At 38.2% G+C, this 72,089-nt stretch overlaps 2 protein-coding genes across 3 annotated transcripts; both read left to right on the forward strand.

Annotated features, from left to right (window-relative positions):
• The first annotated feature begins 13,463 nt into the window (after positions 1 to 13,463).
• On the forward strand, positions 13,464 to 38,169 carry LOC140544004 (protein phosphatase 1 regulatory subunit 1A-like). Of its 2 annotated transcripts, XM_072667350.1 has the most exons (6): positions 13,464 to 13,864; positions 26,545 to 26,628; positions 28,091 to 28,166; positions 33,032 to 33,139; positions 34,251 to 34,409; positions 35,040 to 38,169. In XM_072667350.1, the coding sequence occupies exons 1-6, from the start codon at positions 13,775 to 13,777 to the stop codon at positions 35,234 to 35,236; spliced, it is 714 nt and encodes a 237-aa protein (XP_072523451.1). In that variant the 5' UTR covers positions 13,464 to 13,774; the 3' UTR covers positions 35,237 to 38,169. The 2 variants fall into 2 exon arrangements, with proteins under 2 accessions (XP_072523451.1, XP_072523452.1); XM_072667351.1 differs by lacking the exon at positions 34,251 to 34,409.
• A 6,677-nt stretch (positions 38,170 to 44,846) lies between these two features.
• Positions 44,847 to 47,582, forward strand: LOC140544473 (phenylethanolamine N-methyltransferase). Its single transcript, XM_072668004.1, has 3 exons — positions 44,847 to 45,021; positions 46,187 to 46,394; positions 47,144 to 47,582. The coding sequence occupies exons 1-3, from the start codon at positions 44,847 to 44,849 to the stop codon at positions 47,580 to 47,582; spliced, it is 822 nt and encodes a 273-aa protein (XP_072524105.1).
• Positions 47,583 to 72,089: the final 24,507 nt, after the last annotated feature.

Below are 72,089 nucleotides of genomic sequence, written 5' to 3' on the forward strand. Positions count from 1 at the left end.
AGGTCTTGTGGGGTCTTCCCGGTATGCAGTGGATAGCATTTACCAAAAGTGGCTCAAGAAAGGAACCACCTGTGAACCATTGACATTGTCATGGGCACCTATAGCTCATTTATACGATCTACAGATCTGCGGATTTTAAAGGATCTGCTGCTAACGTCTTGGTGCCACATACCACGGGATGCCTTCAGAGGACTTATGGAGTCCATGCCTTGAATTGTCAGATCTGTCTTGGTGGTGGACCTACTCACTAAAATGCAGGTTAATTTAATGGCTAACTGGTGTACAGTTTTTTTAAAGACAATGAGAGTTTTATAAAGATATGTAAAGTATGCTGGCAGGTCTCAGTTTGGACAGGACTGATGATTACCCATTTCCACATTTCATATTTAAAAATGTTAAATACACCTTAAAGAAAGGGATTCTTCAAGAGTGCTTTGGTAAAGGCTATGACAAATAGAATCAGATAACCGTTTGGATGCTTAATTGGTTCTTTTCCAGGTCAAGCCATTGTTCATATGCAAGAAATACTTTTTATATATGGTTTACAGGGTTCTATGTAGCACCAAAAAGAGTTCTCCAATTGGTATGAGCCAAACAACCCAATTTACATACTCTATAGAGTTGTACACTTACAAAGTCTGTGCAGTTGACATTGTGAAGATTTGTGAATATATCTGTCTATTTAGATAGATAGATAGATAGATAGATAGATAGATAGATAGACAGACAGACAGACGGACAGAGATACAAGACAGATAGAAATACAGAGAATTAGCAATACAGACAGACAGAAAGAAATACAGACAAATAGACAGACAGATAGATAGATAGATAGATAGATAGATAGATAGATGGATAGATAGATAGACAGACAGACGGACAGAGATACAAGACAGATAGAAATACAGAGAATTAGCAATACAGACAGACAGAAAGAAATACAGACAAATAGACAGACAGACAGACAGACAGATAGATAGATAGATAGATAGATAGACAGAAATACAGATAGATAGATAGATAGATATATAGATAGATAGACAGATAGATAGACAGACAGAAATACAGATAGATAGATAGATAGATAGATAGATAGATAGATAAACAGATATAGATAGATACATACATACATAGATAGATAGATATATAGATAGATACACAGATATATCGATAGATAGATAGATAAACAGATATAGATAGATAGATACACAGATACATAAATAGATAGACAGATATAGATAGATAGATACACAGATAGATACACAGATAGATAGATGGATATAGATAGATAGATAGATAGATAGATAGACAGACAGACAGAGAAATAGACAGACAGACAGATAGACAGATAGATAGACAGACAGAAATACAGATAGATAGATAGATAGATAGACAGATAGTTAGATACTTAGATAGATAGATAGATACATAGATAGATAGATACACAGATAGATAGATAGATAGATAGATAGATAGATAGATAGATAGATAGATAGATAGATGGATATAGATATAGATAGATAGATACACAGATAGATAAATAGATAGACAGATATAGATAGATAGATACACAGATAGATAGATGGATATAGATAGATAGATAGATAGACAGATATAGATAGATAGATAGATAGACAGACAGACAGACAGACAGAGAAATAGACAGACAGACAGATAGATAGATAGATAGACAGACAGAAATACAGATAGATAGATAGATAGATAGATAGATAGATAGATAGATAGATAGACAGATAGATAGATACACAGATAGATAGATAGATACATAGATAGATAGATACACAGATAGATAGATAGATAGATAGATAGATAGACGAACAGATATGGATAGATACACAGATAGATAGATAGATAGATAGATAGATAGATAGATAGATAAACAGATATAGATAGATAGATAGATACATAGATAGATAGATAGATAGATAGATACACATATAGATAGATAGATAGATAGATAGAGAAACAGATATAGATCGATAGATACACAGATAGATAAATAGATAGACAGATATAGATAGATAGATACACAGATAGATAGATAGATAGATAGACAGACAGAAATACAGATAGATACACAGATAGATAGATAGATAGATAGACAGACAGAAATACAGATGGATAGATAGATAGATAGATAGATAGATAGATAGATAGATAGACAGACAGAAATACAGATAGATAGATAGATAGACAGACAGAAATACAGATAGATAGATAGATAGATAGATAGATAGACAGATAGATAGACAGACAGAAATATAGATAGATAGATAGATAGATAGATAGATAGACAGACAGAAATATAGATAGATAGATAGATAGATAGAAATACAGGCAGACAGATAGCAATACATACAAATAGACAGAAAGATAGATACTTTGGTAGAATGTTTGGCTTTCTACAATCAAAACATTAAATAGTAAAACGTTAAACTATTAAAAAATAGTAGAATTACATACAAGAAAACAACAAAGCTGAAAGCCAGGTTTGAAGTTCTGTCTTCTCCACTAAGTCAAAGTTTCCACAAAACAAAAAAGAAATAAACTGAGGAACACACTTGATAGGTTTACTGTAGTAGTTGATGTTTTCTGAATGTAATTCATTTGGAAATTAGTAGTGAAATATTCCACAATAAAATATACAAAACAAATCCCATCTTCGTTAATTTTACATTTCTGCTACTTCAGCAGAAAATGAACATTCAGTAAAGGTTGAGGTGAATGCTTGATTCGTCTAAAACAGTCCGTGAAACTCCATCACTAGCAGTCTGGTTAGGCTCACTATCCTGATCCTAGTAATTATTAAAGCACAGCTGAACTTTTTCGAAACAATACAGACTATGTACTTCATACATCCAGGAAAGACGTTTTTCAGCCTTTTGGACGAGTTCAGAAACTCTCCCCTGCACATTTTTTCCCAGTATGCCCTTTATCTTGCTACAGTAGCTTCCTTAAGGACGTTTTCCCCTGAATCACCTTGGAAACACAAGGATATCGTAAAAATATGATGGAACTTAAGTAGCTATATAGTAATAGTCCTACTATATTTAGTACTATAGGTGTTTGCACAATGGAAGTACATAGTATTACAGATTTAACTGCATTAAATTGAACTGTAAAGTAATATATGAATACATGTATTTACTCTGAATTATAAATTAACACAATAATGATTTTGTGTAAACGAGAATAAGAACATGGTACAAAATCTATACATGAAATATAAAAATAAGTAAAATGTATATATTGGTATTATTAAAGCATATGGTTTTGCATACAAATACAAGTGTATGTGAAGAAATAAACATGGTGAACATTAAAAATAAGCTTGAAGTAACTAGCAGGCTATTAGTTATAGAACAATAAAAGTTTATTACAAATGAAATACACAGTAATACGGCAATAGATTTTCTACTGAATTTTACAGTAACTGCAATGATGGTATGAAACATTATGAAAATAGAATATATAAATTGAAATAAAAATAAAAGCACTGAAAATGTGAAAATGTCCATGTATCCATTGAAGTCAACATATTGAATAATTATGCCATAAAATAAACATTACAATGTAAATATTAAACCTGTATCTCCATAATGGTGACATCACAGGAGAAGGCAAAATGGTCTTACCTTTAAATGGAAGTCAATATAAAATAAGAGTTTATTTCAAGTAATTTAGAGAATTTCTATTGGTCCATTCATCTAGAAGTATTTACACAGTGTCCAGAGCAGCTACAGGGTATAAATCACAAATTATACTTTTTCATTGGGCAGCAGCGATATGTATTATATGTATATAAAGGATGCAGCACTAGAATAAAATAAATCAATATTTAATTACATAAAAAAGTAATGTATGTTTTTTTTGGTAATGTAATTATGCATATTAATATAGTTCTAACTTCATTAAATTAAGTTATACAGCCATAATAACACACATATTAACACTATTATACAGTTCTATAATAATATAATAATCAGTAATAAATACATGATTAATGCTGCATTACAGTGAAAATAGATATTAATATGATTAGTATATCAAAAACGATGATCAAATAATTCTATAAAAATACAAAAATAAATGATATACAACACAGCAGTAATGCATTAAAACCCAAGGATCTTGTTATACAAGTGTTTTACAGTCACAGTATATGATGGTCAGTAAACGCAGAAGAAAAACACAACATTAAAGAAAACAGTTTGCCATCCGCAGTAAATAATAATGATGGTGATTTTTAGCACGGCTGATTCGGGCTGATGAACATAAACGTGTTACAGATTTTACTCTCCAGCAGGATGTCCAGCAGGCTCGTCCTCAAAGCACCCCATGAGTCATTGTGTCCCGGCCAGATGAACAGCTGCCACGAAATGCTGCTTCTCCTGGCTGTTTCTCACCAGTGCTGATCAGTGAAACGTGATTCTAGCGCACCATCTGGCGGCAGAGCTGCTTCATTACATGAAGGTCTGCGCAGCATTCCTGATCAGCAGCAGAAACCCTCACAAAGCGCGCTGAGTGAGCAGACTGCTGAACCTGCCTGACCAGTAAGGTGAATGAAATTACACTGTTTCTGCGCAGCACTGGTCAATCAGGCCTAATTCACAACCTCAGCAAGTTAGGGGTTTCTAATAAAGTGGCCAGTGAGTGGAAGCACAGGGTTGGGGTTTCTAATAAAGTGGCCAGTGAGTGGAAGCACAGGGTTGGGGTTTCTAATAAAGTGGCCAGTGAGTGGAAGCACAGGGTTGGGGTTTCTAATAAAGTGGCCAGTGAGTGGAAGCACAGGGTAGGGGTTTCTAATAAAGTGGCCAGTGAGTGGAAGCACAGGGTAGGGGTTTCTAATATAGTGGCCAGTGAGTGGAAGCACAGGGTAGGGGTTTCTAATAAAGTGGCCAGTGAGTGGAAGCACAGGGTTGGGGTTTCTAATAAAGTGACCAGTGAGTGGAAGCACAGGGTAGGGGTTTCTAATAAAGTGGCCAGTGAGTGGAAGCACAGGGTTGGGGTTTCTAATAAAGTGGCCAGTGAGAGGAAGCACAAGGTAGAGGGTTTCTAATAAAGTGGCCAGTGAGTGGAAGCACAGGGTTGGGGTTTCTAATAAAGTGGCCAGTGAGTGGAAGCACAAAATAGGGGTTTCTAATAAAGTGGCCAGTGAGTGGAAGCACAAAATAGGGGTTTCTAATAAAGTGGCCAGTGAGTGTGTGTTTTTGCTTTCTGCCTCCCTCTAGTGGCAGTACGTGGCTGAGCAGCCGTTCCCCTTAAAGGTTGTTTCTAATAAACAGTGAAAGAAAAGGTAGATGTTTCTAATAAAGTGGCCAGTGAGTGGAAGTACAAGATAGGGGTTTCTAATAAAGTGGCCAGTGAGTGGAAGGTAGGTGTTTCTAATGAAGTGACCAGAGTGACTTACCATGTAGGTGTTTTTTTTTTTATAAAATGTCCAGTAATAGGAAGCACAAGGTAGGGGTTTCTAATAAACTGGCCAGAGTGACATACAACATAGATGTTTCTAATAATGTGGCCAGTTGGAGGAAGCACAAAGTAGGGGTTTCTAATAAACAGTGAGTGAAGCACTGCTGGCCCACAATACACTTGCTGGCTGCATTTAATCCAATCTGCCTGCTATCTAGGCATCCTTTAGGAACTGTTTAGTAGTTACCCTGGACTGGTTCACTGGAGCATAAATATGAGGTGACACGAGGCTAAAGTCCCCTAGACTAAGGGTCTTAATCACCCATCAACATGAGGAAGATCCAAGAATAGGCAAGGTTTGTTGACCTTCATAAGAAATAGCTCCACAAAAGAGAAACTGCTTGAAAGAGGATGCATTTGATTTTTGCTAGTTGCTGGTTGAGTGGAAAATAAAATCCCCCAGCTGAACAGTTACAGGAGCGTAATGCCAATGAAAATGTAACTTTTGCATTTTTACATCACTAGACAAACATTTGTTATCTAGCTTCCAATCTAGCACTAGCTAGCTGCCTTTAAGTGCACAATTTTAAACTGGTTAACCAATTAACCTAGCTAGCCAAAATATTAGGCTACAAACTATATATCTAATTGCTTAGCTCATACTTACAGAACGAGGTCTGAGAATATTACGCTGTGGCATTATTTTTTTCTTTTTTTATTATTTTAATTTAATTTTTAAATGTTAACCAGCTGGCAAGCTATCTGTCAAAATGGGCCTTCATTAGCTAGCTAGCGCTAGCTTGCAGGCTAAGCATTTGCATGGTCATTCTGACATGAATTTGACCATGAGTGAATAATCTTTGGCTATGCTCACCATAAAGTACCCCAGCTTTATCACATCCTCATTAGCAGACAAAACGGCTCTCGTATTGCGTGTCTCGTATTGAAATATTATCAATTAATAAATTATTAATTTAATCAATTATTAATTTAAAGAATATGAATTTGCATCATTTAATTGAAAATGAACCTTTAGTTTAAGCAGCAAAACCCCATATTATGTATCTGAACAACAATGGTAAGACTAAAAGCTAACTTCACAATGAAAGACATGTCATAGCAACTAAGAAGTCCAAATATTTTTTACAGTGTTGTTTTTGACATCTCAGCATAAACCAGGGAGGAACCTAAGACATGCCTTTCCCCCCTCTTTATCATGGAACAAAGATCAAGTGTCTCATTTCACAAACAATAAGTCAGCAAAATTTCTTTCCCACTCTCGTATCCAGGTGTTTTCTCATGTTAAACGTGCTGTGTCTTCTGTTAAATGTTCCGCCTGGCTGTTACAGTGCACTGTGGGAGATTCTGGAACTCTGAGGAGTCAAAATATTTTCATCACCTGCCTAACATGCCACCCGTACAAGACCTCTAAAGGTGGTGTCTGTGGTTTCTGGCACCAAGACGTTCCAGAAGACCCTTCAAGTCCTTCCAGCGCCCTCCACAAGTATACAGCACACATGTATCTGATCTACATGATAAAAAGAAAACAGGACTAAATTAGACTAGGCAGCCTTCCTCCATTGCTCATAAGTGGAGTTCCAGCATGTATGTGTCCTTTGCAGGTGCTTTTGGTGTGGACAGGGGTTATGGGTCCTCTGACTGTCCTATTCCTTTGCAGCCCCATATACATCAGGGTGCACTGCACTGTGTGTTGAGACACATTCTGCCTGTAACCGTTATAAAAAAATGTAATAGTCACTTAGTATTACAGTAATCCTTCGGTCGGTTCAGACCAACCTGCACTTACACATCGTTGAGCCTTGGGTGCCCAACACCCTGTCACTGATTTGTGGTTTGTCCCTCCTTGGGCCGCGGTCTTAAATAGCTAAATACTACAGTAGCCCCTTTGTCGGTTTAGACCAGACGAAAAAACCTCATTTGCCCTTGCGCATCAATGAGCCCTGGGTGCCCAGCACCCTGTCCTTGGTTTGTGGTTTGTCCCTCCTTGGGCCGCGGTCTGAAATAGCTAAATACTACAATAGCCCCTTTGTCGGTTTAGATCGGATGAGTTGGCCTTATTTGCCCTTGCGCATCGATGAGCCTTGGACACCCAACACTCTGTCACCGGTTTGTGGTTTATCCCTCCTCAGCCCATTGTGGGTTGGCACTCACTACTGCTGACCCAAGACCACTCCAGAAGCCTCGCCATTTGGGAGATGCTCTGACTGAATAGTCAACGCGAACACAGGCTAAACAATTATGGGTGTTATGGGTCCTCTGACTGCTCTAAACGAGACAAAGTGTTGATGCGAGACCAGACAACAAGACAGGGTAACATGGGGGCTACCGTTAAAGACTAAACCAGAAGCCCCTTGGTAAGGATGGGCTAAAAAACAAAACACAAGTAAAATGAACAAGAAGGTGGGACTACACAAGGCTTTGCACACATCTTTAGAGGCATGTGGGCCATCTGTAATAGAGGCAACCTGCAAGGAGCCCAAAGCAGCAATGCTTTCATGGCTTCTTTAGGCGCTGTGTTTCTGATCGCAAGGGGAGATGTGACATTCTCATGGGTCAAAGCATGTCCAGCCGCAAAGGGAGGCTGGGTAAAGTGGCTACAATGGAGGGCTGACTTGAATGGAAAACTAACCATATCGATGGCATCTATTATGTTAGCCTGGCCTTCTATTGTACGGTGGGAAACACTGAAGCACTATAGAACCGAACAAAACACAGGTGGAAAAGAAAGTGAGTGGGAAAAAGAAGGAAACCGGTCAGGAATGCTTTGAAAAACTTGGTTTTTGCAGCTATCAAAGTTTACCTCTTCATATTTGTCAGTTAAAATGTTGAAAAGTCGTAAAAGAAAATGTTACAAATTGGTTGGTGAAGCCAATGTGGTAGACTAGGGTTCAATTCCCCTGTCTTGGATAGGAGGATTGCTACACCAGTAAGAGTCCTTGGGCAAGGGTCTTATCAGGATTCCAACTTATGGTCTGCTGATGATCTGGTAGTTAGTTGTACCATCCTAGAGCTGTGAAACTATACTTAGTTAGTTTGGTCAGATGAGACAATTTTTGACCACAGTGACCCAAGGTATGTTTGGAGTTTGGAGTAAAGGTAAGGACATTCAACCCAAAAAACACTGTAACAACTGTTAAGCATGATGGTGGTAGCAACATGCTCTAGGTCTAGGCCTGCACAAAGTAAATAGCTATAATGAATATGGAGAGCTACCTCAAAATGTCATTAGCTAGATGTTTGATGTGCATTTGAGGTCAATGTCCTGTTCAAACACTCAGCTGCATCCAAGTTTCAGAGGTGGTTGTGGCATGGATAAAGCACACAAACATGAAGCTTTTTGAATGACTTTTCCAAAGTATTGACCTCAACCCTATATGGGGACTGTGCATAAACTGGACTCCTCTTGCCAGAATTCTCCCAGAAGAAAAGGTCTGGTTAATTACAATGTTGCTGTTTGTATATTTCTAATTTCGCACTTGTATTTTTTTATTGAAGATGGAATAAATCCTGGCCTATAACACGATCAGTTCAAAGAAATCATTAATATTGCCATGAAATCACCAATATTGTCATGTGTATAATAAGAGTGTATAATAACTTTATTCACATAAGATTATCTTTATTTTCAGCTATTAATTGACAAATATCACAAAACTATATGGCTATAATTACCCAATTCTGTCACTCTGCACTGTTGTCTGTTGAATAGCTGTTCTAATCAACTTCGTCAGGTGCTGTTAATTAATGCTGAATGACCTTTTGGCTGAGTTGTTACTATGCCAATCATAGTTATCCGTAAACCAGTGGCTGAACTGACCATAAACTACCAAAAAACTGACCAGCACTGTGCAAAGTCACCCAAACTTCAAAATCACCCAACAGGCTCAACCCAGCATTTGGGTAGAAAAACCAACCCAGCAGTTTTGAAGGTTTCACATTGAGCGTTCACTACAAAACTTCCCTGCAGTGTGTTCTGAATGTCCTTGTGATTTGCTGACATTTTAGCTTTAAATGTCAGTATAGACCCCCCCCTCCCCTTTTTTTTTTAGATGAAAGACAAATGGCATTAGTGGAGTAGTGCTGGATAGGCCTACAGTACATTATGCCAGGCTGCTGACTGCAGGGTGTTCATGCAACTGCAAAATATACTGGTCACTTCTCCTTACCTCGTCCATTCATTTTGCTTTCTATATCAGGGATGTGTGATCACGGCATTTGCGAAGTCCCTTGGCGAATGCATCTTTGGAGGCCCCCTTGCATTCCAACAATAACGTGTATCAGATTTTAAAATGACCTGGAAAGTGAGATCTAATAACGGCTATGTTTGTGTTTACGCTTAGTTTTGTAACGCTTGATAATATGCAGTATCTTACTTAGGAGCCGGAGTCCTAAGACAAACTTGAGTCAGATAACTTTCAGAAATTAATAAATATGGTTACATTTATTTTGCCACTTGTGCATTTTAAGAGCTATTTGTTTCTCTAATGCGGAGGTATTCTAACTTTTAATTTTTTTTTTACATCTGCTTAGTCTTTCTTTTTCTGATCTTGGTGATTGTGGTCCATTTTGGAAAAGTTTTCCCTAATTTTGATGCTGTCTTTCTTTAAATAAAATAAACTAGCATTGCTAAATTTGATTGTGAAAATATTTAAATGTTAGATAATGAAAATAAAAACAGTATTATGACTGTTACTTTGTGGAGTTATGAAACATTACTGAATTTTGGGAGAAGGACCACGTCCCAAACTTGTCCTCCTGGCCCTCAAGCCCCTTAAATACCCATGCTTTTCAGTCCAACTCTTTGTCAAACAAACGTCACACCCACCTCCACTCCGTCTCCTCCCTTTCTTCCATCACTTACTACACAACCAGGGGAGGTCCGCCAGCTCACACAGACCACAGAAAAGTCTACCCCCCCCCCTCTATCTTGGGCCGTGGTCTGCACTAGCTAATTAAATAGTCAAATTTGTGTAATTCCTTCCCTCTCCCCCAAAGTTTAAATACCTTTGTAATATTTGTTGCTAAAGTGGACTTCCTGATGTGGCATGACTCTTGGGGAAGGGCCGTGGCCACTGCAACCCGATAGTCAGACAAACACATATTAGCTCAATGCAAACTCTGAAGTAACCATCATTAACACCATTCGCCACCAACACCAAACCTGAACTAACAATCATAAGGCCCAAAAAAGAGGCTCTACTGGGGAACGGGTTACCTCGTTCCTGACTTTTTACTTTGCTGTAGGCCCCTGTTGCTCTTGTGTTCCTCTTCTCCTATGAGGGCTAAACTAACCTTCATGCTCCACCCGGGGTTCGATGTCCCGATCGGTTCCAGGTGTGCAGGATTAGGGCGATGTGCATGGTATACATGCTGAGTATTTGAGGCACCTCATCAGTGGTTCCTCGCTTTTCCCCAGACTGTTATAACTTTAGAACAACTCAGAAAGTTTGCAGTGCTTTGCATTTAGTTACGGATTAGTAACCCTTAGCATGTAATTAAAGTCCTTAGCATAATGGGTTCAGGACATTCTGAGGTCTTCAGAAAATACTGCAGTGCTCATCTGTTGTGATGATGAATTTTCAAGATTATCTCTGCCACATCCAGGTAGTATAGCCAATGTTCCTTTAACCTTGAACCTGTGAACTCTGCAAGAACTTTTGCTCTCTTTCTGTATTCTCTTGATTTTTCCAAGGCAATCCCAGAGTCTGACCGAATAGTTCTGCTGTCCTCTTGTTGTGTCCTCTCAGTGCGACATTCTGTTAGCAAGCTGAAGAGATTGTAGCCGGTTAGCTTTTAGTCTTACTTCCCTGGGTTTGGCTTTCTTGATTCTTACCAGTAAAACGAATTAGCCGGCACTAGCTTCAGTTTGGTTCAGCTAAAGTAGTCGTCATGAATGACAAAGCTAGTGCTAGCTTTTAGCCTAGCCGGATCCCTGTTTGCCTCTGCAGCTTTTGCTTCGTGTTTAGCTAAGTTTTCTTGGTTTGTTCAGATTTCATTTTTGGTAGTGGACCTATGTGAGCAACGGAATACATTTTTTGTCCTTTTGAATGCAAATGGGTTATTAACATCTTGGTGTATATTTTTATCATATGTTGAGTTTCGCACCTTCCATGCCTCCTTTTGAGAAATACTTTCAAGAACTAGCTTTATATTAAGTGTTACAGTGTTGATTTAAGACTGCTTAAAGGTGCCCTATAATGACCAACTGCGTATACCATGGCAAAGTTAGATTAATGAGAATTTGGTACATGGAGCTAAAGTACTGTGAGCCTCAAAATGCTGCTGTCTCGGCTTTGAGATGAAAACTAAAACAGACCAATTCCAAAACCCTAACCCTGTTAGGCAACAGTGTTTTCAATTTACATACACCCAACCCACTAGCGAAAGCCCCAGTGAAAGATGGCAAACTGAAAGCACTGACTTAATGTTTTTTCAGTAAGACTCAAGAAAGACAACCTCAGAGTAGCGAGTGGGGGCAAGGCTAAAAGCTAACCAGCTACAGTCTCTTCATCAGCTTAAAATACTCAATAAATGCAGTCTTTGGCATCTTTTACATTATATATTTTTGGTTGGCTTCTCATTTTAAGAAAGAGAAAGTCTCCCCAGAAATCCAACTGCTATGATCTGCAGATGATCAGGCAGTTCGACAGTTGTGCCACCCAAGAGCTATGATACTGTAAAAAAAACGTGTCCAAGAAAGAACAGAATATAGAAACAGAAGAGTGTGTTTAATCATGTAATTTCACATATTTATAGCAAATATCACTCCTGCAGAAAAGCAATTGAAATGACTCCCCAATCAAACATGACCAATTTAAATGGATAGCTCAACACAACTAATAGAACAAGTTCCTTCAAACTCACAAAAATATTCAATAAAATATTCAAACACAATATTTTGTTAACTCAGTGAGCTGCAGTCTCAGAATTTTTCGACCTCGTCATGACAAGTGACTTTAGTGCTGATCCATAGACCTAAAAAGTTCCAGTTTGGTTTCATTACTCCACAGAACAGAATCCCAAAAATTATATGGCGTATTTATCTGCATCTTAACAGATTGGGGCTGACTGTTCTTGTGCTTTTGGGTCAGTAGAAGTAGAGTATGGGCATGCAGGACTTCTCAGGAATCTGGTGGCAGCCGGCGATAGCTTCCTCTTTCTGCCATGTCCAGGTGGAGTAGCCGGTGTTGCTCTTTTCTGTATCCAAGGCAATGATCCCTTCTCTGTAATTAACCCAGAGTCCGAATGGATAGTGCTGCTATCCTCTCCTTGTGTCCTCTCAGTGCAATATGCTGTTAGCCAGCTGAAGAGACTGTAGCCAGTTAACTTTTAGCCTTGCTTCCACTCGCTTCACTGGGTTTGGCTTTCTTGATTCTCATCAGTAAAAAGTATGACCAGGATCCCTGTTTGCCTCTGCAGCTTTCACTTAATTGTGTGCAGAGTTTAAGCTCCCTCTCTATGGACACTAGCACAGCAAAAGCTGCGGTCACAAAGCCTGGTTCCTGTCCCAACCCACATTCCCATAACTAGCAGAAACTGGAGGTGAGGAGCCTCTACCACATTTTCCTGAAGCCTAGCTTTAACTAGGGCTTTCATTCATCTGGATTTATGTACATTTTGCGGGTGAAAATATAACAGATCAAGGCAGTTACATAAGAGTTAGGGTTTTTTTGGAATTGACCCGTTTTGCAGCTCTCTTTTTTAAAGAAGGAACCACAGTGTTTGAGGTTTACAGTCTGTCTCTTCCATTAACTGAACTCCTTATTCAGCTATTTCAAGAGAATCACAGTTTTTTATTTGTTTTTTCTTGATTTGGTTTTATTGCTCTTTTCTGACACAAATTTTTTTTAGCACACCAACACACTCCTTACAGAATGCCATCACAGGACAAGATTACACTTCATTTTGAGTGCCAGTCACCATCAGCTTAATGTGCCACATGAACAGCTCTCTCCCTCCATCTCCCCACCCCCACCCTCCTGTGATCCGTCCTCTCACAGTGTGTTCTCTTCACTCGGGGAGAAGCAGCTCCCCTGGATTACTCCGAGACCCTGCGGCTGCGAGGACGAAAAAGGAGAAGACGTGACTTAGTGCCAGTCAGAGAGAGAGAGACAGAGAGAGACAGACAGAGAGGGAGAGAAAGAGAGAGAGAGAGAAAGAAGATCCTAACCCATCGTCCCACCCAGAACTGGAGCAGAAGAGCTGTTGCATGTAAACCAAACCCACAGGGCTGAAAGGAGAGATAGAGGACAACACTTGCCCAGCCGTCATCTGCTTTTGGGGTCTTTTTACATTCCCACCAATCGACGGACCAGCCAGGATGGAGGGGGAGATGAAGGAGAGGAGGAAAATCCAGTTCTCTGTGCCCTCTGCTGTGCCCACCCAGCTGGACCCTAAACAAGTGGAAATGGTAAGGGGGACGGAATGGGAAGTTTTCTTCAGAATAGTGCTGAAGAGACCACTTCTGATGAAAGTGGTCTAAAGAAAGGTGAGCTGAGGCAGAACGGCACACTGTGTGTTCATATTCTTACTGGTTAAAAGGGGATAAAGAAAATTGAAACTCTCATTTCTTAGCTGTGAATTGTGGGACATTTTAAAAGCAAGTGCCACTTATTTTCAATAGGTAAGCACACTGAGAAAGTGAAATCATTGTGAAGTCTGTTAAAAGATTTTTTAAAGACTTTCCTTACATTTCAGACATTGTATAGCGTTGCACTGGTCGATATTTCTTAAAATTTCTTAAAATTGTGTATCTAATCTAAAAAAATGCACCTTTTCCTGAAAAACTGTAAAATTATCTTCACCATTTCCCAAAAAACTAAATTCTGGCAAAATCTCAGCTTAATTTTCTAAATTACTTAATTTCTTTAAAGGGCGAAAATTCTCAGCATACATTTGTGAAAAAAGCTAAATTCTGTCATTACTTTAAAAAACAAAAATCCCAGTGTAATATTCTGAAAGACTACTATTTGTCCTTCCACTTTTGTTGTGATAATTCTGTAATTTCTTGAAAGAAAACTACATTCTTTGCATTATTTTTTCAACATTATTTGACACTGAGAAAATCTGATTTTCTGAGCTAAAATGTTTTAAATTTAGTCTCCCCCAACAGTTGGGAAGTGTACAGCACTCTTACACCACTGCCATAAATACAGATCACACACTCTCAAACAGCTGTACACATGCATTTGTTGACAGGCTGAAAGATGAAGGTAAAGAAGCATGTGGGCTAAGGCGGTAGAGTAATACTACAGGAGTTTATGCAGCATTATGCAGTTCTGGCTCCGCCAAAGTTCTGTAGTGCAGTAGCAGTGTTCCAACCCACAGGGGGAATGACCGAGCTGCCATTATCCTTATTACAGTGGAGTCAGTGGAGCATCAGCATGATTCGAATGCTGCTATTTTAGGATGCAGTGGTACCTAATGTTGTTTTAAGGTCTTGCTTATTATTATTTTGTGGTTGGCACTTTCATTTTTTACATTTCTAAACTATGGTTTACTGTTGAAGCTTCTCTTCCAAACCAAGATACAGCTTTGAAGTTAGTGTGAGCGATGCTTGAAAAAGGTATGAGGTGTAAGCGTGAAGAACCTTTTATAAGGTTGAAGGTACCTGCATGAAATGTAAACGTTCTACACCAGATTAGTTCTTCCTACAGTCTTGTGGAGGTCCCTCATGTCTAAATTCTCCAATAACCACTCATTAAAGTGTTTTTTGGACAGATTTTCAAACCTCAAGTCTTCTAGGATGGTCCAGACATGTGCTACAACAAAATTGTAGACTGTGGGAACCCTCTAAGGACTGATTTGAGTACCAATGTTCTATGGCTTCATGCATAGAACACTTTAGAGCATGTTTATTTTAAAGACTCTAGTTATACGTAGCCTGGACGGTTGCAATGCCCTCTACTGGTGTACTGGAGGCACGGAGTAAAGCGCACACAGTCATTTCAGTCCAGAGTAACACAAAGCAGACGCAGTCAGTATAGTCTCGGGTCGGATTGGTGCTGGCTGCCTATCGTGTCTGACCCACAGTGGGTTCTGTCACTTGCGGTCAGGGTGTCTGGATCGTACATCAATCTGCCTGACAACAGATTATGTAATGCCGTGTCGAGCCACTCTTAGTGTGCGAGCGTGCAAGTGTGTGTGTGTGTGTGTGTGTGTGTGTGTGTGTGTGTGTGTGTGTGTGTGTGTGTCGGAGAGACGTAGAGAGTGAGAAAGTAGTTCAGCTGCAGTGAGCAGGTGCCATGTCACGTTACGGCCCAATTAGGCCGAACATGAGGAGAGGGGAGGAGAAAGGAGGGATGAGGAGGGAAGAGAGGAGATGGAGAGATGATGACCCAGGTTTCACACAGACACACACATGCACACACACACACTCTTTTCTGGCCACTCTCCAGCCAAAGGACACTAAGTGAAATGAAAATAAGGTCAGATTTCCCTTTTGGGGTGTGTGTGTGTGTGTGTGTGTGTGTGTGTGTGTGTCTGTCTGTCTGTCTGTCTGTGTGTGTGTGTGTGTGTTTATTTCATTCCTCCAGGATGATGACAACATGAATACATGGCCATTTTGTCATCTTGAGGACATTTGCTACTAGTGAAAAAAAAAAAAAAAAAAAAAACACGACTAACTGCTAACACCCTTTAAAGGGCAACTCCACCTGTTTTTCTAAAATCTGCATAATGTGAAATGGTTGCCATGACTACAACACAAATCAAATAGCAGTTTTATTTACTAACCAAAAGAGAACCTCGAACCACCACGTGTCTTCCATCACGAGTTTCATATGGAATGTCGTTGATGGTAAAACTAATAATACAGATAAAATAATAAGAAAAGAAAAACAATGAATCCACAGTCCTTGGTGACTATAGTGAACCTTGCAACGCCCTGCATGAACGTCATTAAAAATAATGCCAAATGCTTCTTTCAAACAAGTTAATGTCTCAGACACCCGGCAGCTGCAGGACATCCTGTAATCACACTCTTAAAAATAATGGTGCTACAAAAGGTTCTTTGAGTAATTCCATAGAAGAACCACTCCATAAAGAACCATTTTGTTAATAGAGATTTGGCCTAAAAATGTATAAAGTACCTTCACATCAAGAGAAAGTGTTTGGGGTCTTTTAAAGGTTCTTCACACTGATACATCTCTATGACAAACATGACTTTTTATACTACCAAAAGTGGTTCTTCTATGGCATCCCTCTAAGAACCATTTGTAGCACCTTTATTTTTAAGAGTGTTGGTTCCATAAAGATATAAAGATGTGGGAAAATCTTTAAATCACACTGAGCAAAGGTTCCTTAGTAAGGTTCTAAAAATGTTCCTGGTTGGGTTGCTCATACTGGCCCCACATGGACGTGTTAGCTGGGGTGGCTCCTCTATGGCATTGCGCAAAGACCCATTCAATGTGAGTCAGTGGCTTAGTGAAGCCCATGTTTGTTGAGTGGGAGCACAAGTTTGAAGAGGTAGAGAATTTGCTTAGTGGAGCCAATGATGGAGAACCGGGTCCAGTGTATTTGAGTGTTTTTCCTGCTCCCACCACCCCTGACCCAACTAATGAACTCATTAACAAGCCCTTACAGAGTTAAGGGAGGCACAAAACTGTGCAGACCAGGTGGACCTGGCCAGTTGGACCTGGCCTAGTGGTTGTGTTGACCCAGTCTGGGCTGTGACTAAACAGGTATGATGACCGCGAGGAGTGTGAACATCGCCGACAGTCCAAGAATATTCCAAATAGCTCTCCTAATTCCCTCACAGCTGTTGTGAACCAACAACACCAGCAGTAGAGCTTCTCCTCCCTTTTTCCCTCCATGTGCTCACATTTCTGTCCGTCCCTCTCCTCAAGATGCTAATTTCTTTATCCACGGAGCGCCATCATTCAATTTCCACATGAATAGGCCCCCCTGTTAGGGTTGCAGGGTTGAAGTAGGGTCTCCTGGAGGAATAAAGCAGGCTGATTGGTGGGAGGAGCGGGGGCTTTGTCTGTGTTTTTGTTCCGAGTGGATGTTCACTGAATGCTAATGGTTTTGTAAAGCTGCTAAGTGACCCTCGCCACATTATGGGAACAAGGCGTGAGCGCGTGGGTGTATGCGTTGTGTGCGTGCATGTGTATTTAGGTTGCTGCTTAACATTACCATACAAATAGACCCCTGCTGAATATATGAGGAGCATTGAGTGGAGGGGGTATTTATAGAGTACTTGTGTACTTGAACCACACTTTCAAGTATATACACGAAACTGTATGTTTTCAGCAAGCTCCCTTTTTGTCAGTGGTTCTTCCAAAATGACCTTCTTCCAGGTTGACATTAGCCTCATAGCTCCAGCGCTAGACTATAGGAGCAAAACTACACTGTAGTACTGATAGACTTGGAGTGGCATTTGTGATCCAGAACTAACCATCTGTAACCCAACTAATGCTCTTGTGGCTGAATGTAATCCAATCCTCACAGTAATGTTCTAACATCGACACTCAAATCTGTTACTGCAGAGCGGTTGAGGACCACATCTGCTGTGTTTTGGTAATACTTCTAAATTACGTATAATAAGTACACTCTGGTTAAGAAGGTGTCTGGACATATAAGGTCAGTTTCTCGGACAGGGATTAAGCTTTCTTTGGAAACTAATGGTACGGAGTGGCAGAGGATATTAATCCGAGTCCAGAACTATCCGTACCCTGGTTGAGAATCTGAGAATCAAGAACAGTTCTAATGAAAGCAGGAGGGGCCTCTGTCTGCAGGCCTTTCTGTGGGGCTATCCACTTCTTAACCACCAAAAGTCCATTGATTATCATTCATCATTTAGCCAAAGCAAGCTTTTAACAGCTGAGGACATGCTTATGTTAAGTGACAGCCAGTGTCTGTGTGATAAAGTCTCATATGTACTAAATGTTGAGTTTGAATGTTTCAGGAATGTTTCAGAGCCAGCAACAAGGCTAATGGCTATTGGCATCTTTAACTGTCCTGAAACTCTTGCTTACACAACATGCAGACACAACTCCCATTATGCAGTCCCTCTTTCTTCTGTGACTGTTCTTTTTGGGGGACATTAAGGAATTAGCTGGAAAATGTTTCCTTTAAAACACAATAACACCCCTTAGCTGTACTGATACGACTGAAAAACATACAGATAACTGCAGTGCATACTTTACAGAAAAGCAGTGGAATGTCCAAGTTGTGGCCTTTCTGCAGTGTAACTTAACCAAAACATGCTAATGCTGCTTAAATTATATGTTGTTCTATGTGATATCAGTGCTACTCATAAAGATTGTGTTTGCATGATTGATCTGATTCATACTGGTGTAGGTCGCAAACAATCACCAGCATGCTTTACTGTAGCAACCTCTATAATCTGATATCTCACTTACATTTAATATCTGACTTCTCCCAGATATATAAAAGCTTTAAAAAAAGCTGTTTACATTGCCGTGGCTACACCAGTGAATGTTTATTAAAAATGTGAATTAAAAATGCTCTCACAGTGCTTTATTATTTAGTTATTTATAGTCTTTATTTTCAACACTGAAATGTACATTATATAACTGGAAAAGAAACATAAATAATTGCTAAAGTTGCAAAAATTGTATACATCTACATATCCAACTGGTAAAGTAGCATAAATGGTATTTGTTTTGTAACTGCTAAAATAAATAGGACACTTTTCGGAACTGGTTAAATTATGAAACATAGCATAAACGTATACGTATACGTATATTGCATATAAATGGTAAATTTACATTTTACATTGCCATGGCTACACCAGTGATCATTTTTAAAAATGCTCTGAAGGTGCTTTATTATCCGGTCCTTATAGTCTATTTTTAATACTGTATTTAGCTAAAGTAGCAGAAACGGTATACATTACATGACTGGTAAAGTGGCATAAATAATTGCTAAAGTAGCATACAGTGGGGCAAAAGTATTTAGTCAGCCACTGATTGTGCAAGTTCTCCTTCTTGGATGAGAGAGGTTTGTAATTTTCATCATAGGTACACTTCAACTATGACAAAATGAGAAAAAGAAATCCAGGAAATCACATTGTAGGATTTTTAAAGAATTTGTTTGTAAATTATGGTAGAAAATAAGTATTTAGTCAATAACAAAAGTTCAACTCAATACTTTGTAACATAACCTTTGTTGGCAATGACAGAAGTCAAACGTTTCCTGTAAGTCTGCACCAGGTTTGCACACACTGTAGCTGGTATTTTGTCCCATTCCTCCATGCTGATCTCCTCTAGAGCAGTGATGTTTTGGGGCTGTCACTGGGCAACACAGACTTTCAACTTCCTTCACAAATTTTCTATGGGGTTGAGGTCTGGAGACTGGCTAGGCCACTCCAGGACCATGAAATGCTTTTTACAGAGCCACTCCTTTGTTGCCCGAGTTGTGTGTTTGGGACCATTGTCATGCTGTAAGACCCAGCCACGTTCCATCTTCAATGCTCTCACTGATGGAAGGAGGTTTTGGCTTAAAATCTCACGATAAATGGCCCCGTTCATTCTTCCCTTAACACGGATCAGTCGTCCTGTCCCCTTTGCAGAAAAACAGCCCCAAAGCATGATGTTTCCACCCCCATGTTTCATAGTAGGTATGGTGTTCTTGGGATGCAACTCAGCATTCTTCTTCTTCCAAACATGACGAGTTGAGTTTTTACCAAAAAGTTCTTTTAGTTTCATCTGACCACATGATATTCTCCCAATCCTCTTCTGGGTTATCCATATGCTCTCTGGCAAACTTCAGACAGGCCTGGACATGTACTGGCTTAAGCAGGGGGACACGCCTGGCACTGCAGGATTTGAGTCCCTCTCGGCGTAGTGTGTTAGTGATGGTAGCCTTTGTTACTTTGGTCCCAGCTCTCTGCAGGTCTGGGATTTTTGCTCACTGTTCTCATGATCATTTTGACCCCACAGGATGAGATCTTGTGTGGGGCCCCAGATCGAGGGAGGTTATCAATGGTCTTGCATATCTTCCATTTTCTTACCATTGCTCCCACAGTTGATTTATTCACATCAACCTGCTTACCTATTGTAGATTCACTCTTCCCAGCCAGGTGCAGGTGTACAATACAGCTCTTTGGTTTTGGCCATGGTTAAGTTTGGAGTATGACTGTTTGAAGCTGTGGGCAGGTGTCTGTTACACAGATAACGAGATCAAAAAGGTGCCATTAATACAGGTAACGAGTGGAGGACAGAAGAGCTTCTTAAAGACGAAGTTACAGGTCTGTGAGAGCCAGAAATCTTGCTTGGTTGTGGGTGACCAAATATTTATTTTCCACCATAATTTACAAATAAATTCTTTTAAAAGCCTACAATGTGATTTCCTTATTTCTCATTTTGTCTCTCATAGTTGAAGTGTGAAGTGATGAAAATGACAGACCTCTCTCATCTTTCTAAGTAGGAAAACTTGCACAATTAGTGGCTGACTAAATACTTTTTTACCCCACTGTAAATGGCATGCTCGTAACTAGTAAAGTAGCAAAAGAATTGCTAAAGTAGCATAAACGGTATACTTTCTAAAACTAGTAAAGTAGCATAAACGGTATACTTTCTAAAACTAGTAAAGTAGCATAAACGGTATACTTTCTAAAACTAGTAAAGTAGCATAAACGGTATACTTTCTAAAACTAGTAAAGTAACGTAAATGGTATACTTTCCATAACTGGTAAAGTGGCATAAATAACGTAAAGTAAAGTAGTATAAATTATTTTGATAACTGGTATTACATCTAGTGCTAACTGTTGTGTCGAACATTGAGGTGTTATTGATTGAGGAGAACGCTCGTGACACAGTCGGGATGTGAAACTGCCATAGCATGTTCTCCTCTGACCTCTGCTGAGCTGTGCTCTTGTGGAGACTGGTGCTTCAGGCCTTTATATGAGCTGTGTTTTCTGCACAGTGAGTAATACTGGTGACTACAAGAGCTACTCTACGGTTGTCGGCCGCCCACTTCTTTCGCCTACTGGGTTGGGAGTAATTGGCTGGGAGCAATGTTTGTGCCTGTTAGTTTCAGACTCACACACACACACACACACCATCACCCTATGGAAAACATATTTTGTGTTAGTAGATAAACATATGTGATCATGTTCGTTTGGTTTTCTGGTCTTTTTCCACCTCAGCTGCACTTTTCAAAATGTGCTTTACACCACTTTATCTCTCTCTCTCTCTCTCTCTCTCTCTCTCTCTCTCTCACTCACACACACACACGTTTTCTTGCTTGCCTCATCAAACTGTTTATCGCAAATGCAAAGGTGATGAGTCAGTAGAGCAAGCTAATGTCACATTTCTTAGCTTCAGCACAGTTATTGCTAACGTCATTGTTTGAATACCTTTCTAATTCTAATAAAACAGCCAGCGTGTGGAAACACGCATTAGGGGTTTCTGATAAAGTGGCCAGTGAGTGGAAGCACAAGGTAGGGGTTTCTAATAAAGTGGCCAGTGAGTGGAAGCACAAAGTAGGGGTTTCTAATAAATTGGCCAGTGTGTGGAAGCACATGGTAGGGGTTTCTAATAAAGTGGCCAGTGAGTGGAAGCACAAGGTAGGGGTTTCTAATAAAGTGGCCAGTGAGTGGAAGCACAAGGCAGGGGTTTCTAATAAAGTGGCCAGTGTGTTGAAGCACATGGTAGGGGTTTCTAATAAAGTGGCCAGTGAGTGAAAGCACAAGGTAGGGGTTTCTAATAAAGCTGCTAAATTAAGCTCAGCTATATTGTAATTGCATGCCCCCAGTTATGACCTCTCTAACTGGGCCAGAGGTTTTATTTGGAATCGACTTTCCACTCAACTAAGCAAGAGCCCGCCCACCACTCAGTCCGATTGGACCATGCTTTCCATCTTTGTTTTTCCCGTGATTAAAGTGTCATCCATCTGTGAATTAATGTCCATAATGGAGTGATGCTAGCATGCTTTTAGACCATTGCTGGCCCAGGAGTGCCACCACCTTGCTGAATGCAATGTGGACCTGTGCTGAGAAAAGACACTGTTGCCATTCATTTGCTGTGTTGTCTTCATAGCTCTGTTACGTTCAAGCAATCTGTGAAGTGGGAATGTGAGTAATAATAGATGTGAGTGAACTCATGCATAAAGGGGCAATGTGGGAATAAGTGTTGGCGTATGGTGAGCTTTTATATATAGAGCGATATATTTCTCACATTGTTTATGCAATAGAAGAGGAAGGAATGGTTGCCTTGACAATGAAACAGTCCAGTTTCACAAATAAAGAGCAGTTTCACTGACTGAATGGTTGATGTAAATAAAAAAATCAGGACAAATTAAGGACAAATTTTGATAGATTCTAAATGAATCTATCTGATATATCTGATAATGTACGGAAATCTGATATATGCTCATATATCATACACGATTGTGCGTATACATACTATATATATAACAGGTAGTCACTGTGCTGTTTGGTGACATGGTGTGTACCAAACTCAACATGGACCAAAGGAAGCGAAGGAAAAAGTTTCTCAGGGGATTAGATAGAAAATTATAGACGAGCATGTTAAAGATAAAGGTTATAAGACCATCTCCAAGCAGCTTGACATTCCTGTGTCTACAGTTGCACATATTTTTCAGAATTTTAAGATCCATGGGACTGTAGCCAACCTCCCTGGACATGGCCGCAGGAGGAAAATTGCCTGTCGTTGTTTGAGCCAAAATGGACTTCATGGGAGGCGAACCGGGAGGGCACCATTGTTGAAAACAAATCATAAAAAAGGCAGACTGGAATTTGCCAAACTACATGTTGACAAGCCCCAAAGCTTCTGAGAGAATGTCCTATGAACAGATGAGACACAAATTGAACTTTTTGCCAAGGCACATCAGCTCTATGTTCACAGACAAAAAAATCAAGAAAAGAACACTGTCCCTACTGTGAAACATGGAGGCTCTGTTATGTTCTGGGACTGCTTTGCTGCATCTGGCATAGAATGTCTTGAATCTGTGCAGGGTACAATGAAATCACAAGACTATCAAGGGATTCTACAGAGAAATGTGCTGCGCATGACTGAGCTTGGTCTCAGGTGCAGGTCATGGGTCTTGCAACAGGATAAAGCATAGCTAAAAACACCCAAGAAGGGCTAAGAGGAAAACATTGGACTATTCTGAAGTAGCCTTCTACGAGCCCTGACCTAAATCCTATTGAGCATCTTTGGAAGGAGCTGAGACATGCCATCTGGAAAAGGCACCCTTCAAACCTGTGAGAACTGGAGCAGTTTGCTCATGAGGAGTGGGCCAAAAAACCTGCTGAAAGGTGCAGAAGTCTTATTGACAGTTACAGGAATCGATTGATTGCAGTGATTACATCAAAAGGTTGTGCAACAAAATATTAAGTTAAGGGTATCATCATTTCTGTCCAGGCATTTTTTAAATAATTCTGTTGAAGCATGATTCAAAATCAATGTCTGACTTTCATTTGTTAATTTTCATAGAATTTTTATTTATTATTACTTTTGTCAGTTTCGAGGTTTTTCTTTCATTAACCGAGGGGTACCAACAATTTTGTCCGTGTGTGTGTATATATATATACCTCCATTGTTAGTGAGGACAGCATGTTGGATGATCACCACCCCAACTCCTTCCCCTTTTATTCCAAAAGTATTGGTTGGAGCACCAATTTTCATTCCAGAGAACACCGTTCCACTTTATAGCCCTCTAGTCCTCATCTGGCATTACGCATGGTGCCAATAGGTTCATGTTTATCCACCCCAGAGAGTCCTATTCTACTGGCAACACTTCACTTCAGGGACTAGACAAGCTGTGTGTGTGTCATGTGTTCATCGGTGTCGGTTGCAATGGTTGCAACTTAAACTAGCTGAACGCATTCATTAGAAAGGGTGTCCACAAACATTTGCACATGTAGTGTACGAATATGGTATTAATTGGGTGTGGTATACACTTTTGTACTGTGAGTTCTATGGGTCCACTAGGCCTAATCTGTTTTCTTGGATTTTGGAAGGCCAGCGATCTCCTGTCTACATTTGGGCTAATAGTCAGCATTTGTTGAAGAGATTTGTTGGATCTTGGCTATGAGAGGGAATCAGCGGTCTGGTTTACAAGGATGTTCATTGTGTACACAAAATATCTACACAATACAAAGACTTCAGATGGAGTTTCCACAATCCCTCCGCTGGATTATGTAGTGTTACAATGCACAAAAATCTGCCACATGAAATTTGCCCAGGGCGGAAAATGCAGTGTGGATTAGGCCCTGAGAGACACAACAGCGCATGATTAGGGGACAGGAGCAAAATAGCAGCCAGGCTAATCCCCCTATCTGTGCTCTATTTCGCTCTGACAGCGGAAGTCATTACGGATTTACATAACCTAGGGTGCCACAAGTTCTGCACTGCTCAAACACGTCACTCTGTTTTCCGTATTTCCTGACTGCTTTCTTGCTTTAGTGACTATACGATGGATGGACCGGTTGATTGGTTCCCACCCACATCATGCTGAGGATTATGGTCCGGTGCTTATAGATCTGTGATGATGATGATGATGACCTCCAAAGCCTTATTTGGCACCCATGGCTTAACTCACCCCTGCTTTCTGTTCAGATTTGTTATTCGTTATCAGTTATTCGTACGCTGGGAGGTCATTTGATGGCAGGAGAATATTGCATTTTTCAATGCAGTGTTCTGAACATTACATAACCCAAATCAGGCCAGAGGAGGTGGGATTTTTCATTTCCTGAACTTCAGAAATACACTTCCACCCCTTACCATTTCAAGCAAAAAGCTATTTCTGAACTTTAATCTAGTCTCCTGCACTGAAGGGGCATGAATCGGTCACTGAGATGGGAATTCATTCAGAGTGGGTTTTGGTGTGAAATGGTTACTTGTAGATAAACCTACACACAAATTTACACACTTTTATTCACTCTTTGGACCTACCAGTGAACCTTAATGTGTCTTCTTGGTCTAATATGTAATGTTGAAGATGATAAAATAGTGCCTTTTTGGGGCACTCCGTGTGTGTATCCTTCAAACAAAAGTGACATTTAGATCCAAAACTATGGTAAAACAATGTCCAAGGCATCAGGCAGTGTATCCATAACCATTACCAAAACTCACCACTGATGAAGGGTCAGACAATGACTGATTGTATTATATAGCTTTGGAGGCATTATTTGCAAACGAGATTTACATTTGACTTTAACATAACTGGGGTAAAATCTATGCAATTGCCCTCAAATAACGAGATTTCTGTTGTGGCATTTATCCGACAAATAAAGGGTGTCATCTATTTAAAATGGTCACAGGTTTAATGTGCAAGAACATACATGATTAAAATACAGAAACTGCAGAAACTACTGCAGTACATCCACCAATAAACAAAACACATCTTTCATACAGTGACACCGAAAAGTTCAATTCCACACAATGGCCACTTTATTAGAAACCCCAACCTTGCGCTTTCATACACTGGCCACTTTATTAGAAACCCCTACCTTGTGATTCCACACACTGGCCACTTTATTAGAAATCCCTGCCTTGTGCTTCCACACACTGGCCACTTTATTAGAAATCCCTGCCCTGTGCTTCCACACACTGGCCACTTTATTAGATTCCCCTACCTTGTGCTTTCACTCACTGGCCACTTTATTAGAAACCCCTGCCTTGTGCTTCCACACACTGGCCACTTTTTAAGAAAACACCAACCTTGAGCTTCCACTCACTGACCACTTTATTAGAAACACCAGCCTAACCTTATGTGTCCACCCACCATCTATGCTGTGAGCTCCACCTATCTCCTATGCCGTGGTCAGAAACTGACCAATTATGAGAGATTTAGAGGATGGATATATCTAACTGTCCACCGGCAAGATGGGGCTACAAGCAGGCCTTGTAATACAGTGGTCAGTGGGAGTTTCTGTACATAAGAAGTGCATTAGAAATCTGGTCCAAGAGCCATGCAGAGATTAAGTTAAGCTAAAAACCTGCAGATATTTTTACATTGCTGGTAATAAAGGAAATGCGCAGTGTGTTTTTTCTCAAATGAAAAAGATGCTTATCATAAGGCAATAGCTTATTACATTACAGCTTCCATGTAATACATTTACGTCTGCAATGAAGATTATTTCTGTTTCAAAATTAGATTCGGCGACGGAGACCAACGCCTGCCACCCTCTTCCGAATGACCGACCATCCTTCCCCAGAGGAAGAGAATCCAGGCCATCAGGTTAGGCCTTTTGTCCATCCTCACTGTTCTAAGGGTGAATTACAAGTTCAGGATTGTCAGGCACTTCCTGGGCCTGGGCCATCACAAAATAATGGCCATAAACAGTTCAGATCGTCCCGATCATAAAAAACACTGCAATCCAAATACCATTCACTCCCCAGACAGCACTGACTGGAAACTGATCTGCTAAAAACAGCCCATTTTCAATTGATTACTTTTGTGATAATATATAAATTTCTGCTTACTCAGCCTTTAACAGTTTACAACCCCTGCTCACATGTTGCATTGTATTATTGATTGATTGAGTGTAAATAACATTACATCCTCTCCAGAGAACACACGCCTGCCAAGTAATTTAGAGCATTTCTGTTGGTCCTTAGGATTCAAACCATGAAGATAACAGGACTGGACTAGACAACAGCGATATGTATGATATATAGACACTACATAGACATATATTTGTGCTGGAAAGTTTCTGAATTAGTGAGCCAAACGCTACAAACTACTCATGAGTATTTTTGTCAGATTTTATCTGTAATTAAAAATCTAGTTTTGAAACCGGAAACGGCCGTCCACCTGAAAGACTGCATCAAGCACTAGGGGGATTCACCCAAGACAATCCATATCTGGGCATACAGACATACAAACTCATTCACACCAGGGCAGTTTTGAGTAACCAGTTCACCCTTGTCTCCATGTTGTTCAGTGTTTTGGGGAGAAAACCAGAGGAAACCCACATGGACACAAAGAACATAGAATATAGTAGCTCCACCCAGATATGGACATTTACCTAAAGCTATGTTTAGACTGCCAGCCCAGGTCTGATCGTTGGCACATTTGGATTGTATCCAGATTGATATCTGATAGTCGGGACAGCTAAAACCCACATGAAATCTGATTTTTGCAATCAAACGCTCAACTCGGATTTCAAAGTGTCTTTTGCATCATTTGCAATTTAACAGACAATAACCACATCAAATCCAGAGCGATCTCCATCTCTCCTGCATTAAATCATGTTTAGAGATGTTTTAAATGAGAAGACCGGCCACAAGTTGGAATATCTGTTTACAGATAAAATCCTGCCGTTCAACAAAAATAGCAGAGGCAGTAGTTTGCCCATTAATTAAGTAAGTAATTGCCCTTAATGCTGGATAACTACATCAGCGATTGCTTTGGTCAGTCTTGCATTAGCTATTAGCTGCTCTAGAGATGTCCTCAAGCCAAATAACCATATTAGTTCGCACCTCGGCCAGCTAGCAAATGTGCTAAGCACCAAGTCACCATGCTGCCCAATGGGACTTTATCATTGTTTGTGTGTGTAATTGTGGACAATGACTACATGTTATTAGTGATCAAAGAATCCAGGTCTTTTTAAGCCAGAAACCCTACTTAAAGCTTTCTAGTAAAACTATTATTATTTACAGTAAAGAGACTGAAGGGTTGAATGTGATTATTTTTGCAGTTGGCCGTCTGTGAAAATGGACTTTTGATGGGGAAACGAGTCAACACAGCCGTCTACCAGCCTCCGTCACTCACAGGTAAAAAAAAATAATAAATAAATAATAAAAAATAAAGTTTACGGTAAAAGACAGCAGATCTTACCATTACACTTCACTACATTTATTGCTCACCAGCCAGTTTTCTGGGTTAAAGAGAGAACTGTCCAGCCTTAATTAAGACTGGGTAGACCCAGACCCACCATTACCCTGACCTGACAGAAATGGATAAGATGATGAATGGAAGGATAGAATTAGTTCATTCATATATATATATATATATATATATATATATATATATATATATATATATAAATATACTCTTTGTCCTACAAAGTATGTCTACCTATTTCATCTGTGTGTCACATGATGAGTCTAAGTTTCTGATGTGAAAAGGTCAGTGGGGATGTGTGCTTGTGTGTGTGTGTATGTGTGTGTGTGGGAGTGGATTAGGAGGGCACAGCCAGCTGTGTAGTTCGAAGTGTGAGTTCATGCAACTCCGGCTGATCTGGGATTACTACAGAGCACACACAGCTGACAGCTGGTGCTAACAACCCAGACAAACACACATACACACACACACACACACACTTGGTAGGGGAGAGAGTATACTGATACTGGGGTAAAAGTGTCCATGTTTGTGCCATCATATGGTCATATGCCTTATTGTGCATGCCCTGATAAGTCCACAACCAGTAAACTGCAAACAGTACATTCCCAGCATCTGCTCTTATCCTGAGCCACTTACATCTGAATCCTGATAAACAGGTAGGAGAATGTAGTGTTAGGAGTCTTACCCAGAGACTCTTATTGGTGTTGAGTGATCTATTAGCCTATCTGGGGAATTGAACCGTAGTGTACTATGGGAAGGGCAGTGTTTCTCATTTTGGTGGGATTTTATTGGCTGATTTATGGCACTGCCACAGCTCACATCCGAATAGCCTAGCCTAGCTGCAACAATAACAAATACAAACAACCATTATTTGCCTATAATTCCTAAGTCTTACTGGGTAGTGTTGCTTTCCTTGCTGGGTGCTCTCGGAACCCAATAAGCAGGGCATTTGGTTGGCTAGCTAAACTTATTGTAGCTGGTCGGCCTAGTGTTAGCTTTTAGCCTTTTAAGGATCCAGAGGCACCCGTGTACTAGTTAACCTCCTCAGTGCTTGCTTTAGTCAGCCTAGTATTAGCTTTTAGCCACCCCAGAGGCAGCCTTAATGCTAGATAACCACATCAATGGCCAGCCTAGTGATAACAGATAACCATATCAGTCCTTGCTTCAGCTGGGTAGCATTAGATTTTTGGCTTTTTATATTAGACATTACGTTTTCCTCAAAATCCTTTCGCTAGTGGGCTGGGTTTATGGCAGTTTTGTGGATGTGAATATAAGGGGGATTGTATTGGCTTGTTTTCCAGCCCTGTTTTGATTCTGCTGGATTGTCTTTTAAATAAGGAACAATGGTTTAGGGTTTAAAATTCACAGTTCATCACTTCCTTGTATGGAACCTTTATCATTCAATAATACCAATGTAAATACACTTTTCCATTCTAGGGGCCCCTAAAGACTGATATGTAAATGGGCTGTATTGTCTGAGAACCCTCCGGGCCTTCTGGAAGTTTTAGACACATCAGATACATAGTGTAACTACGATAAGTGTCTGCTTATTTTCTTCTTACACAGAGAGTCACGGTTAAACTGCTAAAAACAAGCTCACATAAGTTAATGTCTGTTACCAACTTTAGGTATCCATATGCAATGTCTTTAATAGTGTCTGTAACAGTTGAAAGATGTCGAATGCACTAATAGAATCACATTGCGGCGCTAACAGAAATGTTAACATTTACGGCCTGAACTGAAAGCCGAGCTTTAAGTCACGGTTTGTCCCTGCCAAACCATCCCCACCCCCCAAAAGGCACAGACAGTGATGTCTCTGTGCTTTCTTGATCACCTGAGCTATTCTCCAAGGTGACTTTGAAAAGGGTCTGGCTTGGGGCTAATAAAATTAAGTAAAAGAGGGTGGGTGGGGGGGGGGGGGGGGGGAGGTGTATGTATAGTGTGTTAATGTCTTGGAGGCTGAGAGTAGCTCCATTGAGGGCTGATGATTGCAGATGATGACAGAGTGGGTATGAGATTATTATAAGGCACAGAGAGAACTTATTTCCCTATGGCCGTTAGTCTGCTAGTCTACCATGCACTGTTCTGTTCTTGTACTACTACACTCCTTGTATTCTTGGTGGCGCAGGTGGTTAGAGTGCTGGGTTATTGATTACAGGTCTGTGGGTTCGATATGTGGGTCCGCTAAGCTGCTGCAGGTGGGCCCTTGAGCAAGGCCCTTAACCCTCTCTGCTCTAAGGGTGCTGGGTTTCTGACGTTGTCATAGTAACAAACCAGCCAAAAGGTTAATCATCAGCCTGTCAATGCAGTTTAGCCTTGGCTATGCAAAGAAAAAAACACTCTCTCTTCCAGTTTAGGTGACCATAATGCTTTAAAGTTTTTGGGAAAATGAGTTCTGAACTGTAGCAGTTCTATGATAACTTTGATGCTCTGGTATTATTAAAAAAAACAGAAGATGTTCTCTGGCAAAAGCACCACATTTTTGAGCTGCGCTCTAAAACCTACTGGGTTGTTTCTTCTACCTGACTGCTTTGTAGGGCCTGATGGGTCATTTTGCTTAGGTAATTCCAGGGTAGGTAGTTCGAAGAGTTTTTGTGTAGAGTTCCACAGCAACACAGCATCACAGCAACAACCCAGCCAATGGGTCAGCATTAATTAATAGTGCACAATGTAGCTGATTAGCACTTAGTTAGTCAGTTAAACAGCTTTTCCTCAAGTCACGACTGACAGAAATTAGTAAGTAAGTAACTTCCATAAACTATAGATGTTCTATTGCTTACTTTTAAGTGAATCTTTTTTTTTAATCAGTGCATTTTTTGTTTCCAATGTTTTACTGGAGGGTCACTGGTATTTAACCCATTTTAGGAAATTTGCAGTGAGGTTATAATGAGTTTATAGCTGAAAATCAAGTCTGATTTTCATAGCTAGAACCGAAGTCTCTGTTAGACTAGACTGTACAGCACTACTCATAGTTTTATGTTTGGTTTATGACTTGGTTAAGGTGTTTGTGTTTCTGTTAAAATATATGTTTTCTAATATTGTATTCATATTCTCTTAACAGTTTGTTTAACAAATATGCAAAAAATTTAATTATTAATAAATTATCAATTAATTAATATTTGTTTTTTGAGCTGGCAAATTGTTAAATATTAGTAAAAGAAACAGTGTCTGACCAGTTCTGGGTCAGAATAACCATATTTTTGGATTGACCCAGCAATTCTCATAGTAACCAGCAATGCTGGGTCAGTTGAAACCAGCATATGTGGTGTTATATAGGGATCCAGTGCTGCATTGGGGAAATGGCCCAAATTGGATTGTTTTTAACCCAGCATTTTAATGAGTGTCTCTACAGTAAGTCCTTGAGACTGGTTGGAGTCTTTGAGACTTACCCCTACACTTGCTTCTGAATCATAACTCGACTGCATCTCTGGATGACAGTCTGTACCCGGTGCTTTAAATTAAAATTGTATTCAATTCGCGTTCAGGTTGCCCTTTTCTCTGCGTCTCAAAATGTCCTGATCCCATCCCTGGGTTGAAGCACACTAGAACCAATCTACAGAACAACATTGTGACTACCCAGGGACCATTTCTTGCAAGAACTGAGACGGTCACAATAAGAATTTCTTAAAGTTCTCCTGAAAATGCAATTATCTGAGTGAGATTCCATAATGGAGAATTGTACTAGTTAAAACAGAGACACTTGAGAAGAGGTGGTCTCGGTTTGGTCCCAAACAAATTGAGTGGTTTGTTTATGGTGAGAACGTGATCTGATCTTGATCTGAACCGATCTGCTGCAACTCACATGACTTTATTCCGACATTGGAAAATTATCATTTGAAAGGTCATTTGGTGCGAGGCCATCATTAGACACTGTCAGTTAGTGCTTACAGCAATCTCTCTTTTTGGAACAACCTAAAGCAAGTTCATCTAAAAATCTCTACTGTTTCTGTTTGTTATGCCAGAATGCTTTCCTAGCCTTCAGTATTTGAATTACACTAGCAGTACTGGATACAGAACATATTTCTGGCAGGGTGTCCTGGGGAAATGTCCTGGGGCTTTGGTCACTCTTTTTAGCACGGCTATCTAGGTCATGTTTACAGTTTGTTTCTATTTTGGCTGGAAACTGTTGACAAAGTTTTTATTTCATTTATATGGATAAACTATGTATTCTTACTGGGACCCAGTTGGGCTTCTCAAATAGGTTCCATCGTTACAGCCCACCTTAATCTCATATGGGTCCCATCTAGGCCCCATATGCAGTGTACAACCCATATGGGGCCCATATTTAACCATTCTTGGTCCCATCTCTGACCCGGGTGGACATCAGTTGGGCCCAAGTGGCACCCACGGACAAAACTTTCTGGTTCCCAGTTGGGCTACCCCTGCAGGTAGACATATTAGCTGGGACGGGTTTCTTATTTATTATTCTTATTTCTCTTTCTGGGTCCCAGTAATATCTTATGTAATATTGATTTAGTTTGTAGTTCTCTTCAACACTTGGCTCTTAAAATGAATTCAGCACCTGTTTGGACTCATGAAAGGTTGATGATTAGCAATGGTGAAAGTCAGGTGTTTGAGAGAATGTGTGAAACTCAGAACCCGCTGTTCATTGGCACTTCAGAAACAGGACTGGATTATGAGGTGAAGGGTTAGGTCACTTACCTTTGTTTTTTCTCTTTTGGTTTGACTGTGCTATTTGGTCTCTGTACACTTTTTCCATCTCCACATGTACACAAGATCAGACAGCTTCAGGATGTTTCATACTGACCTGCTCCTGCTTTCTGGTGTTTTGTAGCGGTTCAAAAGATGGTGGAAGCTCACATGCAGTCTTCAGAAACAGACCAAGACAGTCCTTCCTCAGAAACTTCAGACAATGAAGAGGCTTCCCCAGACTCTGACAGAGGTGAGTCACAATAATTCATAAATTAATCCATACATCCTCCATTTTGAACCCAGAATCACAGGTGATTTATTTAAATTTGTCCAGCCTTTTCTAAATCCACATCTACCTGCCCAACTATCTTCAATCTGTACAGTCTTTAATCCAATTATCAATTAATAAAAACATCTATTAATTAATTAATGTATTTATCTATTGGTTTATAAATGTGTATCTGTCACCTATTCATCATCCATAAATCCATCCATCATTCATGAAACTATTGTCCATCCATCAATAAGTCCATCCATTCTGCCCTTCAGTCTCATGAGGATCTACTCGTCATCCAATTGTAATCCATTAATGAATCTATGGGTCATGGATGAATTAATCCATCCATTATTCCATAAATTTAGGTTTTAGTTCATCCTGTCATCTATAAATTCCTGCATCATCCAAGTCAAGTCAAGTCAAGATGCTTTTATTGTCATTTTAGCTTTGTACAAGTGAAACGAAATGATTTTTTTTCCAAAAATTCCAACAAAATAAGAACAAAAAAGCAATACAGTACAGGACAGACTGCAGAAAGGGCAATGTGCAAGACGTGCAATAAATGTAAAGTATCTCAATACTGAAAAGAGGTAATGAGTGTAAGGTGCATAGATATTTAACGGGTAGGTATAGGTAATAAAGTGCAAAGAAGGTGCATAGAAATTTAATATGCTGTGACATTATATGCAAACAGCATGCAATGCACATGAAACATGAAGCACAGCACTAAGGTAGTAAAGTGTGGAGTATACTGGTTAAAATGCTATTACAGAACTGTGCAGTGACAGCACGGATGCTCCTGTACCTTCTGCCAGACGGCAGCAGTGAAAAAAATGAGTGGGGTCCTTCACAATGCTGGTGGCCTTACGGGTGCAGCGTGTTGTGTGAATGTCTGTGACAGAGGGGAGAGAGACCCCTATGATCTTCTCAGCTGTCCCACATCACACCCAAATCAGCCAGTGATCTATCTGTCTGTAATTCATCCATTCATTCATCAGTTCATCCATCTATCAATGTACATCATCCTCGGCCTTTATGTAATCGCTGATTTTAAAAAAAAAAAAAAATTTCATTGGTCCACCAGATGACTCAAGATCTGATCAATTAGAGCATCACCCAGGGAATGAGGTCCCAGATGAGGAAAGGGGCCCCGCCCTGCTGCATGATGTTCCCGGGGAAAACAACGAGGGTGAATCGAAAGAAGAAATTCGCAAGAAAGCAGAAAGCACAGATAATGGAGACCGTAAGAAAAAAAAGAGTTGAATCCACCTGGGACACGTTGAGCCTAGAGGTTTTACTAAACCACTGTTTAGAGCGAGGTCTCTCATTTACACAGCTGTACCTCAGATGTAGCTGATTAACCAAGACCTGTTTGGTGTCGGAAGTTTTCAGTGTGGCTACCAAACTAATGTAGTTAACAAGTAAGAGGAGCTCATAGCACATAAGAAATATTACAGATATAACAGGACACAAATATAGACCTTTATAGCTGTGCAGGTCCCAGACATGACTTACAGATTCACTGTAAACTCATCTGCTCATGTGTGTCCAGGACTGCATCAAAATATATTACTGGCCATTCCTCTTCTGTCTGCTCTACCTCCTTAATTCTGCTAATCCGTATCTCATGTCCTCAGTATATCGTCGCTGTCCAATGAAAAACATGTCTTCAAAAACATCTTCAAAGTGGTGGCTTTACAAGAGAAGGCAAAAATGAGCTTAACTTTGAATGGAAGTCAAAGTAAAATAAGAGTTTATTCTGAGTCATTTTTATTGTTCTAGTGATGCAACTGAGCAGAGCAGATCAACTGACTATTTTTGAACGTTTCAACTTTTGAACTCATGCATCCCTTTTCTGCCTGTCTGCTCACAGATCCGCCAGACGACACCAGATCTGACCAATCAGAACATCACTCAACATGTGAGGTCACAGACAAGGGCACAGTCCCCACCTTGCTGTATGACGTTCCATGGGAAGGCGACACAGGGTCAGCTGACACAGACGGAGGAGTGAACAAGAGTGCAGAAAGCTCAAATAATGGGGAGAGCATGGAAAAGGGGGAAGACTGATAATAGCTGAGAAAGCAGAAACTTCATCAGACGGTGATTCACACCATGTAAAAAATTAAACTTGAGTGAATTATATGAATTTATAAGAGATGTATTTTTTAATGAGGTTATATGTACCTGAGAGACAGATTAAGCTGGGTCACATTAAAGGTCAGCACATGAACAAGTGAAGAAAGAGAAGCTATTAGCACAGCAGCAGTCGAGACAACAGAACGAAGCTTGAGGACCTTGTAAGACATGCGCATCTTACCGAAATCTATCTGCAGCTAAGAATTTGTGATTCTGTAAATGCCAAGCCCTTTGCATGCACACACACACACTGGAGTTCGTATTCACTCAATTCAAGCTTCTAACACTATTGCATCACTTGTTGTGTCTCAAGTGCCTTGATCATAAGTGAGAAATCCTTGCATTGTGTACATGCATAAATATAAAAAGTGTTGAAGTAAATGAAGGACTAATCAGAGGGTTTCAAAACTAATCACCTAACCAGAATTATCAATTGATGGTTCTATACATAGAGGAATGTGTCCCTGAAGTCCATGAAAGTACCATGCATTCAACATATGGTTGTAGTTGAACTCTAAGAAGTTGGGCTGGAGTCAGAGGTGGTTTCTGCTTTAAACTTAAAGGCCGGATGCCTCTTGATCAACACAGGAAGGACTGAGGTACAAAACTAATAGATAGGACTGAGGTAGAGGGAGGGGATGAGGTGCATCACAGGAAGCAGACATCAGACTGGAAGAAGTAGAAGCATGTTCGTCCTTCCAAACTTTTAAGTTCAATTTCTGAAAATGAAATGCAAATGCAAGTGTGAGTGTAAAGAACCCTAAAAGTTTAAAGAACCACCCAACAACCCAAAAGAACCACAGAGTGTAGAATTTTCTCTAGAAATTCTGAGAACCATTAGGAAAGACAGTAAGGAGAGAGCTAGCCTTCCGGCTAAGTAGTTAGAGCTTAAACATACAGTATGTTTTTGGATACTTGGACGTCTTAAGGTCCTTCAGATCTTGCTTCAAGTCTGGAATTACTGTGACCTATGGGTTTCCATCAAATTATCTTTCAGGCCCTGTTCACACCTGGCTATAACTTGCATCCTGGGTGACCCGATCATGGCCAGCTCAAAGTACAGATGTAAATGGGGTACATTGAGTTTCAAGGACACGTTGTAATCTGATCACTCAAACCACATTTGGAGCTAATCAGACACGCATATGATCACTTTATTCTTGCAGTGTAAATGTCAAAGCGTCTCAGTGTGTCCCTGACAGCAAAGCACCGCCAGCATCAACTGCACGATGACTCCAGCTTGAAAATACCCAGCTTGAGACCACCAACAACCACCATCTGCACAAGTTAGCTGAGTATGCAACAATAACAAACTAACTAATGGATAAATGCTATGCTTTACTATACTTTTATAGGTGCCTCATCTAAATTAATTAATTATTAATGTGCACCATGCCCCTATTCCAGCGGAAATTATGTGAGAAATCCGATCACAAGCGGTCACATGAAACCCATTTAAAATGCCAGATGTGAACGGCTATGCGTTTTTATCAGATGATCGGATCATCCGAGATGCATATTAACACTAGGTGTGAACAGGCCCTCATACAGTGCCAAGTTTGTTACCAGAGGGGCCAAGGATCATGCTTCTCAATCAAGTCGCATGATGATCACTCACTGACAATCGGACTCGCCCTCAGCTGACTTGTGACTGAACTCAGATTCGAGACATAAAACTGGCAGTTCTTCAATTACATTTGGACCAGCAACTTTAATGCAGAAAATTAATAAACAGATTCCGACCTTACATGTGTGCCTGTCAGTTCTTCTATGTTCATGCAGAATTGCAGCAGTGTCAAGTTCGATATGGCTTCTAATAAGTAGGTCATTTTTTAGTATAGAACAACTTTCACTACAAAAGAGGTGTAGTGTTACATGCAGTAAATTGGAGATTAATAGATAGATGCAAAATATATATGTGTTATCTAGCACAGTAGCTAATTTAGCTTATATGTGTTCTCCGGAGCGGCAAGCCACACCCAGGCAAACAGTCCTTGCCGACATTCAGGGTAAGAGTCCTTATCCTGCTCCCCACTGGAGCACAGGATTCTCTGGTTGACCTCCCCACCTTTCCGAACCTATCCAGCTAGTTCCACAGATCACAACAAGGACTATAGGATGTACTGGTGAATGCAGCATGTAGCATCTCCAGAGGCTCTAAAGCAGAGAAACAGCATTGTGCCATTCAGTCACTCAGATCCCAGCCAGGGGGGCGGCCCACAAGGAGTTATTGTCCACATTCTACGCCAGTTGTGGCATCAACCTGGGGAGAGCCAATGCCAGATTGACTGGAAAGCTAAGAAGTAGCAGCAACAAAAGCAAAGACTGAACTGAATTATAACTCACACAAGTTAGACTGACTCAAAGTCTCTTAGTGTTAGTTTGTGGTCCCTGCAGCCAGGGTTGCTCCATATGGCCTCCACAGGTTCCTCTAATTCACTTGAAAGCTGTTTTGCTTCTTTCCCTTAAATACTGCATTACAGCACTTAGCTTGTCTATTATGTCCTTCAGACTAGAGGCTGACAGTGGAACGATCAAAATCTCACAGCATGATGCTGCCACCACCATATTTTACCATGATGATTTCTTGGGTTTTCCTGAGCAATAAAGTGTTCAAATTGCATTTACTGCTTTTTTATTTAGATCAAATGTCCCAACATCAATGTGAACAGAGGTCATAGTAGTGGATTACTTTTTTTTGGTCTGATGTACAGTACCAGTCAAAAGTTTGGACACACCTGGTTGAAGGTATGCTGTATATCATCAGAAAAAAACACATTGATCATGTAAAAATTGGTGGAACATATGGTGACCATATTTCTTTTTTTAAGTGAGTAAGTATGATGTTGTGGCTGGGGGTGGGTGTTAAGTAGGCCATGGCAATATGTATGTGTGAGGCAGTTAATGTTAATGTAATTTAATACATACACATTTACTCATTTAGCAAGACCTGTTAATAGCCTTATTAGCCTATATGACTAAATTAACTCCTTTCAGTTCAACCTACAAGTCAGGCCTACTTGAACACCCTCCCCCCACACCACAACATCATAACATCATAACCATGGTGGATACCCCAGTGTTTCACCACCTTGTGGTTGCCCTAGCATTTGGATCAGGTGCTTTTTAGATGATGATCAGCACACATTCAACTAGTTATGTCTTAACGTTTGACTGTTACCATGTACCACAAGTTCAGTTGCCTTGACTTATACTGTTAGCCAGTTCAGTAACTTGGATGGGAAACCCCTATCAAAAATGCAAAGATAAGGGAAGATCATTTTCAGTAATTGTTTGTGCCTCTAAATAGTTTTCAACATCTTTGATTTGGGGGTTTGCTCTAGAGCTTGCTTTCAGCTTTAGGTCAATAGGAAAAAGATGGGAAGTTTTCCTGCTGTCATCTAAAGAACATGCGTTTATAAGTCAGTTAAACTTAGACTTCTAGGCTAACAAAAAGTGAAGACTTTATATGCACAGTTTATGTGCCATTTATGTGATCATCTGAAGTATGATCTGAAATATGCTTTTTGTGCCAGCAATACATCAAAGTGCATTTCCTGAGGATTGCGGCACTGTAGCACTTAGCATTCTTCTATCGCTCACTAAAACTAACTAATCAACCAACCATCATCGAGCAGCTTTTTGAGTTGACTTGGAATGGTTTGTGGTACCATGGTCCTCCAGTAATGCACGCCGACATCTACAGTATAGGCTACCCTTAAAACTGAATTTGGAACTGAATTTTTAAATGTAATGCTAGTTCCAGTTGTGTTGTAGCTTGTTTAATGTTACTAACAGAGTATAAGAATCATGCTTGTGGGGTTTATCAGACCCTACGTGCAGTGCAATCTGACTTCATATGTATACTCTACTGTGATATGGACAATAAAGACTATGTACAATTATTCTGAATCAATGCTTTGCTTCAAAACTGATGCCTGTACACTGTGTGAGTCAGTTTGTGCTTTTTTGTTGGCCTTTCTGGATCAGAAACAGCCCAGGATTTCCCCCCGGGATTTTAAAGGAGGTCTGCACACTCGTTAGGCCTGCTCCAAATAGAACTGCCCTCATTCGTCTCGCTCCAAACTGCTGTCAGCTGTGCTTGGCCTCCCGAGGATTATAGGGAAGGCTTGTGTAGATCTGAGACACCATGCTGGAACATCCACAGTTGCTTCTTTTTTCTCTTATCTCAAGATTTCTGAGCAGAAATTCATGGACACCCTATGTACACTCATTATCAATGGTTTAGAGACTGTAGCCCATCTCTTGATGTCATTTGTGTTAGCCACCTTATTCTAGCCTAGCTATGTCAGGGATGAACTGGAATCCAATTTTGCCCTCATTTGTTGTCCAGACAGGCCTACTACAGTGGCCAGTGAGCGTAAATACAAGGTAGGCGTTTCTAACAAAGTGGCCAGTGAGCGTAAATACAAGGTAGGTGTTTCTAATAAAGCAGCCAGTGGATGGAAGCTCAAGCTAGGGGTTTCCAATAAAGTGGCCAGTGAGCGTAAATTCAAGGTAGGTGTTTCTAATAAAGCGGTCAGTGAGTGGAAACTCAAGGTAGGAGTTTCTAATAAAGTGGCCAGTGAGTGGAAGCACAAGGTTGGGGTTTCTAATAAAATGGCCAGCAAAGTTTTGTTTGTTTTGTTTTGTGAGTGTGCTTTGTTGTTGATAAACTAATTGGAAAACACTGAGAAGGTGTATCTCATCACTAGATGGCAGTATTGTTTTAGCTTGTAGTATTAGTTGATGACTTCATGTACAGATAGCAGGGGAAGGCCAGTGTTAACCACAGGTCATGAAGTGCATGATATATGCAATATATTACTACCTACACCAATTAATAGTACATTTCTAAATGTATTAAATATGCTGAAACTCTAATTAATATTACATTGATTTAAGGCAATTGGCATTTAAAAAAATTTTTTTTAATCAATCATTACAAAAGTCCAAGACTAATATCATTGGATTTTTAGACATCTAGGACCAGTTTCCCAAGATCCAGGTTAAGCCTAAACCTAGACTAAAAGAAATTTCTAATGGTGACTCATAACTAGGCTTAAGCTATAGCTGGGAAACCCAGTTCTGGACTACTCATCTATCTGAAACAATTCCAAATGTCTTTGTTGATCATTGATCACATTGGTATAGACATTTATGGCCTTTGGCAGAAGCTCATTCACACTGACTTCCTATTGTAATCATGTTACAGTCGAATATGAAGAGGCTTGCATGTGGACATCTAGTTTGTAGTATGACAGGCCTGCCTGAGCAGGGAATCAAACTCAGGGCTATTTTTAAACACAGCCTTGAAGATGGCTGGAACAGTCCATCAGCCTGTTCACTGATGTTATCTGCTGACTAGGTCCTGTCAATTGATTGGTCACTTGAAATCTGAATCTTTAGTCTAAACATTTTAAAATACAGGACATATGTTTCAACCATAAATCAACATATCGTTGCTATCGGGGAAAAAACTCCTCTTCCATGTAGAAGCAAGAAAACACTCACACTTTCAATGGAAGTTGATGTAAAAATGTAAAAAATTTAAAATGTAAATGTAAAATGCTCCAAAATAAGTCATTTTGGAGCATTTCTATTGGTCCATTTATTATGAAGTTTGGACACGAGAGCCAGATTCACATTATTTCAAAGAAAGTACACTATAAACAAAAACAAACAAGCAAACAAACAATATATATATACAAAATAAAAGGTTCTTTTAAAGGTTCTTTGAGCGATTTTGATTCCATTGAGCACCATGTTTGTAGTTGTAATGTCTCCCTCTGCTGGCCTAAGCAGGGAGCTCCTGCACAAGTCACGTGCTCTAATGTGCAAGGCCTAAGCCCCGCCCCTCACCTGAGGCTCATCTCTGGCACACAGGTGCTGTTCCTCACTGGACTGATTAGGACTCCTCTTAAGCCCCTCTATTTGGCCCGCTGGTCGTGAAGGCACTGTTTTGCTGCCTGTGCTTAATGTGCATGTGGTGCTTTGTTTGACTTCTTGGATAATGGCTTTGCCTGCATTGTACCTTCCTACCTGTTGTCTGACCTCGGTCTGTCCTGAGGAGGAGTTTTGCTTTAGCCTAAATTAAGTCCCTCTGTACAGCCTGCCTCAAGCCTTATGTTGCAGTAGCAGGGGTTTGTGTGTGAGGAACCCTTTAAAAGTCTGAATAACCATTACTTCTTAGCTCTTTTACTAATTCAGAAGTTCTACACACTTCTTTATATCAAATATGGAACAATTTATGGATCCAAAAATAGTACTTCTATGGTATCACTCCAAGAACCATTGGAAGCACCTTTATTTTTAAGTGTGTAAATCTGTAACACTGATACATACATATGTAAATTATATACTTAACAAAACATGATGGACCTTGACTATACTGAAGAGGGTAATTGGAGACAGCCACTTGTCAAAATAAACATCTGGGCTTTGGAGGTTATTTAGAGGATGGGGTTTACTGAGATGTTCTGCTGAAGGATGTTGGGCAGAACTGAAGCTGAAGAAGTGAGCTAAGGGCAACAAGCTAGTTGTGTTTGAGGTTCCTGTGAACTCATTTTTTCTCTTTCACCTTTTCATAGACTTTAAGACACTTAAAATATTACTTGACCCATGAAGGCCATGGTGACTCAGAATGAGAACTTGTGCTCATCTTTAAGCTGTTGAAGCTGCCAGAGTGGAGCCTTTCATGGTCATCTGGTCCGCTGAGGATGTTCATAAGATACTGATGATGCAGACATAGTGACAGATGCCATCCAATGGTTTTATATTTACTCATCATTATTAAGTTTTGATCTGCTTTAAAGACCAACCAGAGAAGTATAGTGTGTCCACTGTATGGAGTATTGAGACATCTGCTCATTCATTGTTTCTTTTGAAACTAAGGGTATTAAAAAAAAAAAAAGATGTTTGTTTCTTTGGTTGGAGTGACTGCCTTCTACAAGAATTTAGTGCACTGCGTTAGTGGGGTTATGGTGTTTGGATTAATCTCACCCCAACTCAAACAGTATTGGATGAAACACCAACCGTCATTCCAGAGAACACAGTTCCACTGCTCCACAGCTCAATGCTGGGGGGCTTTATATCCCTCTAATCCACACCTGGTATTAGACATGGCGTCAATAGGTTCATGTTTTATCTGCTCCAGAGAGTCCTATTCTAGACTAGACGTGTGTGTGCGCATTTGCACCTCTGGGTCAGCAGTGGGCGCAACTCAAAGTAGCAGAACACATTCTCTCACCCAAGAGAATAAGCCCAAATGGAAGTTTTTATAGACTACCAATGAGTGAGTGGGATTATTAGCATTTTGATCATTTTAGGCTATACCATATCTTTATTCGGGGTGCTGCCCGGTATTTTGGGCCCCATAAAAAAGCATATTACACTGAGTCCCACCACCCCACTGCCAAACCATAGCGTGAATTTGACAATTTAGCTCATAACCATTAGTTGGCAATCTTTAACAATAGCAGGACACTTTACAAATAGCAGCAGTTAGCATGCTAATCACCTAATGTAATATAGATTACGAAAGCTAAAAAGTGGGCACTGACTAATCAAAATTAATAAATACAAAGCCCTAAACTAGTAATAGACCATTACTAGATCAGCACAAACCAACAAAGACCAGCAAAAAAGCATTATGCTGATGCTTCTTTTTATTGTAAAGAATTTACCTTTAAAGATGAAGAAATTCCAACTAAGCCCCTGCCATAAAGCCAACGACAAGGCATTTGACACAGTGCTGCTCGCCTCCTCCTTCAGTTGGGAGTAGGGCTGAGATATGGGAATGGCTATAAACAACTTCTGTCTGTCCTGGCACAGGGCAAAGGCAGGGGCAACGTATTTAGTATGAATAGCCGCTAAAAACCCTTCCTGCATGGATTAAATTTAGACTTTTAGGGAGTGAAATGTTAAACCTGTTTTTTTGTGAAGATATTAAATGACTAGCGTTAGCCTATTTCACTGTGAGCTAAGCCAACAGGTTCATTTTCCTCATAAAAAAACAAACAAACAAACTGGGTGACACACTATCACTCTTTTCTTTATCTCTTCTGTCTTTTGTTACTTTCTGGGAACCGGTTTTCCATTTACTTGTAACACGAAACAAGATGCTTCACTCCCAACTCGCAGCCACTGCTGGCAATTTCTCGCACCTGGCCGACCTGAGCCATTTCATATAAATTGAAAGTTGAAGGCAACTGAATGTTTCCTTTTTATTCGTACAAGGAAAAAAATACAAATAAATGTGAGTGATGCAAATGTATTAGTTTAATAATCATTTAAAAGGTCCCAGTCGGCCACAGGTCCTTAAAATCCAACAAAAACTCTTATATCTAAGAGAAAAGACCGATTTCTACACATATCAAGTAAATAAAAATATATAATGTAAAATAAGAGATTGTACAAATATTCACCCCCTTTAAAGTGACTGACCTATTTCAACAGAGGTCCAGGCAGTTGGTGCTAGTAGTCTCAGGGGATCACCTGAGTGCATAAAGGCAACAAGTAGGGAAAGAAACCTCCAAGGGGGTGAATACCTTTTATTGGCACTGTATTAAATTAGTTATATGTGTTATATCATACCTAGTTATATATTGACTATGAAAGCACCAAGCAATTGTATTGGTACTGCATGAGTGCTAACGGAGCTAGGTCCAACTACCGTAGGGTTAGCTACTAATATTGTTGTCAGTCTTGGCTGAATTGCAACCAAATATCAAACTTCATTTGGGGGCACTATATTTTTTCATGAATGTTTACAATGTGGATACATTTTTGAATTATATTCATTGTACTGTACAGTGTGTGTGTGTGTGTGTGTGTGTGTGTGTGTGTGTATATAGTCTTATACAGTGCTGTATACATTACATATCGCTATATTGTACTGTACATTGTATTATGGTTCACAGCACTAATAATGGGGTTGCCCACAGCGCCAAACAAGCTCCAATCGCCACTGAAACAACTCCCTTTCAAAGTAGCCAAAAAAGGTTGCCCACACTTTCCACGTTTGTCTGAATCATTGGTTAGCATCTGTAGAGTTCAGGTAAAGTGCATTTCTCCTTTTTGTAATGGATGCAATGTTCTCTTTGTAGCGTCTGGATGTGCAGCTCTGGTGAATTAGCTTTGTCTTGAGGCACACTCAGCCCGGCCCCCGTGTAATAACTTGGGTGGAAAATGCAGAGCTAATGGCCAGTGACGACTCCTTTTGTGTGCCTGAACTGAGGGAAGCCTGTGGTCAGATGGGACAGATAGTGGGTCAGGAAGGCCTGGAGTGGCAGCAGTTGGAGTAAAAAGCCCAAGCCCGATGCCATCAGTGCCTGAGGTCAGAGAGGCCTGAGTGCTCTCAGGTGGGTCGCCTGCCTTTCGGAGAGAGGACCCCTATCTCCATTTGTGGAGATAAGATTTAGAGACAAGCGAGGCTGGAGCAGACGCATAAAGGCTAATTTGGCAAAAGGTAATTCCACGCAGGTATAAATACTGTCCCAGTCCTTAGTGTAGAGAGAGAGAGAGCGAGAGGAAGAGAGAGATGGAGGGAAAGGACAGAAGAGAGAAAGCGGTGGCTGCTATGGAGGCCTGCTACCAAGGCTTCGACCCTGCAGCATACTTGCAGTATAACTACACTCCGCCACGAGCCGACTTCGACCGGAACGACAGCATTGTGCCGTGGAAACTCAACTGCCTTCATAAAGCTTTCTCTGAGGGTGAGAGACATTTAGGCTTCTATTTCCACTCTTTGTTTTTCTCAGATTTAACAGCTTGCTTAGGCTAAAACAAACAAACCTGCCCTCATAAGGAGTTGCTGTCTTAAGATGGCCTTAAGATGACTTCCTCTAGCACATAGGTGCACGGTGAAGTTTTGTTAATGTTTACAGATCATTAGTTAGCAATGGTATCCTCGTAGCTTGGGCGCTAAACTAAAGTAGAAACATTTTGGCAGCATATGACTGCACAAATTCCCATAATGCTCCAGCACCTTCAAATGCTAGCCCCTTTGTAGCCCCTTTCAAGCCCCTTTCAGCCAGGTCAGCTATGGGGTAGCCAAAAAAAAAACAAAAAACAAAAAAATGTTCAACTAATTTAACTGCTGCACTAACCAAATCATTTATTAATTATAATTCATTATTATGTGACTAAGTGAAGCTAATCAAAATGTGTGCTGTATTTCAAGTAAACACTCCCACAAGTAAACACTGTTATGACCTGTATTTTTATTTTCCTGACCCTAATCTGTGATTTATAGGATTAATGATGTTAGCTTGCTGTTTTGCTGGAGGATTTTGTGATATTTGTAAGTTTACAGCTGAAATGTCATATGACATTAACGTTACTTGTGTAATCTCATGTATATATATATTTTTACTGTTAGCTTAGCATTAGCCTACCTGCTGAGAGGTACTTACATACTGCTATTGTAGCTAGTCAACTAAGCAAACTGTAATTATTTTACTGGTTGGTGAGCATTTGACTACTACCTGAGACATGCTTCCGTACTGCTAATGTAGCTAGTTAACTAAGCAAACAATTAGACTATCTAGACTTATGTTTTGTTCTTGTTAGACTAAGAAGTAGCAACTTAATTTTACTAAGAACGGCAAAATAAAAAATAACAACACAAAAAAAGCCAAAAAAGAGAGTAACTACATATTTAGGCAACTCGTATGACCCAACTTGTCATATAATTCAGTGATACTGGACCGATTTTACCTCATTGTTCTGTTATATAGCAACCCAGGGCTGCATCGTGGATGTGTCCCCAATAAGGGTGTTTGTAACTAAGCATTTTTAAAGTTGTGTGAACTTCATTTTTGTCCAGAACCACTGCTTTAAAAAAAATCCTCTCTGATTTATGTTGCACCCTCACTCCAGACGGGATCAAAGGAGAGGTTCTGGTGGATGTGGGTTCCGGGCCGACTCTGTACCAGGTGATGAGTGGCTGTGAGCACTTCGATCGGGTTGTTCTGTCCGACTTCCTAGAGGTGAACCGGAAGGAGCTGCACAGCTGGCTGCAGGACGGCAAGAGCAGCCTTGACTGGACGCCTTACCTGAAGTGTGTGTGCGAGTTGGAGGGACGCAGGTGAGGAGCTTAAACTGCTTTCTTTTGAAGGGCCTGATTATTAAAATTTAATTTCCCAGTTCATGCTGTCGCTATATCAGATACTTCATCAGAATTGGAATCGGAATTGCTTGTTTGTCAAGTACCAGGAGTACAAGGAAATTCTCTTGATGCAGACGTCAAACATTAAAGTAAATATTAAAACAAGAAACAACAGGCAAGCCTAGTTTTGCCAGACTGCAATTGGCTGCACAGAATGATCAATAGCATTTTAAAAAATGGAGTTTGGGACCAAAACATCTGCTCTTCATTGTGAAAAGTGTTCTGTGGTATAAAATGACCTCTTATGTTTTCTGAGGGTTCAGACCTCAGGTTCTATTCACCACCTCTGTGGAAAATTTGGATTCTGCAAGTTCCTCTAGAACAGAGTGCTCTAAATGACTTTTTTCTCGTCTATCAGCTGAAAGATCAGTGTTTTATTTATTTATTTATTTTTAAAATCAGCCCTGACTGCTTTGCAATAAGGCGCAATGCAAGGCAGCCAATCAGAACACTGGGATTAACATACATCTGTCTCCTAAAGGCACAGTAACAATAACAGCTTGTTGAATAATAATGAAAGGGATAATGAAATACAGAATTCGGACTGTCTTTGGGATATTTTATTTATTTTTTTAAAAGAAAAACTAAACATAATAACAATTATGCAAAATGCAATTTTAGAAATACACAATTTTACAACTAAAGTGTCTTATTCTACCTGTCTCAAGCCCTTCAGCCTGGACAGAAAAGGCAGAGAGGCTTCGCTTGGTGGTAACCGATGTGCTGCCCATCAACGTTCACCAGCCCTGCCCCCTGCCTGCTGGATCTCTACCCAGCTCAGGAGCCGACTGCCTGGTGTCATCCTTCTGCCTAGAGAGCGTCAGCCCAGACCTGCCTTCGTTCACGCGGGCGTTGGGCCACCTGTCCAGCCTCCTGCGCGCCGGTGGTCACTTGCTGCTGATTGGCGCGCTGGGCGAGAGCTTTTATCTTGGGGCTCCGGGCTTGCGCATCCCTGTGGTGCCACTGGATGAGGCTCAGGTTTGCTCCAGCCTGCGGGCCAGCGGCTACCAGCTGCTGCAGCTCAGTGTCTACCACCTACCGCCAGACATGAGGGTGGGGGTGGACGATGTCACTGGAGTGTTCTTTGCCAAAGCCAGGAAACCGTAGTCATGGTGATTGCATGAGAAGGATGTGAAGGTTAGAGGTCAGGGGTGGGTGCAGTGAAGAAGGATGTTTCCAATTTTTATTGCCTTTTATACAACAGCAAGCTCTGACCATGCAGTCTGATTGCTTGTAAAGAATTCTGCCTGTGTTTGTGGATTTTCAGTTGCTAAGTGTGCTTGCAAGCCTTAAAAATTCAAATACTGTATTTTTGTAATAATCACTTATCCACACACAAACACAGACAACAAAGTGTTGTCTGTTAACTTCTTTCCACAAACATGTTGTCCACTGTAAATGTCAGGTCCCACCAGCTAGAAGATGAAAAAATAGAATTCTCCATTTTTTTTGTATCTTGGAGTAATTACTTACATTTTTATTTACTTTCAGTAATTACTTTTTGCCCACTTTTTTATTTAGAATTTCAAACTCTTGTTCAAACTCTTGACTCTTGTTCCTAAAATTAGTATTCTGAAAAAGTGACGGTTCAAAAAAAAGTTAATATCACAAAATATTGTATTATTTTCTCATAATTTTCTTAAAATTTCATAAAATTCTTACCTAATATTTCCAAATTTCTTTTTTAAATTGGTATGTCAAAATAATGACTGCTAAAATAATTAGTTTCGATGTAGTATCTTGATATGATAACTTATTATCTTGAAATAATTAGTTGAGGTAATTACCCATTTTCTCTCAATAATGACTTAAATTGAAAAAATATTTTAAATATATTTGTTATGAAAAGGTTTAACCTTTGAAAAGGTTTTTAATCTTTAAAGACTAATTTTCTAAAATATAAGTTTTTTAAGATATTGACAATCTGACAATAATTATTTAAAAAAGAAATTATTATTTACACAGTAATTACTGTGTTGAAAAATTAATAATTATTTGAATTGTTTGAATGTATACTTCTTCAGACCTTTCCAACAAGTTCCCAAAGGTTTTTAAATCTGGTGGCTGTGTTGCCATCCTGCATTGCCTTGTTGGCATATCTAGTCATTGTTTGTGGTTCTTCAAGAAAAACCAAAACCCATTTAAACCCATCCACCCATCCACCCAATACACATCTGTACATCTGACTGACACTTTTGAACTAATTGCTGACTAACTACTTTTTTTTTAAACAGTGTTTGTTGCATTTTTAATTTAAGCTTTTCTTTTCTTTTCAATATTCAAAACCAACCTAACCCTCAAACATCACAGCTGTGCTGATCTCTTCTGAACATCACACATCAAAATACACTTCAACTTCAGGATGTTCTATTGTAAGAATCTCTGGATTCTCTTCCGTTTCCAGCTATTTCTGTGTTAATCTGAGAATGAATAAAGAATGCAACTTTTACACAAGCGTCCGATTCTCTTACAACTATTACACATTTACCTTTACATTAGGGGCATTTAGCAGTTTTACATTTAAATTTTAAAGCAGTTTTTAAGCTGAAATCCAACCGATACCTCTAAGCTTAGATACTACTTAATACAACAAAAAATTATGGAGACCACAATACGCGACACTACACTTCACACCAAGTACTCTTGAAAGAGCGGGGTCTTCAGTTGGTGCTTGAAGAAAACAAGCGACTCTGCCGTTCAGACACACATGGAAGTTCGCTCCACCACTTTGGTGCCAGGACAGAAAAAAGTCTAGATGCTTGTCTTTCATGGATCTTAAAGGATGGAGGGTCAAAACAGGCCATACTTAAAACTCAACCTCACTTGGTGCTGATTGGCTTTTGACCACTGCCATCGAATACAGAGGGGCTGTATTAGCTTTGTAGGCCAGCATCAGGGTTTTGAATCTAATGTGGGCAGCAGCTACAGGAAGCCATTACACAGGTGTCTGATTCTCTTACAACTTTAACACAAGTGTTAATTTTTTACTGTTACTGCCTTGTTGGTTATGATCAAAATGTGTAACAAAATAGGGCAGCTTTTGTCACCAAATTCTGATTTTCGTAAATGCCATTGCGACATAACTGACTACAAAAGACTTTCACTCAGACAGGCTTTGAAGCAAGATCTCAAGATCTCATGAGAATTATTTAATTATTTGAATTATTCATTTTTAACTGTTGATAAGCACCGAAACAGTATAAATTTCACTTGGCCTAAAACAATTATATTGGCATAGTTTTGAGAAAAAATCTCAGGTCATTTTGCAGGCAGGAAAGTTTAAGTTATTTTAAGTTTATTTGACCTATTATAGAAAAACACATTTTTCCTGTCTTTTAGCTGGTTTCATATATTTTTACAGAAACAAGATTGTTTTCACTTACTAAATGTCTTTCTTTTTAATATATATTTTATCATTTTGAAAGCTTAATTTGTCACTGATCAAGACGTAAACAATGGCTCTGTCCCAAGCTGAACACAAGCACGCTTACCAACCAGAAAATAAGTAAAGCTAACCCAAGGAGGAGAAAAGAGTGTATTTAAAAGAAATGCTGCCGTATTTCAGCTCTTACAGTGAATCGAAAAACATCAAATCAAATGAACAAATGTCAGTAAATCATTGGGATGTCAGGGTATAGGCAACAGTACAGAACGTGTCAAACATGACTTTTTCTGCCAGTAAACTAAAGCTGTTGGTAAACTATTGCAGGAAATGGCATCAGTATGATAAAGTGTGTTTATCAATTAACGTCTCAATTTGTTTTTCATTTAATAGCTTATAAATTGCTCAGAAGGTTAATAAAAATGGCTATTGGCTAGCATTGTGTTGAAAGATGTAGAGAGGACCTGATAATAGGTCTACTTAGGAGCATTAATGTAGAGCAGTCTTCAAACAGCAAGCATTTGTTTTATGCATAAATCACTTCCATGTGTCGGATATCCAACTCGGAACATCGGGATAGCCTCACCAACCCTGAGTTCAAAACTTATAAAGTTTATTAGACCTTCTATCTATTTGTGTCTCATTGAATCCATCATACACACAGTACTTTAACTTCTCCATGCAACTTCTATTTGTGGCTGTGTAGTGCAAAATACTGGTAAAGGTGCTGGTAACTGCGCTACACTAGCAAGCCTGGGACAATGCTAACAATGCTAACCTAATATTTTGGTAAGATTTACCATAAAACAAAATAGTGTGTATATATATATATATATATAAACAGAATAGTGTACTATTATTTAAATGTGTAACTGTAACACAGTCAACTCTGTGTGATGTTACTCCCAGCTCTGACTTCTGATTTCTGAGGTAAATGGAGCAGGAAAAAATGGTTTATTGTGCATCACCAAGCTTAGTGCAGTTTATTTAGGACATGTGTATATGCCTATGTAATCATAAACTTCTGTAAAGCCAAAGCCAGATTTAAATTTCTACATGGTGAAACTGAAATTGATTCAAATGTACAAATGTGTGAAAAGTGAAGTAAAATTGGGAGCTTTTGCTTGTAGTAAGCTATGTTTTGCAGACTGAGAGGAAAATTTCACATTTCACATTTTCTGTATTTAGGGTTCTCTTTTTGCCAAAAGTATTTCTAGATGTGGTGGAGAATGGTCTGCTTGTAGGAACAGGAGTTGTAGGACTAGTGGTTGAGATCAAGGTGGTAATATCTGAGAATAGTATTAAAAAGCATTACAAGCAGATTATATGTTTTTACACCAAGAATATATGATATCACCAAGATTAATCTAAAGGTGGTTAAATTCCAGTTAACATAGAATTGTTGTGAAAACGAAGCAGAAATTAATACTCATATTAATTTTATACCATGTATGATCTCAACAGTCAAAGCAACATTAACAATAAAAGGCAATTCAGTAATAAAATATTTTGTGAGTTGTGTAGGGTTTTATTGACTGTTAAGCCTAGATCCATGTATATTCATGAAGATGTAACACTTTTTCACCACACTTTTATCTAAAACATATGCTTCAAAAGCTTGAACGTTCAAGCTAGAGTTTAAGCTCTACCAGTAGTGCTTCTTGATGTACTGGTAGAGGTTGTACTTGTAGGAGCAGTGGTTGAAGGTACAGTGCTGCTACCTGAAAATCACATAAGAACAAACATTAATGATTAGAAAAGTGAATAAAAGTATGAGCCTTTTCTTGTAGTAAGATATGTGTTTTGTAAATGCCCAGCCATCACATGAATATTAAAATTAAATATTCCAAACTCAATTACAATTTTTTAATAGATTGAGAGGAAAATTTCACATTTTAATAGTTTTCTGTATTTAGGGTTCACTTCTTACCAGCAGTACTTCTTGATGTGGTGGAGAAAGTTGTGCTTGTAGAAACAGGAGTTGTAGGATGAGTGGTTGAGATCAAGGTGGTAATACCTGAGAATAGTATTAAAAGCATTACAAGCAGATTATGTGCTTTTGATATATCAGCAAGATTATTTCATAGGTGGTTAGCAATTCCAGTCAACATAGAGTTGTTGTGGAAATGGAACCGAAATTAAAGCCTTTAAAACCATTTGAGAAAAGTCTATGCTACATAATATTAAAAAGTCAGATCAGTAAAAAATTTAGTGTAGACTGTTAAGCCTAGATCCACGTATATTCCTACAGATGTAAAACTCCTTTTGATTAAAACATATGCTTCATAAACTTGTAAGTTTAACATGAAGTTTATTCTTTACCAGTAGTGCTTCTTGATGTACTGGTAGAGGTTGTACTTGTAGGAGCAGTGGTTGAAGGTACAGTGCTGCTACCTGAAAATAACATAAGTACAAGCATTAATGATTAGAAAAGTGAAGTAAAGGTTTGAGCCTTTTCTTGTTTTAAGCTATGTGTTTTGTCAATGCCCAGCCATCACAAGAATATTACAAATTAAATATTCAAAACCCAATAACTTTTTTTGTAGATTGAGAGGAAAATTTCACAGTTCAATAATTTTCTGTATTTAGTGTTCACTTCTTACCAGCAGTGCTTCTTGATGTGGTGGAGAAGGGTGTGCTTGGAGGAACAGTAGTTGTAGGACCAGTGGTTGAGATCAAGGTGGTAATACCTGAGAATAGTATTAAAAGCATTAAAAGCAGATTATGTGTTTTTGATATATCACTAAGATTATTTCATAGGCAGTGGGCAATTTGCGTCAACACAGAGTTGTTATGGAAACAGATCAGAAATATAAACATTCAATACTGTGTATGATCTAAAAAGTCAATGCTACATGATTTTAAAAAGTCAATTCAGTAAAAGAGTAGTCTGTAAACTCTTGTAGTGTTTCATTGACTTTTTTCTACTTTTAAGCTTAGACCCATGTATATTCCTACAGATGTAAAACTGCTGTTGTTTAAAAAAACATATGCTTTGCAAGCTTGTAAGTTTAACATGAAGTTTATTCTTTACCAGTAGTGCTTCTTGATGTACTGGTAGAGGTTGTACTTGTAGGAGCAGTGGTTGAAGGTACAGTGCTGCTACCTGAAAATAACATAAGTACAAGCATTAATGATTAGAAAAGTGAAATAAAGGTTTGAGCCTTTTCTTGTAGTAAGCTATGTGTTTTGTCAATGCCCAGCCATCACAAGAATATAAAAATTAAATATTCAAAACCCAATAACTTTTTTTGTAGATTGAGAGAAAAATTTCACAGTTCAATAAGTTTCTGTATTTAGTGTTCACTTCTTACCAGCAGTACTTCTTGATGAGGTGGAGAAGGGTGTGCTTGGAGGAACAGTAGTTGTAGGACTAGTGGTTGAGATCAAGTTGGTAATGCCTGAGAATAGTATAAAAAGCATTACAAGCAGATTATGTGTTTTTGATATATCACTAAGATTATTTCATAGACGGTGGGCATTTCGAGTCAACACAGAGTTGTTATGGAAACCAAGCAGAAATTAAAACATTTAATACTGTGTATGATCTAAAAAATCAATGCTACATGATTTTAAAAAGTCAATTCAGTAAAAGAGTAGTCTGTAAACTCTTGTAGTGTTTTATTGACTTTTTTCTACTTTTAAGCCTAGACCAATGTATATTCCTAAAGATGTAAAACTGCTGTTGTTTAAAACATATGCTTCTGAAGCTTGTAAGTTTAACATGAAGTTTATTCTTTACCAGTAGTGCTTCTTGATGTACTGGTAGAGGTTGTACTTGTAGGAGCAGTGGTTGAAGGTACAGTGCTGCTACCTGAAAATAACATAAGTACAAGCATTAATGATTAGAAAAGTGAAATAAAGGTTTGAGCAGTTCAAAATTTCACAGTTCAATAATTTTCTGTATTTAGGGTTCACTTCTTACCAGCAGTACTTCTTGATGTGGTGGAGAAGGGTGTGCTTGGAGGAACAGTAGTTGTAGGACCAGTGGTTGAGATCAAGGTGGTAATGCCTGAGAATAGTATTAAAAGCATTACAAGCAGATTATGTGTTTTTGATATATCACTAAGATTATGTCATAGGCGGTGGGCAATTCGAGCCAACACAGAGTTGTTATGAAAACCGAGCAGAAATGAAAACATTTAATACTGTGTATGATATAAAAAGTCAAGGCTACATGATTTTAAAAAGTCAATTTGATAAAAAAAGTAGTCTGTAAACTCTTGTAGTGTTTTATTGACTTTTTTCTACTTTTAAGCCTAGACCCATGTATAGTCCTAAAGATGTAAAACTGCTGTTGTTTAAAGCATATGCTTCGGAAGCTTGTAAGTTTAACATGAAGTTTATTCTTTACCAGTAGTGCTTCTTGATGTACTGGTAGAGGTTGTACTTGTAGGAGCAGTGGTTGAAGGTACAGTGCTGCTACCTGAAAATAACATAAGTACAAGCATTAATGATTAGAAAAGTGAAGTAAAGGTTTGAGCCTTTTCTTGTAGTAAGCTATGTGTTTTTTTCAATGCCCAGCCATCTGAAGAATAATAAAATTAAATATTCAAAACCCAATAACTTTTTTTGTAGATTGAGAGGAAAATTTCACAGTTCAATAAGTTTCTGTATTTAGTGTTCACTTCTTACCAGCAGTACTTCTTGATGTGGTGGAGAAGGGTGTGCTTGGAGGAACAGTAGTTGTAGGACCAGTGGTTGAGATCAAGGTGGTAATGCCTGAGAATAGTATTAAAAGCATTACAAGCAGATTATGTGTTTTTGATATATCACTAAGATTATTTCATAGTCGGTGGGCAATTCGAGTCAACACAGAGTTGTTATGGAAACCGAGCAGAAATGAAAACATTTGATACTGTGTATGATCTAAAAAATCAATGCTACATGATTTTAAAAAGTCAATTCAGTAAAAAAAAGTAGTCTGTAAACTCTTGTAGTGTTTTATTGACTTTTTCTACTTTTAAGCCTAGACCCATGTATATTCTTAAAGATGTAAAACTGCTGTTGTTTAAAACATATGCTTTGGAAACTTGTAAGTTTAACATGAAGTTTATTCTTTACCAGTAGTGCTTCTTGATGTACTGGTAGAGGTTGTACTTGAAGGAGCTGTGGTTGAAAGTACAGTGCTGCTACCTGAAAATAAGTGAAAGCATAAATGATTAGAAAAATGAAATAAAAGTTTGAGCAGTTCAAAATTTTACAGTTCAATAACTTTCTGTATTTAGGGTTCACTTCTTACCAGCAGTACTTCTTGATGTGGTGGAGAATGGTGTGCTTGGAGGAACAGTAGTTGTAGGACCAGTGGTTGAGATCAAGGTGGTAATGCCTGAGAATAGTATTAAAAGCATTACAAGCAGATTATGTGTTTTTGATATATCACTAAGATTATTTCATAGGCGGTGGGCAATTCGAGCCAACACAGAGTTGTTATGAAAACCGAGCAGAAATGAAAACATTTAATACTGTGTATTATATAAAAAGTCAAGGCTACATGATTTTAAAAAGTCAATTTGGCAAAAAAGTAGTCTGTTAACTCTTGTAGTGTTTTATTGACTTTTTTCTACTTTTAAGCCTAGACCCATGTATAGTCCTAAAGATGTAAAACTGCTGTTGTTTAAAGCATATGCTTCGGAAGCTTGTAAGTTTAACATGAAGTTTATTCTTTACCAGTAGTGCTTCTTGATGTACTGGTAGATGTTGTACTTGTAGGAGCTGTGGTTGAAAGTACAGTGCTGCTACCTGAAAATAACATAAGTACAAGCATTAATGATTAGAAAAGTGAAGTAAAGGTTTGAGCCTTTTCTTGTAGTAAGCTATGTGTTTTTTCAATGCCCAGCCATCAGAAGAATAATAAAATTAAATATTCAAAACCCAATAACTTTTTTTGTAGATTGAGAGGAAAATTTCACAGTTCAATAAGTTTCTGTATTTAGTGTTCACTTCTTACCAGCAGTACTTCTTGATGTGGTGGAGAAAGGTGTGCTTGGAGGAACAGTAGTTGTAGGACCAGTGGTTGAGATCAAGGTGGTAATGCCTGAGAATAGTATTAAAAGCATTACAAGCAGATTATGTGTTTTTGATATATCACTAAGATTATTTCATAATCGGTGGGCAATTCGAGTCAACACAGAGTTGTTATGGAAACCGAGCAGAAATGAAAACATTTAATACTGTGTATGATCTAAAAAAATCAATGTTACATGATTTTAAAAAGTGAATTCAGTAAAAAAAAGTAGTCTGTAAACTCTTGTAGTGTTTTATTGACTTTTTTCTACTTTTTAGCCTAGACCCATGTATAGTCCTAAAGATGTAAAACTGCTGTTGTTTAAAACATATGCTTTGGAAGCTTGTAAGTTTAACATGAAGTTTATTCTTTACCAGTAGTGCTTCTTGATGTACTGGTAGATGTTGTACTTGTAGGAGCTGTGGTTGAAAGTACAATGCTGCTACCTGAAAATAACATAAGTACAAGCATTAATGATTAGAAAAGTGAAGTAAAGGTTTGAGCCTTTTCTTGTAGTAAGCTATGTGTTTTTTCAATGCCCAGCCATCAGAAGAATAATAAAATGAAATATTCAAAACCCAATAACTTTTTTTGTAGATTGAGAGGAAAATTTCACAGTTCAATAAGTTTCTGGATTTAGTGTTCACTTCTTACCAGCAGTACTTCTTGATGTGGTGGAGAAGGGTGTGCTTGGAGGAACAGGAGTTGTAGGACCAGTGGTTGAGATCAAGGTGGTAATGCCTGAGAATAGTATTAAAAGCATTACAAGCAGATTATGTGTTTTTGATATATCACTAAGATTATTTCATAGGCGGTTGGCAATTCGAGTTAACACAGAGTTGTTATGGAAACCGAGCAGAAATAAAAACATTTAATACTGTGTATGATCTAAAAAGTCAATGCAACATGATTTTAAAAAGTCAATTCAGTAAAAGAGTAGTCTGTAAACTCTTGTAGTGTTTTATTGACTTTTTTCTACTTTTTAGCCTAGACCCATGTATAGTCCTAAAGATGTAAAACTGCTGTTGTTTAAAACATATGCTTCTGAAGCTTGTAAGTTTAACATGAAGTTTATTCTTTACCAGTAGTGCTTCTTGATGTACTGGTAGATGTTGTACTTGTAGGAGCAGTGGTTGAAGGTACAGTGCTGCTACCTAAAAATAACATAAGTACAAGCATTAATGATTAGAAAAGTGAAGTAAAGGTTTGAGCCTTTTCTTGTAGTAAGCTATGTGTTTTTTCAATGCCCAGCCATCACAAGAATATTACAACTAAATATTCAAAACCCAATAACTTTTTTTGTAGATTGAGAGGAAAATTTCACAGTTCAATAAGTTTCTGTATTTAGTGTTCACTTCTTACCAGCAGTACTTCTTGATGTGGTGGAGAAGGGTGTGCTTGGAGGAACAGTAGTTGTAGGACCAGTGGTTGAGATCAAGGTGGTAATGCCTGAGAATAGTATTAAAAGCATTACAAGCAGATTATGTGTTTTTGATATATCACTAAGATTATTTCATAGGCGTGGTCAATGCGAGTCAACACAGAGCTGTCATGGAAACAGATCAGAAATATAAATATTTAATACTGTGTATGATCTAAAAAGTCAATGCAACATGATTTTAAAAAGTCAATTCAGTAAAAGAGTAGTCTGTAAACTCTTGTAGTGTTTCATTGACTTTTTTCTACTTTTAAGCCTAGACCAATGTATATTCCTAAAGATGTAAAACTGCTGTTGTTTAAAACATATGCTTCTGAAGCTTGTAAGTTTAACATGAAGTTTATTCTTTACCAGTAGTGCTTCTTGATGTACTGGTAGAGGTTGTACTTGAAGGAGCTGTGGTTGAAAGTACAGTGCTGCTACCTGAAAATAAGTACAAGCATTAATGATTAGAAAAGTGAAATAAAGGTTTGAGCAGTTCAAAATTTTACAGTTCAATAATTTTCTGTATTTAGGGTTCACTTCTTACCAGCAGTACTTCTTGATGTGGTGGAGAAGGGTGTGCTTGGAGGAACAGTAGTTGTAGGACCAGTGGTTGAGATCAAGGTGGTAATGCCTGAGAATAGTATTAAAAGCATTACAAGCAGATTATGTGTTTTTGATATATCACTAAGATTATGTCATAGGCGGTGGGCAATTCGAGCCAACACAGAGTTGTTATGAAAACCGAGCAGAAATGAAAACATTTAATACTGTGTATGATATAAAAAGTCAAGGCTACATGATTTTAAAAAGTCAATTTGATAAAAAAAGTAGTCTGTAAACTCTTGTAGTGTTTTATTGACTTTTTTCTACTTTTAAGCCTAGACCCATGTATAGTCCTAAAGATGTAAAACTGCTGTTGTTTAAAACATATGCTTCGGAAGCTTGTAAGTTTAACATGAAGTTTATTCTTTACCAGTAGTGCTTCTTGATGTACTGGTAGAGGTTGTACTTGTAGGAGCAGTGGTTGAAGGTACAGTGCTGCTACCTGAAAATAACATAAGTACAAGCATTAATGATTAGAAAAGTGAAGTAAAGGTTTGAGCCTTTTCTTGTAGTAAGCTATGTGTTTTTTTCAATGCCCAGCCATCTGAAGAATAATAAAATTAAATATTCAAAACCCAATAACTTTTTTTGTAGATTGAGAGGAAAATTTCACAGTTCAATAAGTTTCTGTATTTAGTGTTCACTTCTTACCAGCAGTACTTCTTGATGTGGTGGAGAAGGGTGTGCTTGGAGGAACAGTAGTTGTAGGACCAGTGGTTGAGATCAAGGTGGTAATGCCTGAGAATAGTATTAAAAGCATTACAAGCAGATTATGTGTTTTTGATATATCACTAAGATTATTTCATAGTCGGTGGGCAATTCGAGTCAACACAGAGTTGTTATGGAAACCGAGCAGAAATGAAAACATTTAATACTGTGTATGATCTAAAAAATCAATGCTACATTAATTTAAAAAGTCAATTCAGTAAAAAAAAGTAGTCTGTAAACTCTTGTAGTGTTTTATTGACTTTTTCTACTTTTAAGCCTAGACCCATGTATATTCTTAAAGATGTAAAACTGCTGTTGTTTAAAACATATGCTTTGGAAACTTGTAAGTTTAACATGAAGTTTATTCTTTACCAGTAGTGCTTCTTGATGTACTGGTAGAGGTTGTACTTGAAGGAGCTGTGGTTGAAAGTACAGTGCTGCTACCTGAAAATAAGTGAAAGCATAAATGATTAGAAAAATGAAATAAAAGTTTGAGCAGTTCAAAATTTTACAGTTCAATAACTTTCTGTATTTAGGGTTCACTTCTTACCAGCAGTACTTCTTGATGTGGTGGAGAATGGTGTGCTTGGAGGAACAGTAGTTGTAGGACCAGTGGTTGAGATCAAGGTGGTAATGCCTGAGAATAGTATTAAAAGCATTACAAGCAGATTATGTGTTTTTGATATATCACTAAGATTATTTCATAGGCGGTGGGCAATTCGAGCCAACACAGAGTTGTTATGAAAACCGAGCAGAAATGAAAACATTTAATACTGTGTATTATATAAAAAGTCAAGGCTACATGATTTTAAAAAGTCAATTTGGCAAAAAAGTAGTCTGTTAACTCTTGTAGTGTTTTATTGACTTTTTTCTACTTTTAAGCCTAGACCCATGTATAGTCCTAAAGATGTAAAACTGCTGTTGTTTAAAGCATATGCTTCGGAAGCTTGTAAGTTTAACATGAAGTTTATTCTTTACCAGTAGTGCTTCTTGATGTACTGGTAGATGTTGTACTTGTAGGAGCTGTGGTTGAAAGTACAGTGCTGCTACCTGAAAATAACATAAGTACAAGCATTAATGATTAGAAAAGTGAAGTAAAGGTTTGAGCCTTTTCTTGTAGTAAGCTATGTGTTTTTTCAATGCCCAGCCATCAGAAGAATAATAAAATTAAATATTCAAAACCCAATAACTTTTTTTGTAGATTGAGAGGAAAATTTCACAGTTCAATAAGTTTCTGTATTTAGTGTTCACTTCTTACCAGCAGTACTTCTTGATGTGGTGGAGAAAGGTGTGCTTGGAGGAACAGTAGTTGTAGGACCAGTGGTTGAGATCAAGGTGGTAATGCCTGAGAATAGTATTAAAAGCATTACAAGCAGATTATGTGTTTTTGATATATCACTAAGATTATTTCATAATCGGTGGGCAATTCGAGTCAACACAGAGTTGTTATGGAAACCGAGCAGAAATGAAAACATTTAATACTGTGTATGATCTAAAAAAATCAATGTTACATGATTTTAAAAAGTGAATTCAGTAAAAAAAAGTAGTCTGTAAACTCTTGTAGTGTTTTATTGACTTTTTTCTACTTTTTAGCCTAGACCCATGTATAGTCCTAAAGATGTAAAACTGCTGTTGTTTAAAACATATGCTTCTGAAGCTTGTAAGTTTAACATGAAGTTTATTCTTTACCAGTAGTGCTTCTTGATGTACTGGTAGATGTTGTACTTGTAGGAGCAGTGGTTGAAGGTACAGTGCTGCTACCTAAAAATAACATAAGTACAAGCATTAATGATTAGAAAAGTGAAGTAAAGGTTTGAGCCTTTTCTTGTAGTAAGCTATGTGTTTTTTCAATGCCCAGCCATCACAAGAATATTACAACTAAATATTCAAAACCCAATAACTTTTTTTGTAGATTGAGAGGAAAATTTCACAGTTCAATAAGTTTCTGTATTTAGTGTTCACTTCTTACCAGCAGTACTTCTTGATGTGGTGGAGAAGGGTGTGCTTGGAGGAACAGTAGTTGTAGGACCAGTGGTTGAGATCAAGGTGGTAATGCCTGAGAATAGTATTAAAAGCATTACAAGCAGATTATGTGTTTTTGATATATCACTAAGATTATTTCATAGGCGTGGGCAATGCGAGTCAACACAGAGCTGTCATGGAAACAGATCAGAAATATAAACATTTAATACTGTGTATGATCTAAAAAGTCAATGCAACATGATTTTAAAAAGTCAATTCAGCAAAAGAGTAGTCTGTAAACTCTTGTAGTGTTTCATTGACTTTTTTCTACTTTTAAGCCTAGACCAATGTATATTCCTAAAGATGTAAAACTGCTGTTGTTTAAAACATATGCTTCTGAAGCTTGTAAGTTTAACATGAAGTTTATTCTTTACCAGTAGTGCGTCTTGATGTACTGGTAGAGGTTGTACTTGAAGGAGCTGTGGTTGAAAGTACAGTGCTGCTACCTGAAAATAAGTACAAGCATTAATGATTAGAAAAGTGAAATAAAGGTTTGAGCAGTTCAAAATTTTACAGTTCAATAATTTTCTGTATTTAGGGTTCACTTCTTACCAGCAGTACTTCTTGATGTGGTGGAGAAGGGTGTGCTTGGAGGAAAAGTAGTTGTAGGACCAGTGGTTGAGATCAAGGTGGTAATGCCTGAGAATAGTATTAAAAGCATTACAAGCAGATTATGTGTTTTTGATATATCACTAAGATTATTTCATAGGCGTGGGCAATGCGAGTCAACACAGAGCTGTCATGGAAACAGATCAGAAATATAAACATTTAATACTGTGTATGATCTAAAAAGTCAATGCAACATGATTTTAAAAAGTCAATTCAGTAAAAGAGTAGTCTGTAAACTCTTGTAGTGTTTCATTGACTTTTTTCTACTTTTAAGCCTAGACCAATGTATATTCCTAAAGATGTAAAACTGCTGTTGTTTAAAACATATGCTTCTGAAGCTTGTAAGTTTAACATGAAGTTTATTCTTTACCAGTAGTGCTTCTTGATGTACTGGTAGAGGTTGTACTTGAAGGAGCTGTGGTTGAAAGTACAGTGCTGCTACCTGAAAATAAGTACAAGCATTAATGATTAGAAAAGTGAAATAAAGGTTTGAGCAGTTCAAAATTTTACAGTTCAATAATTTTCTGTATTTAGGGTTCACTTCTTACCAGCAGTACTTCTTGATGTGGTGGAGAAGGGTGTGCTTGGAGGAAAAGTAGTTGTAGGACCAGTGGTTGAGATCAAGGTGGTAATGCCTGAGAATAGTATTAAAAGCATTACAAGCAGATTATGTGTTTTTGATATATCACTAAGATTATTTCATAGACGGTGGGCAATTCGAGCCAACACAGAGTTGTTATGAAAACCGAGCAGAAATGAAAACATTTAATACTGTGTATTATATAAAAAGTCAAGGCTACATGATTTTAAAAAGTCAATTTGGTAAAAAAGTAGTCTTGTAGTGTTTTATTGACTTTTTTCTACTTTTAAGCCTAGACCCATATATATTCCTAAAGATGTAAAACTGCTGTTGTTTAAAACATATGCTTTGGAAGCTTGTAAGTTTAACATGAAGTTTATTCTTTACCAGTAGTGCTTCTTGATGTACTAGTAGATGTTGTACTTGTAGGAGCTGTGGTTGAAAGTACAGTGCTGCTACCTGAAAATAACATAAGTACAAGCATTAATGATTAGAAAAGTGAAGTAAAGGTTTGAGCCTTTTCTTGTAGTAAGCTATTTATTTTTTCAATGCCCAGCCATCGGAAGAATAATAAAATGAAATATTCAAAACCCAATAACTTTTTTTGTAGATTGAGAGGAAAATTTCACAGTTCAATAAGTTTCTGTATTTAGTGTTCACTTCTTACCAGCAGTACTTCTTGATGTGGTGGAGAAGGGTGTGCTTGGAGGAACAGTAGTTGTAGGACCAGTGGTTGAGATCAAGGTGGTAATGCCTGAGAATAGTATTAAAAGCATTACAAGCAGATTATGTGTTTTTGATATATCACTAAGATTATTTCATAGTCGGTGGGCAATTCGAGTCAACACAGAGTTGTTATGGAAACCGAGCAGAAATGAAAACATTTAATACTGTGTATGATCTAAAAAGTCAATGCAACATGATTTTAAAAAGTCAATTCAGTAAAAGAGTAGTCTGTAAACTCTTGTAGTGTTTCATTGACTTTTTTCTACTTTTAAGCCTAGACCAATGTATATTCCTAAAGATGTAAAACTGCTGTTGTTTAAAACATATGCTTCTGAAGCTTGTAAGTTTAACATGAAGTTTATTCTTTACCAGTAGTGCTTCTTGATGTACTGGTAGAGGTTGTACTTGAAGGAGCTGTGGTTGAAAGTACAGTGCTGCTACCTGAAAATAAGTACAAGCATTAATGATTAGAAAAGTGAAATAAAGGTTTGAGCAGTTCAAAATTTTACAGTTCAATAATTTTCTGTATTTAGGGTTCACTTCTTACCAGCAGTACTTCTTGATGTGGTGGAGAAGGGTGTGCTTGGAGGAAAAGTAGTTGTAGGACCAGTGGTTGAGATCAAGGTGGTAATGCCTGAGAATAGTATTAAAAGCATTACAAGCAGATTATGTGTTTTTGATATATCACTAAGATTATTTCATAGACGGTGGGCAATTCGAGCCAACACAGAGTTGTTATGAAAACCGAGCAGAAATTAAAACATTTAATACTGTGTATTATATAAAAAGTCAAGGCTACATGATTTTAAAAAGTCAATTCAGTAAAAAAGTAGTCTTGTAGTGTTTTATTGACTTTTTTCTACTTTTAAGCCTAGACCCATATATATTCCTAAAGATGTAAAACTGCTGTTGTTTAAAACATATGCTTTGGAAGCTTGTAAGTTTAACATGAAGTTTATTCTTTACCAGTAGTGCTTCTTGATGTACTGGTAGATGTTGTACTTGTAGGAGCTGTGGTTGAAAGTACAGTGCTGCTACCTGAAAATAACATAAGTACAAGCATTAATGATTAGAAAAGTGAAGTAAAGGTTTGAGCCTTTTCTTGTAGTAAGCTATGTGTTTTTTCAATGCCCAGCCATCAGAAGAATAATAAAATTAAATATTCAAAACCCAATAACTTTTTTTGTAGATTGAGAGGAAAATTTCACAGTTCAATAAGTTTCTGTATTTAGTGTTCACTTCTTACCAGCAGTACTTCTTGATGTGGTGGAGAAGGGTGTGCTTGGAGGAACAGTAGTTGTAGGACCAGTGGTTGAGATCAAGGTGGTAATGCCTGAGAATAGTATTAAAAGCATTACAAGCAGATTATGTGTTTTTGATATATCACTAAGATTATTTCATAGTCGGTGGGCAATTCGAGTCAACACAGAGTTGTTATGGAAACCGAGCAGAAATGAAAACATTTAATACTGTGTATGATCTAAAAAGTCAATGCAACATGATTTTAAAAAGTCAATTCAGTAAAAGAGTAGTCTGTAAACTCTTGTAGTGTTTCATTGACTTTTTTCTACTTTTAAGCCTAGACCAATGTATATTCCTAAAGATGTAAAACTGCTGTTGTTTAAAACATATGCTTCTGAAGCTTGTAAGTTTAACATGAAGTTTATTCTTTACCAGTAGTGCTTCTTGATGTACTGGTAGAGGTTGTACTTGAAGGAGCTGTGGTTGAAAGTACAGTGCTGCTACCTGAAAATAAGTACAAGCATTAATGATTAGAAAAGTGAAATAAAGGTTTGAGCAGTTCAAAATTTTACAGTTCAATAATTTTCTGTATTTAGGGTTCACTTCTTACCAGCAGTACTTCTTGATGTGGTGGAGAAGGGTGTGCTTGGAGGAAAAGTAGTTGTAGGACCAGTGGTTGAGATCAAGGTGGTAATGCCTGAGAATAGTATTAAAAGCATTACAAGCAGATTATGTGTTTTTGATATATCACTAAGATTATTTCATAGACGGTGGGCAATTCGAGCCAACACAGAGTTGTTATGAAAACCGAGCAGAAATTAAAACATTTAATACTGTGTATTATATAAAAAGTCAAGGCTACATGATTTTAAAAAGTCAATTCAGTAAAAAAGTAGTCTTGTAGTGTTTTATTGACTTTTTTCTACTTTTAAGCCTAGACCCATATATATTCCTAAAGATGTAAAACTGCTGTTGTTTAAAACATATGCTTTGGAAGCTTGTAAGTTTAACATGAAGTTTATTCTTTACCAGTAGTGCTTCTTGATGTACTGGTAGATGTTGTACTTGTAGGAGCTGTGGTTGAAAGTACAGTGCTGCTACCTGAAAATAACATAAGTACAAGCATTAATGATTAGAAAAGTGAAGTAAAGGTTTGAGCCTTTTCTTGTAGTAAGCTATGTGTTTTTTCAATGCCCAGCCATCAGAAGAATAATAAAATTAAATATTCAAAACCCAATAACTTTTTTTGTAGATTGAGAGGAAAATTTCACAGTTCAATAAGTTTCTGTATTTAGTGTTCACTTCTTACCAGCAGTACTTCTTGATGTGGTGGAGAAGGGTGTGCTTGGAGGAACAGTAGTTGTAGGACCAGTGGTTGAGATCAAGGTGGTAATGCCTGAGAATAGTATTAAAAGCATTACAAGCAGATTATGTGTTTTTGATATATCACTAAGATTATTTCATAGTCGGTGGGCAATTCGAGTCAACACAGAGTTGTTATGGAAACCGAGCAGAAATGAAAACATTTAATACTGTGTATGATCTAAAAAGTCAATGCAACATGATTTTAAAAAGTCAATTCAGTAAAAGAGTAGTCTGTAAACTCTTGTAGTGTTTCATTGACTTTTTTCTACTTTTAAGCCTAGACCAATGTATATTCCTAAAGATGTAAAACTGCTGTTGTTTAAAACATATGCTTCTGAAGCTTGTAAGTTTAACATGAAGTTTATTCTTTACCAGTAGTGCTTCTTGATGTACTGGTAGAGGTTGTACTTGAAGGAGCTGTGGTTGAAAGTACAGTGCTGCTACCTGAAAATAAGTACAAGCATTAATGATTAGAAAAGTGAAATAAAGGTTTGAGCAGTTCAAAATTTTACAGTTCAATAAGTTTCTGTATTTAGTGTTCACTTCTTACCAGCAGTACGTCTTGATGTGGTGGAGAAGGGTGTGCTTGGAGGAACAGTAGTTGTAGGACCAGTGGTTGAGATCAAGGTGGTAATGCCTGAGAATAGTATTAAAAGCATTACAAGCAGATTATGTGTTTTTGATATATCACTAAGATTATTTCATAGACGGTGGGCAATTCGAGCCAACACAGAGTTGTTATGAAAACCGAGCAGAAATTAAAACATTTAATACTGTGTATTATATAAAAAGTCAAGGCTACATGATTTTAAAAAGTCAATTCAGTAAAAAAGTAGTCTTGTAGTGTTTTATTGACTTTTTTCTACTTTTAAGCCTAGACCCATATATATTCCTAAAGATGTAAAACTGCTGTTGTTTAAAACATATGCTTTGGAAGCTTGTAAGTTTAACATGAAGTTTATTCTTTACCAGTAGTGCTTCTTGATGTACTGGTAGATGTTGTACTTGTAGGAGCTGTGGTTGAAAGTACAGTGCTGCTACCTGAAAATAACATAAGTACAAGCATTAATGATTAGAAAAGTGAAGTAAAGGTTTGAGCCTTTTCTTGTAGTAAGCTATGTGTTTTTTCAATGCCCAGCCATCAGAAGAATAATAAAATTAAATATTCAAAACCCAATAACTTTTTTTGTAGATTGAGAGGAAAATTTCACAGTTCAATAAGTTTCTGTATTTAGTGTTCACTTCTTACCAGCAGTACTTCTTGATGTGGTGGAGAAGGGTGTGCTTGGAGGAACAGTAGTTGTAGGACCAGTGGTTGAGATCAAGGTGGTAATGCCTGAGAATAGTATTAAAAGCATTACAAGCAGATTATGTGTTTTTGATATATCACTAAGATTATTTCATAGTCGGTGGGCAATTCGAGTCAACACAGAGTTGTTATGGAAACCGAGCAGAAATGAAAACATTTAATACTGTGTATGATCTAAAAAGTCAATGCAACATGATTTTAAAAAGTCAATTCAGTAAAAGAGTAGTCTGTAAACTCTTGTAGTGTTTCATTGACTTTTTTCTACTTTTAAGCCTAGACCAATGTATATTCCTAAAGATGTAAAACTGCTGTTGTTTAAAACATATGCTTCTGAAGCTTGTAAGTTTAACATGAAGTTTATTCTTTACCAGTAGTGCTTCTTGATGTACTGGTAGAGGTTGTACTTGAAGGAGCTGTGGTTGAAAGTACAGTGCTGCTACCTGAAAATAAGTACAAGCATTAATGATTAGAAAAGTGAAATAAAGGTTTGAGCAGTTCAAAATTTTACAGTTCAATAATTTTCTGTATTTAGGGTTCACTTCTTACCAGCAGTACTTCTTGATGTGGTGGAGAAGGGTGTGCTTGGAGGAAAAGTAGTTGTAGGACCAGTGGTTGAGATCAAGGTGGTAATGCCTGAGAATAGTATTAAAAGCATTACAAGCAGATTATGTGTTTTTGATATATCACTAAGATTATTTCATAGACGGTGGGCAATTCGAGCCAACACAGAGTTGTTATGAAAACCGAGCAGAAATTAAAACATTTAATACTGTGTATTATATAAAAAGTCAAGGCTACATGATTTTAAAAAGTCAATTCAGTAAAAAAGTAGTCTTGTAGTGTTTTATTGACTTTTTTCTACTTTTAAGCCTAGACCCATATATATTCCTAAAGATGTAAAACTGCTGTTGTTTAAAACATATGCTTTGGAAGCTTGTAAGTTTAACATGAAGTTTATTCTTTACCAGTAGTGCTTCTTGATGTACTGGTAGATGTTGTACTTGTAGGAGCTGTGGTTGAAAGTACAGTGCTGCTACCTGAAAATAACATAAGTACAAGCATTAATGATTAGAAAAGTGAAGTAAAGGTTTGAGCCTTTTCTTGTAGTAAGCTATGTGTTTTTTCAATGCCCAGCCATCAGAAGAATAATAAAATGAAATATTCAAAACCCAATAACTTTTTTTGTAGATTGAGAGGAAAATTTCACAGTTCAATAAGTTTCTGTATTTAGTGTTCACTTCTTACCAGCAGTACTTCTTGATGTGGTGGAGAAGGGTGTGCTTGGAGGAACAGTAGTTGTAGGACCAGTGGTTGAGATCAAGGTGGTAATGCCTGAGAATAGTATTAAAAGCATTACAAGCAGATTATGTGTTTTTGATATATCACTAAGATTATTTCATAGGCGGTGGGCAATTCGAGTCAACACAGAGTTGTTATGGAAACCGAGCAGAAATGAAAACATTTAATACTGTGTATGATCTAAAAAGTCAATGCAACATGATTTTAAAAAGTCAATTCAGTAAAAGAGTAGTCTGTAAACTCTTGTAGTGTTTTCTTGACTTTTTTCTACTTTTTAGCCTAGACCAATGTATATTCCTAAAGATGTAAAACTGCTGTTGTTTAAAACATATGCTTCTGAAGCTTGTAAGTTTAACATGAAGTTTATTCTTTACCAGTAGTGCTTCTTGATGTACTGGTAGAGGTTGTACTTGAAGGAGCTGTGGTTGAAAGTACAGTGCTGCTACCTGAAAATAAGTACAAGTATTAGTGATTAGAAAAGTGAAGTAAAGGTTTGAGCAGTTCAAAATTTTACAGTTCAATAATTTTCTGTATTTAGGGTTCACGTCTTACCAGCAGTACTTCTTGATGTGGTGGAGAAGGGTGTGCTTGGAGGAAAAGTAGTTGTAGGACCAGTGGTTGAGATCAAGGTGGTAATGCCTGAGAATAGTATTAAAAGCATTACAAGCAGATTATGTGTTTTTGATATATCACTAAGATTATTTCATAGACGGTGGGCAATTCGAGCCAACACAGAGTTGTTATGAAAACCGAGCAGAAATGAAAACATTTAATACTGTGTATTATATAAAAAGTCAAGGCTACATGATTTTAAAAAGTCAATTCAGTAAAAAAGTAGTCTTGTAGTGTTTTATTGACTTTTTTCTACTTTTAAGCCTAGACCCATATATATTCCTAAAGATGTAAAACTGCTGTTGTTTAAAACATATGCTTTGGAAGCTTGTAAGTTTAACATGAAGTTTATTCTTTACCAGTAGTGCTTCTTGATGTACTGGTAGATGTTGTACTTGTAGGAGCTGTGGTTGAAAGTACAGTGCTGCTACCTGAAAATAACATAAGTACAAGCATTAATGATTAGAAAAGTGAAGTAAAGGTTTGAGCCTTTTCTTGTAGTAAGCTATGTGTTTTTTCAATGCCCAGCCATCAGAAGAATAATAAAATGAAATATTCAAAACCCAATAACTTTTTTTGTAGATTGAGAGGAAAATTTCACAGTTCAATAAGTTTCTGTATTTAGTGTTCACTTCTTACCAGCAGTACTTCTTGATGTGGTGGAGAAGGGTGTGCTTGGAGGAACAGGAGTTGCAGGACTAGTGGTTGAGATCAAGGTGGGAATAACTGAAAATAGTATTCAATGTTTTACAAGCAGATTATGTGTTTTTGATATATTACCATGATTATTTCATAGGCTGTTTGCAATTCCAGTGAACATAGAGTTGTTGTAGAAACGTGACAGAAATTAAAACATTTAATACCATTTGTGAGAAGTCAATGCTACATAATATCAAAAAGTCAATTTAGTAAAAAAGAGTCTGTAGAGTTTTGTGGATGGTTTAGTCTAGATCCATGTGTGTGTGTGTGTATATGTGTATATATATATATATATATATATATATATATATATATATATATATATATATATATATATATATATATATATATATACACACACACACACTCATTAGAGGGTGTGAAGTCCCTTTCAATACAATTTACCATTTAGATTGAGTTTCCTTTTTTAAATCAATGTGATTTATTCAATGTTCAATCTGCATGACAAGTATGAAGACTTGTTTTGGAATTTGACTGGAAATGAAAGTATACACTGCAATACTAGTTTATAGACTCTAGTAGTCTAATAGGGGTTGTTTTACTACCAGCAGTGGTCCTTGATATAGCAGTGTCGGTCATAGGCAGGGGAATGGTGCTGACACCTGAAATCAAAATAGAAAGACAACAAATCATAAATAAAGATCAAAATCTCTGAATTAACATTTTCAAGCTGACATCAATTGAAAGACATGGCGGTACCCTGCAAATATCTGTCCCATTTTAGGCTAAAACCTCCTTAAAACTATTGTATAACAATGTCTCACAGTATGTGTGTTTAATCCAAGGTAATACAATGGCAATATTTATAGATATTAAACTCACATGTTTGGTTCCATTCACCACCACTGTAAAAAGTTGTGACATGTTCATGGTGTCTTGAGAATTATTTTACACCATCACCAAATTACACCAACCCACTCTGAATGGCTTTGTTTTGAACTTTTCTCAATTTAATTTTTAATTGGTGGAATTTCTATTTAACTAGTATTTCATTAGACTGTAATGTTCAGAAAAAAGTACATGGCTGAACAGTTCTTTTGTTGCTCATTCATTAATTTATTTTTGCAAAGAATGCAATTTAAGTAGCTTTCACATTGCATATGGATGCACTGAACTCAAAACAGTTTGCTGGCTTTTGTATGCTTGTAAAGTAGGTCTTTTTTGTGCATATAAATGCCTTCTTATTGAAAAGGCTTTAGCTGCTTGTATTGCTATCCAATCAGAGTATTTATGTAGAGTGTTTGTGTGAGTTGTTTTTTTTTTTTAATTAGTAACATTTAAATATTATTTTTTAGTAACTGGTTTAATGGTTAAGCTGAGGTCTGAATCAGGTACAAAATCTGGTAGATAGTGTAGATACTGTACTGTGCCACTGCCACACCCGCGCCCGCCTCGTGGTCGGTCACGTGCCACAGGATTAACATCCTTAGGTTGTGTAAACCTCTGTGTAAGGTAGACGGTGTCCAGTGTACTCTCTGATACACCATGGTTCAGAGTGGGTCCGTTGGGGTTTGCTGATAGCCTTGTAGCTTAGAGGCTATCCTCCTTAGCTAGGGAGAACCAGGTTGTCTACCGCTCAGTTCTGACTCTCAGCTCTCTGTAGTCTACTCTTCGGCAGGTTCAAGAAGGGCTTGTTCAGGGGACTTGGCCTATCTCCCGTAGCCTCAGGTATGACGCTATGTCACGGTCTTTGGTTTAAAGACAGGCTCTAAGTATCCCTGGTATTCAGGGGAGTTAGCCCTCTCTCAGGTTTGGTTCTGTTGTTCAGGTTCGGTAGTGGTTCCCTCAGCTCTGAAGTCACGTAAGTTCAGAAGCGCCTGACTAGTGCGGTTTTCACGGTTTTCACCCAGGCACTGCCTGTAGGTTTTGGTTAGCGTTATCTCTGGCTCAGACCTCTCTATGGCTCGCTAGCCTAGCCCTCATCTCACGTCAGCCTCAGGTGTGCTCCTTTGTTTTGCCCAGTTCAGTTGTCACTGTTATTGTTTCGTTTCATATTATCCCTGGTAAACTCTTGCTGCTTTTGTTTTCTGTTCTGCCCTGTTTATTTCTCAATAAACTCTCTCAGTTTGGTCCATCCCCTGCGAGTGTTCACCCTCTGTGTCAGTCCTAACGAGTCATGACAGACACTTTATAGTTAGTTATGTTATAGTATCCTGACTTGGTTAAAAATGATAAGATATGTGGTTAAAGGGTTACTTTAAGAATTAGATTTCAAAGGGTTAAAGGGAGTGACAGACATAATGCTTAGAGTGATTTACTGCATACTACTCTCATGAAGACATGAATGAAGAACTGAAGATGTGTATGAAGAGGCAGATGCTGGAAGAACTTACCATTCAGCAGTACCAACACACACAGCAGAAGTGGAAACCCCATTGCAGTAAATGGAAGCCCAAAAACTCAGCCTGAAAAGCAAAAATATATATTAATGGGTGATTCCTAGCAGTCAGCACCCATGAAATAGTATGGTATAGTTTGTACAAAAAGCTAATACCTGCTTCTAAAAGCTTGTCTTACCTTTTATTTTAAATAATTACGTAGTCTAAATTGTCCCCAATCATGTTTGCTTAACTTTACTTATAAATGTTATATTAATAAAAACAGCAGATCTCCTGAGTAGTAATGGCTGACTATGAGCATAAAATGAGTGGAGACATGATACGATAGATTTGAGACAAAACATCAGCAAACATCATGGCAAGACTAAAGTTTGCTAGACAACACCTACACAATGTCCGGGGTCCTTTCTTATAAAGGGGAGTAGGTTTACAAAAGCTTGGACCTATAATTTGAAAGAGTTTGATCTTAGAAAATGAATATAACAACAACTGTGCCTTTAAAATGCTTCTTAATAGAGATATTCTTAATAGAGTCCTTTGGAATAGTACAACAAATCCCCCTTCAGATAAAATGATGGTCACAGAAAGTTTTTGATATAAATTTAGCATGCTGAAATGGAACTGAATAGTAGGAATGACCCTATATTCAATATGCCAATATCTACAGT

Source organism: Salminus brasiliensis, chromosome 22 (genome assembly GCF_030463535.1).
Source record: "Salminus brasiliensis chromosome 22, fSalBra1.hap2, whole genome shotgun sequence".
Lineage (NCBI taxonomy): Eukaryota > Metazoa > Chordata > Actinopteri > Characiformes > Bryconidae > Salminus > Salminus brasiliensis.

Bases quoted from the DNA above. Each gene is read 5' to 3' on its own strand.
- LOC140544004 (XM_072667350.1), top strand. From the start codon at position 13,775: ATGGAGGGGGAGATGAAGGAGAGGAGGAAAATCCAGTTCTCTGTGCCC. The intron at 28,167-33,031 runs GTAAAAAAAAAT...GGTGTTTTGTAG, and splicing joins CCAGCCTCCGTCACTCACAG to CGGTTCAAAAGATGGTGGAA. The intron at 33,140-34,250 runs GTGAGTCACAAT...TTGGTCCACCAG, and splicing joins TTCCCCAGACTCTGACAGAG to ATGACTCAAGATCTGATCAA.
- LOC140544473 (XM_072668004.1), top strand. From the start codon at position 44,847: ATGGAGGGAAAGGACAGAAGAGAGAAAGCGGTGGCTGCTATGGAGGCC. The intron at 45,022-46,186 runs GTGAGAGACATT...CCCTCACTCCAG, and splicing joins TCATAAAGCTTTCTCTGAGG to ACGGGATCAAAGGAGAGGTT. The intron at 46,395-47,143 runs GTGAGGAGCTTA...ACCTGTCTCAAG, and splicing joins TGCGAGTTGGAGGGACGCAG to CCCTTCAGCCTGGACAGAAA.